General features: G+C 37.8%; 2 protein-coding genes across 3 annotated transcripts; one reads left to right on the forward strand and one right to left on the reverse strand.

Annotated features, from left to right (window-relative positions):
- Nucleotides 1-540: 540 nt before the first annotated feature.
- LOC100887936 (calpain-7) lies at nt 541-20,489 on the reverse strand. The gene is made up of 20 exons (XM_030990844.1): nt 20,095-20,489; nt 17,955-18,060; nt 16,555-16,739; nt 15,007-15,071; nt 14,457-14,804; nt 13,267-13,356; nt 12,336-12,462; nt 11,452-11,537; nt 10,577-10,670; nt 9,505-9,651; nt 8,814-9,041; nt 7,952-8,096; nt 6,733-6,832; nt 5,666-5,792; nt 5,043-5,115; nt 4,008-4,153; nt 2,778-2,840; nt 1,999-2,138; nt 1,272-1,361; nt 541-820 (listed from the first exon to the last, which is right to left on the reverse strand). The coding sequence occupies exons 1-20, from the start codon at nt 20,338-20,340 to the stop codon at nt 676-678; spliced, it is 2,751 nt and encodes a 916-aa protein (XP_030846704.1). The 5' UTR covers nt 20,341-20,489; the 3' UTR covers nt 541-675.
- Nucleotides 20,490-22,975: 2,486 nt separating this feature from the next.
- Nucleotides 22,976-51,834, forward strand: LOC588241 (retinol dehydrogenase 7). Of its 2 annotated transcripts, none has more exons than XM_030990846.1 (7): nt 22,976-23,100; nt 39,446-39,711; nt 40,247-40,419; nt 45,428-45,654; nt 46,874-47,132; nt 48,826-48,995; nt 49,977-51,834. In XM_030990846.1, exons 3-7 carry the CDS (start codon nt 40,313-40,315, stop codon nt 50,198-50,200), a joined length of 987 nt encoding a protein of 328 aa, XP_030846706.1. In that variant the 5' UTR covers nt 22,976-23,100; nt 39,446-39,711; nt 40,247-40,312; the 3' UTR covers nt 50,201-51,834. The 2 variants fall into 2 exon arrangements, with proteins under 2 accessions (XP_030846706.1, XP_030846705.1); XM_030990845.1 differs by having other exon boundaries at nt 39,446-39,687.
- The last annotated feature ends 20,255 nt before the right edge of the window (nt 51,835-72,089 follow it).

Consider the following 72,089-nt stretch of genomic DNA (forward strand, 5'->3'; position numbering starts at 1 on the left):
TTCAGTATTCAGAGGGTTAATTGAAGATGTGAGAAACTTTCATGGGGCACGTCCACAAAAAGGTGAGGTTCTCGGGTAACCCGTCATAATTTGATGAATACTATCAACCACCATCATCACAATTAAATCACAGAATTACTACCTTAATCAAGGCATTTCTTCTACTCTCGTTTGAGATGAACGACTATAACCGTCATTTTCACCATCATGGCATCTGTTGTCTAGATCTTTCTTATTGATGTGAACAACTTTCATGAGGCATGTCAACAAAAAGGTAAAGTTCGAAGTGAAGCCCTCATGATTTGATGAAAACTATCAACCACCACCATCATCACCAAGGCTAGAAGTGTCGTGGTCGAGTGGATATGTCACCGGACTGTCGATCACAAGGTCCGCGGTCCAAGTCCCGCCGTGGCACTAATGTCCTTTGGCAAGACATTGATCTACATTTGCCCCATTCAACCCAGGTGATGTAAATGGCTGCGTGGCAGGAATTAATTCCCTGAAATGATAGAGTGCCGTAATGGCAGCCGTGCTAAAGCCAGAGTAATAATCGGGAGCGCCAGGAGTGTCAAGTCTGACAAAAATGAGTGCTATACAAGAACCCACCATTATTATTATTATCACATTTCAATCACAGATTTACTTCCATCATCAAGGCATTTCTTTTGCGTCTCATTGGAGATGAACGACCTTCATGGCGCATGACGATGAGATGGTGAGGAAGAATGGCGACTCCTGACCCTGGCTAAAGGTCGTAGGTCGGATGTTGTAGACCCCACCGGGAACGTCTTCCAGCTCCAGTATCGTGAATCCATGCCTGAATAATGAAAGGTGCACAAGAGAAATAAAACCGTACAATTTCATGACCGTATTCTGGGAGACACGCCCACACCAGGAAGAGTGCTCAAGCATGGTCGTGTTCGGGAAAGGAGGACCGAGGCATATTTTGCCTTGGCCCTAACAACAACAGTGTACCATTGTTTAATTTAGCTCAGTTTGTCTATTACATAACATACAGCAAAAGTACATAGTGCATCAAGCAACGAATGCCTTAAATAAACAAACAATCCACGCAGCTGCTAAGAACAATCAAAAATCAATTATTGTGAATAAAAAGTGAATCAGAATTCATTTGAATTTAATAAAAACAGGAATGTAATGATTGATAGTCTTATCAAAGAAGAAGCCAACGAAGACAGATATAAGACTTATCAAAATCTTTACAAGAGGGAGTATGAAGAAATCATAAAACAAAAGAAGTTCCTTACCGATAGTCTCCACTCATCTTCTTCTCAAATTGTGCACTGCCTTTCCCTTCAGATGAGACACAGATCACCTCGAAGCCCACGTGATAGGTCCTGGGGATCAGAAGAAATATCAAAGGAAACGTGACTTTACTATGCTTAATAACTTTACTGTTGCCATCATCATCATCATCATTATCATCATCATCATCATCATCATCAAAATCCTCCTCATAATCATAATTCCCTCTTTTCCTCCTCTCCCTCCTCCTCATTAGGTCAACATCATATAATTAATTGTTTTTTTCTATCTTACTTCTGTTTCTGAAAAGCTGATTTTATGTGTTCTCTCTTTTTGTTTTTGTTTCACAGGTGCTGCACCTTGAGCATTCAATTTCAAGTGGATCGTCACCTTTAAATACAGATTTCATATATTAATAATAACAATAATACACAACATTTATAAGGCCCTTAATACTGTTGTTTCTAAGCGCCAATTGTCTTTCTACAAATTACCAACCAAAACTTATAATAAACACACATATTATAAATCTGTTCTTTAATCAATAAATCATGCATATCTATAATAATAAACATTAAAATAAAAGTGAGATCAAATAAAGATCAAACATATGATCAAACAAACATAAGATCAAACAAACAAAGAATAAGATGGTGTGCACCTCCTTTACTATCATTATCAACCTTACCGTTAGTACGACCACCCATCCCCACCTCTACTCCTACTTACTTTGGTCCTTTGAGGTCGATAAGTAGGGAGTTTCCCCTGCTGTTGTCTTGAAGACATACTTGGTAGATAGGATTGTTGATGTATGTTTCTCTGTTGTTGGCACAGCCTCCTGCAGTCTTCCCCTTCCACTCACCAGTGAACTGCCATGACAAGAAAGTTTAACAATTAATTGCATGAGAACCTCAATTATTGAAATATAAATGATAAACAAATGTAGAACAGAGAAAGACTGTTAAATTTTTTAAAGGGATAGCTGAGTTTTGTTGCAGAGGGCGCTACACAAAATATTTATTTGGGAGATAATGAAAAAGGTGAGTGTAAAATTTGAAAGAACATACAATTTATATGACTATAGCTTTCTGAGTGAGCTGCTATAGGGATTACTCCATCAAGTAACAAAAATGTACAAATAATATTTTATTCCATTTGTATACGACATACTTTGTAAAACAATATTTATATTATTCATGTGTTTTGTTATCGATCTTGTGTTATATTGTTATATTTTATGTATTCATGCTTGATAGTGATACATTATGTTTTACTTGTTATTATTTTTGTTGTTAATAAACTCAAACTCAAACTCAAAGTATCAAGAATCAAATCATAATAAAGTTGGGGTTGAATTAAATATAAGAACGGATGTGAAGAAATACCAAAATCTATTTTGTTTTTAAAAGGTGGAATAGTAGAATATTTCTTGCTTCATGATAAAACGTTTCATACGATTCCTGTAAAGCAGATTTAAATTTCAACTTAGCAAACCTCTATGAACTTACATTCTTGGTGTGTTTGTAGGGATCCACTATCTTGGAGAGCTTGAATTCACATGTGGAATATGCCTGCAGGATGAAAGAAGAAAAAGGAAAGGGGGAAAATAGAAAGAAATCATAATAAATTCAATTGATATTTTTCATATATTTTGATTGACCTTAACATAAGAATGAATATCCTGAAAAGTATACAAAATATAAGAAAGACTGAACGTGGACAAAAATAGTATTACTAGGCATACTTTGTTTTCTTTGATTTAGCAGTACTTAAACTGATTTCATACAGTGTATTGGATGAACAAGATCCTCATTGTTTTTTCTACAATATTAGAGGTGTATAATAAATAGGTTAGAACAAGGGTACATGACAGAAAGCGATGGGAGATGCATAGCCGCCAACCCCTTCCGAAGGGACGGCACTAGATGATGATGATTAGTACTAAGATTTAATCAAAGCATTGTGAGTTTGACTCCCGGTCTGGTAGTAATGTCTTTTAGCAAGACATTAATCTACGTTTACCACTCTTTATCCAGGTGCACGTACACTGTACATCACACAATATTTTGTTTGTTTGTTTGTTTTACCTGACTGCTAAGAAAGAATGTGTATGCTTGAAATAAGCAACCAGGGGACCGACAGCTTTAGGTCCTCTCCAAGGCACTTGGTAATGAGGATTAAAGCCTTACCAAAGGGCACTAGCGCATCCACTTGATTTCGAACCCGGGACCTCCTGGTTACGAGACCACTTCTATACCACTGAGCCATATTATAGAATAGGACATTCCATGAAGTACAATAAAACCTGTCTATAAAGACCACCCGAGGGAGACAAGAAAGTGGTCTTTATAGGCAGGTGGTCTTTATGTACAGGTTCCTTTAGTACATGCTTCAATGAGAAATCATTTTCAAGGGAAACAAAAAATGTGGTCTTTGAAGACAGGTGGTCTTAATGTACAGGTTCCTTTAGTACATGCTTCATGGAGAAACCATTTTCAAGGGAGCCAAAAATGTGGTCTTTGTAGACAGGTGGTCTTTCTTTTAATACAGGTGCCCTATAAAGCAGGGCTCCATCTCACAAAACTTGTCATCAGTGACAAATGACAGTCTTTGTTACAAGCTACTGAAATCCTTGCTTCTGATTGGTTATCGACAGATTTGTCACTCATTTTTGTCATTTGTCATTGAAAAAAGGTTTTGTGAAACAGGTCCCAGGTTTGACTGTATAATCCTCTTACCCTGAGTGTGTAGTGGATGGAGTTGTTCTTCTCAAACTGTGACACAATGATGGTATAGATGTTAGAGCTCTTATCATTGACTATCATCTTGCACAGGTAGTGAGGGCTGTTGATACGCGTCCCATCCATGAAAGGGCCGGGGTCATCTAGTATAATATGGAGAACAGTTCATATACTTTACTTTCATATTTCAAGGCAATGAGTTGTTAATAGTGCAAAGGCCTGGGGTGTGTTTCACAAAGACTAAGATCAACTTTAAGTTGGACTTAACTATGGCAGGCTGTTCATGCCACTGTTTGCTCCCACCATTTTCTGGCATTGGTCTCTTAAGGGACGTACAAATCATTGTCATACAATTTTACTAATTCATTATGGAAGGAAAAAATATTATCTAAAGATCATAATAGTAAGAGCAGACAGTGGCATGAACGGCTTGCAATAGTTAAGTCCAGCTTAAAGTTGATCTTAGTCTTTGTGAAACACTCCCCTGGGCCCCGTTTTAAAAAGAGTTGGTCTAAATCAATCACAAGTTTTCTTATCAATCGCAAAAACCATTAACGTCTGCACGAGGCAAGTTTTAAAGTTCATCATAGGAATATGAAAGACTTTCATGTTTGGGCACTACTCAAATGGGAAATACCAAAATATTTGTAGAAATTGATATCATCTTTCAAGGCAGACTAGTGGACCCCTATGACAAAAAAACACTTGTGCTGATAAGGCCTAAGGGGTGATAATGAGCAATACAAAATTTTAAAAATAATAAATAAAGCACACCCCCTCTCTTGATTAAAAAAAGGTTCATGGAAAGAAAAAAAGTAACTAACATCATTCCCCCCTTTTGAGTAAGAAAATAGGGGAAAATAGGGGAAAAATCAGGAAGAAAAAAAAATGGGGAAAAAAAATTAGTCTGGGGAAACCGATTTAAATTGGGTAATTATTGGCCATTTCATCCCACGGGTGGTAAATAAATAAATAAATAAGAAGTAAATAAAAGAACAACACCATAAACTATGACTCGATGTACAAACTCACTTGGGTAGTAGACCTTCTTGCCACCCTTGTAGACCAGTAGGGTGATGAACTCTTTGTTATCAGCAAAGTCATCCTAAACAAACAAACAAATATGAAAGTGATAGGTCTCTTTAGATTCAATGACACTGCAGAAAACTTTGAAGAAGGTTTACCTACAGACAGCTACTTCATGAAGGGTAAACATATATTTTGTACAGCAAGAGAGAGAGAGGGAGGGAGAGAGAGAGCGAGAGAGAGCACAAGAGAGAGAGAGAGAGAGAGAGAGAGGGACAGAGAGATACATATTCATGCATCACATTCATGTAAATTACTTTTGAGTTTTAGCAGAGAGGAAACCATGATGCATGCATGGAAAATATTATCTACCTACATGTAACAATGCTCTAGCAGCTTAATTAGAATTATAAATGATAACGACAAATTGTGGAGTACAAACAAAACTCCTTAGAACTTGCAAAATCTCTCAATGCAGCATGTTTGTTGGTCTGATATTTATTTGGAAACGATTTGCTGTAATGAATAAGGGACTGATCATAATTTCTATCAACTCATAAAAAGGTTATAACCTTTTCAATAATTTGCTACAATTTTTGTTTTAAACTGCACTGTTCATAGATGCATACCTTGTCTGTGATGTGCCTTGTGAGAAGAATCCAAACAGCACCAAGTCCTTTGACCTCTAGACGATACTGAGGGTTGTTACCGATGTTGATGTTGTCCTTCTTAGGGCCTTCTGCTGCTGACCACATACTGAAAAGATCAAAAGACACTGTAGCAAACCCGCACACAACCTTATATAAATGGCTTCCTGCCAAGGGTAAAGAAAAAGAAAAGGACACTGAACCATTCCATACAACCTTCTCACTTCCTTATACTATAATATTAACGATAATCTGGATTTATGTAGCGCTTAATACACTATTCTGTCTCTAAGCGCTTTACATATATTGTTACCCCGGTTATAGGATTCATCCATGTACAATGTGCACCATCTTCACTCCCTGGGGAATATTCCTACCAAATGGTCACCATAAGGCAATTACTAACACAAAGTTTTTTGTCGACATAGTACACATACAGCACTGACAAACTATAGAAGCCCACCCGAAAGCAAGAATTTTGATTCTATTTTCAATCATAAATATCTCTCTTTGTCTAAAAAAGTGATACGGTTACAAAATTCTCAGTGCCACTTCATAAGAGTATAACATTTGGAATCGTGAGTAAATCATTCATGAATTGGATAGTACAGTATGAATAAAATTACAAACAAACTGCCTTTAAAGGCATCGTTTAACAATGTTAAAATATAAGATGCACGGCCCTACGCCTAATCAGTGTCTGTGATATGGAGTAATATTGAAGCCCTAAAAAATTGGCGCTTCAAAATGATCAAGAAGTGCCTCAAAAAAGTAAAAATCTTTGGTTTTACCATACTCGTTTTCCCCAATAGACTGTAGTGTTATGAAAACCGTTTGGCAAACGCAAAATTTGGTTTCGATTTCCAATCATAAATATCTTGATAATCAGACAGGCGATCGGCTTCTAAAAGTCATGGGGTTCCTGACTGACCTAAAGGTTTATAATTATCATTGCAGCATGAGCTAAATCCAGGATTTTGTTTCAGAATCCTAGACAAAGTTACCGGATCCCTTTAAAGAAGTACTAATAGATTTCTGAGTTCACTTACCCATGCATGACGTAGGAACGAGGAAAGAGAGATGGATTCCAGTTCATGTAGATCACATCAAAGAAGTTACACAAGGAGGCAAGGTCTATCCAGAATACACCTGCATAAAGAAAGAAATGAATTAAGATAAAATGCAAAAACAAGCACTTATCAACACATTCACCATTTTAGGGAGGGTGTTTCACAAAGATCCTAAGATGAACTTATCTCTTAGTTGGACTTAACAATTATGGAAAGCCCTAGGCATACTTGAAAATATTTTGTAAAATTTATTTTAAAATGCATAAAATGTTGATTCAAATCATTCATATTTTCTTTTATCAAGGAGATTTTATGTTCTTGATGTGGAATTTATAAAAAGTCTAAAAATACTTGAATTTTCGGTTTTTAATATATTTTTTTTAAAGGCAACAAATGGCTCCCCATAATTGTTAAGTCCAACTTAGAGTTACGTTTCGACTTAGGATCTTTGTTAAACACCCCCCTGGTGTGACATCTCATGGATATATTCCCTCCCTGAATAAAGAAATTGTGTATCGTTGCCCAGATAGAGAGACTTTCCTGACTACATAAAGTGCACATGCTGGCAACTGTTACATTGGAAGAGGTGAAGCAAACATGCAAGTTGCAGCAAAAGCACAATAATTTTCAGAGGAAGCATGATATAAATATGTGAGACTTGTGTAGCACTATTTCTTGGCTTATTCAATTAAATTAAACAACATTCATAGCAGGTTTGCCTTATGCAATCCTTCTTGCTTCATCAGACCACTCTGAAATACACAGAACAGTTTCTCAAACACTCAAGCAGAGCATATACATATCAGAGAATCTCTGCAGTGATTAAAAGAAAACAAAAAGGTGAAAAGCCGGTGTTCGAAAACATTAGAGCATGAATATGAATTTAAAAGAATTTTTTTTTATTATCTATGTTAAGTTTGAGGGGTTCTCCATGGAAAGATGATAATGCAGTTGTATTTGTTTTTTAATCACGATGCTCTTCTTCTTCTTTACGTGCCATGTCCTGAGACGTTGGCGACCATGGAATGCCACAACTCTCTGTCCCATATTCTATGAAGTAATTCATTCTCCCCGAGATCAATTCTACTTTCAGAAATCCCACTCCTTAAGCTACTCATCTACAGAATCCTCCTTCTACCCCTACTCCTCCTCCCCTTGATTCTTCCAATCAGTGCAAGATTTACCAAACCATGCTCACCATTGTCAAATTCTTGTGCATTCTTGGGGTCAAAGTTGAGAGCCTTCTGGAGTTCTGGAGTCCAGTTGGTGGTGTCCTCCTCTGAGAATCTTCCTTTCCATCTCAGATGACTCCAAGGGTTCTTCAGCTGGAGTAGCTTCTTACCCTGTAAGGGATACACAGGGATACCAGGGGAGTGTTTCACAAAGACTAAGATCAACTTTAAGGTATAGACCAGTTCTGGTCCTGCGAATGCATTGTGAAAGATTTAGAAACGTTGTGGAATCAATAAGAAAAGGTTGATCATCTAGCATATAAGTATTGGTGTGTACTGCAAGGTTCTGGAATCATCAAAATGATAAGAAATTTGGCCCAGTCTTGCAGTCACAAGCACTGTACACAGAAAGATGTATATGAGACTACACGATATCTATCCGGTCCCGATAGATATAATAATTTACCAAGTATATCAATTAGTAGGCGGTTTCCCGGCAAAAATTGTATCATCATGTATTAGTCAAAATATATTCTTTCACATGATTGGTAATAAGAGCTTCCATTTCATTTTTTGAGAGGGGGGTGTTTCCAAAACTGGTCTATACCTTTAAGTTGGACTTAACTATTGCAGGCCATTCATGCCACTGATCGCTCTCACCATCGGTCTCTCAATTATGACCTTTACATAATAGTTGTTCCTTCCAATGATGAATTATCAAAAATGTAAATTCTGTAGATTTGTGACCATGATTTGTAAGGAAGGAGGCAGGCCAGGACGAGAAACACTTCATTTTTACTATTTTGCCTAAGTTGTCCAACTACACATATAAATGTCCACCTTCCATAGAGCTGTCATCTTCTTTAGCAAATATGAAAACCTTCCTACCTGTATCTCTCTGATGTCGAGCATGGCGTACGCATGGGTTGGAACCAGCCCTGCCCTGTCAGCATCAGCCTCAGGTAACATCCCTGTCGCAACGGTAGCAAGAACCTCCCCTCTGTGGAAGCGTTCGTAGAGCTTCTTGAAGACCTTGTCAGCGTCGAAGCCAGGAGTGTTCTGCCTGATGGCTACTCTCTCAGGGATCCAGCCGGTCAGGGCGTGAAGGTCAATGTTCTGAGGGAAAGGTCAAAGAAATACAGATCAAATCGAATTGTAGGTGTGACACGCCTGTGTGCGCCCAAGTGAAAGACTAGTGTAATAAAACATTTGCCTCGTGAATTGTGATCTTTTAGGACTTGATGGGGCGGTACCGTGGTGTACTTTGTTGGTCTTTGGTAGGGAAATAGGGTATAGTATTCAGAGTTAGTTGAAATCAAAATGCTGACACAATAGGATCATCATGTAATTTAACAGGAATGGAGAATACTCTAATAAAAATAAGCTAATTTTAACTACCAGAATGTATCAAACAGGTTCAAGTATGTACCAATAAAAAAAAAAAACACTGGCTAGAATAGACTCAGGTAAAATATTCCCTTCATATTTCCCTAGAGCAGTCTCTACATAAAGGTTTCACTGTACTTTAAAATCTGTTGGTAATCTTATGGTGTATTTTGTTGGTTGACCTAGAACTTACCGAGTTGGATCCAGGGAAATCATAGCCTCCCATGACCTTCATGTAGGCCTTCTCCAGCAAGGACACCCAGAATTCATTGCGGTTGGACGAGAATGAACACAAGAGGTCGCCATGCTTGTCTACAGGGAGGTAGTCATCAAAAATCACCTGAGAAAACAAACAATTTTTTTTTAATAACTATTGGTTTGTACCATTTAATACAAATGCATGTGAACATTATGAGGCAGTAATTCAGTCAATTATGCAAAGGAAAGAATACATAACAGAGTGAATCAATTGTCTACTCAAGGCAAGTGAAAGAGTACTTCAAATCTGGCCAGTGTAACATTGTACCTCCTGCAAGAACTAAGTAATAAAATAGCGCTACTCTGTTGAAAAATCAATTTTGCACAAGTGACCGATCAGCATTTCAGGCAGTAATGTGAAGACAAAAGTAACCAAATTTGCCTTTAAGTCAAGATAACACTTACTGTACTTGTAGAAAATTACCTACTAAAAGAAATCATCTTTTGATTTACAAATGTAGGATGATTTATGTATTCTCTCAAAATATGATCAGAAGAGCCTCTATAACAAATAGTTTATTCTTACTACAGGTCTTTTCAAAACTGTCTTCTTCTTCTCATTATTGAATTCCTCCGCTTAGCGAAGAACTGTGTGTGAGCACAGGTTATCGAGAAACAGTAGCACTGTCAAAGATAGTCTTTATATGAGACACACAGGAAGAATGAAATATGGAAATAAAGTGTAAAGAGATCTTGTGATATAAGATTGGCTCTGCCAAGACCAGAATCAGGGATAACAGTCGTCTTTCCTTATGAAAGATGAAACAGTCGGTAAATGTCTGTGTTTCTGTCTTAAAGGCCGGCTGTACTAGTTCAGCCAGAAGGGATTAGACCAAACAGCGAGGTCACTGTGACTGGTGGCTATCTCATTATCTCAGCTCTCAATTAACATAAAAAAAAGAGGATCATGGGGGACCAACAAGCACTGGTTGGGGAATTTTTCTATAAAGAGGGAGCAAGTAGCTACAAGTAGTACAGTGTGGCTTTATTAATGTGAACGGTGATACCTTTCTCTTGACTCCATTGATCCAGAGGATAGCCATATACTTCCCACAGGGATTGTAGATTGGTTTATGACTCCTATCCTGGGGGTAGATGATGCTGTCAGAGAGAGGAAAGAGAGATAAGGGTGTAAGAAAAAACAAACTCACTCAGCTCATGTGAACATTCACAGCTCATCCTCCTTTCAATATTTTATTCAACATAAAAAAAATACACAAACTTAGTATTGACAGCATGGGAGTTTACTTGTTAAAGCCTATTTGCACTAGTTTGACACGAAGTGATTATACCTCCCTGTATGGTCACTGACAGGTGGTTATCTCATCAAATCAGCCCTTAATTAACATAAGGAAAAGGGGATCAGGGGAGACCAAGGGTCACCGATTAGGCATTGTTTGCTATATAGAGAGAGCAAGTAGCTGTAAGTAGTGCAGTGGGGCTTAAAGGGTACCTATAAGAGAAGCAAATTTTTCTTTTGATATAATGGGTTTCCATGTTCGCTGAACTGTATCAAAATATGAGCTTCACATATGACTTCTATAAAGAGATAATGCAGTTTAAATCTACTCTCAGTAAACACAAATACAACTTGTCGACTAAGATGTACATGTCTGCATAGAACAGGGCTGGCACAGAACCCAAGTCAAACAAGGATTCCTGGGCTATGGTTCTATCTATCCTGTATTTTATTCATACTCTTAAACAATTACCCAATAGGAAAAAAATTGAGGGTAATTTTACATATTCTAGCTAAAGACTAAACATTCTTTATTAGGTGACTGGTACACTTCAAACATATATGGAAAAAGAATTGGGCTGACAAGAAAAAATGTTGAATGGCAACATACATAATTGGATAGAGCATTAGAGAAAAACTTACTTTGTGAGTAGATGTTTCTTGAACCTTCTTTCATAATTGGCTGATATTGCTAGTGATGCAAGGAAGGAACAGTCCTGCACAATGGTCTGGAAGTCAAAAGTGATACAAGAGTTGAAACCAACATCCAAGAAACACATTCAGCGCATAGAAGATCGGGGCCTTGTCTTATAAAGCGTTGCGATAATCACATTTTATTTACGATTGATATCAATCGCAACTAAGACATACAGAGATACAGAGATGTACATAATATAAGAGATAGGAGACTACAAACTTACGATTGATTGGAGGACTTGCGATTGATTCTAAGCAATCGCAACTCTTTATGAGACGGGGCCCTGGCATTATACAATAATACCTTGATGAATTCCAGAAGGAAATCAGGTCGATTGTTCTATGAGTATTAGCTCTTAACAATTTTATTCAAAAAAATGTTGCAATTGTTCACTATATGCTCTAACCTGACCCCAAAGGTTTCATTCAACAAATTCAGGAACGTATTGAAAATGGAGGCATGGGCACATCGGGGTAGAGAAGTGGTCCTGTGACCAGGGGGTGTATCACAAAGATTCTAAGTCGAACTTAACTCTAAGTTGGACTTAAAAATTAGGGAAAGCCATTAGCATATTTGAAATATATTTTGTAAAAGTTATTTTAAAAGGCATAAAATGTTGATTAAAATCATTCATATTTTCTATTATCAAGGAGATTTCATGAAAAGTCTTGAATACTTGAATTTTTGCTTTTGAATATGTTTTGTTTTAAGGCTACAAATGGCTCTCCATAATTTTTAAGTCCAGCTTAAAGATAATTTCAACTTAGGATCTTTGTGAAACACCCCCCCCCCCCCTCCCCCCCGGCCTGACTGCATGAGACTCTCTTACCTGTTTAACACTGAAGCTTGATACAGCGTAGATGATTTTAGGATCACTGCAGATATCAGAAGGCCGCACCCATTTATTCAACCTCTCCTTCTGCTTGGTGCACAGAACAAGCTTGCCATCCTTATCCCTGGAACAAAACAAACAGTGGGAAAGGTAAAATCAAACAAATACACAAACAAACATACACCCAAATAATCTAAATATCAGGGTCCTCTACCTGTCTTCTATAGAGAAAGAGAAGAGACTAGCCTTACTAACTTAAACCCATACTCCTTCTGTTTGGAGCACAGAACAAGCTTGCCATCCTTATCCCTTGGACAAAAAAAAAAGTGGGAGTGGTATAAAAAGAGAAAAACAAACAAACAATCTAAATATCATGATCCTCTCCTTACCGGTACTCAGTTAAAAATACTTTCCTTTTGCAAAGCTATCTTCTATCGATAAGAGACTAGCCTTTCACCAGATCACTTATACTCATACTTGGCCTCTGACAGGGCCCCATTTCACAAAACTTGTCTTTAGAGACCAATGACAGTTTTTGTTATAAGCTAGTGAAATCCTTGCTTCTGATTAGTCATTAGCAGATTTGTCACTGTTTTTTGTAATTTGTCATTGAAAAAAGGCTTTGTGAAACAGGTCCCAGATTTATGTCAGCAAGTTTAAATCACAAGATTTTGTAAGACAAGTTTTCATCACAGGGCATCTTGACACAATCAGTTGTTCGTGCTATCTTATGTCACTATACATAGATGTGTTTGATTTCAAGCAGATATAATTTCTTTTGAGTCAAAATATAATTATTTGCTACATAATCCCTACAGTAGGAAAGGCAGAAGTAAAATGATTCATGATCAATTGCATTATCTGAAGATCTTATTATATCTAACAGTGAGGGAAGGGGAGAAGGAGATAGAAATGGAAAAAGACTTACGTGAAAGGCACAGGATATGCAAATCTTTCTTTAAGGTCTGCCTGGGACATAAATGGAAGATACGCTCGACCATTGATGTCCGATGTTTTTCTGTAAACAGAAAAAAAGTTATAGATAGACTTGATACATCAATATACTAACCAAGGTGCATACAAGACACTTACATATATGAACACATCAACATCTGCGTTAAATTAGAATAAGTTTAAATCAGTTACTACATAAGTATGGAACATAAGTATGTATTTACAATATATATAACTGAATTTGTTTCTCGTACGAGCAACAATAAATGGCAGTTTAAAGATAAACTCCAGTACTGGTAAAAAAAAAAAATTAATTCTCACAGAATCAAACGAAACTTACACTGAATGTTCAAGATTACAAATAAATGACATGTGCCAAACAATTTTGGAAGAAAAAGTATACTGGCTGAGTAATGAGCATAGAAAGACAAGGAAACCAAGGTAGTACCATCCCCGACACCATGTGTGTTGTCCCATATATAGCTTTCTATGTGAGTGTTTGTTACTTTACCAAGACTCGGTCAAATTTATTATGATTTTGATGACTCCAGAACCTTGCAGTGCACACCAATACTTACATGCTACATGATCAACTGTTTCTGATCCTTTCACACCTTTTCTTTCACAATGCAATCGCATTACCAGTACTAAAGTTTAGCTTTAAAGGGTAGTTTTAAAGAGAAGGTCGAGTTCTGGGAAGAGGTGAAAAATAATTTGTGAGCATTACTCATTCTTATTATGCAAGTGTGGAAGAAAATCAGTTAAGACATGTTACCTGAAAAGCATGGCTCTTCAAATGTCTTCATATTCTAAATATGCATGTAACATCGTAAAAATCGGGGGGGGGGGGGGGGGGCCAGCTTTTTACGCCACGTGTTCGTGTAGTCCCATATACATCTTTCTGCGCAAGTGTTTGTAACTTTACCAAGACTTGGCCACATTTCTTATCATTTTGATAATTCCAGAACCTTGCAATACACACAAATTCTTATATGCTAGATGATCAACCTTTTCTGGTCGGTTTCACACCGTTTCTTTCACAATGCAATCGCATGACCAGAACTCAACTTCATCTTTAAGGTTTTTTTTTTTTATATTTCAAGGCTAATTATAACCTTACAATTATTTGGAATGTACTAAAAGTCAAATGATTTCTGTCCCTACCTAAGCACAGCAATCTCCTCTGGAGTGTATTTACCGCCTCCTCCGCTGTTACCTCCACCTCCACCTCCACCTCCACCTCCACCTCCACCACCACCACCACCCCCGCCCGATGCAGTGGAACCGCCTGCAGACCCACTGGTACTCCTGCCTCTTCCATTTTCTTTAGGGGTGTTTTTACCAGTAGCGGGGGAGGGTGGTCCGGTGTCTAGGCTGGGGAGATCGCGGGGAATCTCCGGAAGGTTGAAGATGGGACTGTCATCTGGTAGATTCTGGTTCTTGGAGGGGAGCTGGTTCCGCGGAGGGGATGGAAGACTTTGGGTAATGGACTTCTTCTTCAAAGCCTCTGCCCTAATGAATTGAAAAGAAAGTATGAATTCTTAGTAACAGGCAAGGGCGTTGATTTTAAATTAATTAAACTTTAGGTTTGCAGATGAGGAATAGAAAATGCACTGGACACTAGTATAAACAGACAGAAGAACAAGGTCAAGCCATGAATTAAAATACTATAAACAGATTTAAATACTTGTACCGGTACAGAAATGTATTTTACCTGTCAAGGGCCTGCTTTGCAAGTCGACTCAACTTTGCCTTTTGGTCCGGAGTACTTGTTTTACTCTACAAAAAGAAGAAGAAAAAGAGAGGGGCATAAAGATAAACAATCAAACATCTACATTTACCTTCTCAGTTCCACTTACCTTGGACATTGTGCACTTCATAATGGCTGTCCAGCAAGACCGGTTTGATAGATTTTAAATCAACTAAAATAATTTTTTGCCACACAAAAGTCTGACAATAAGCATTGTTATTTTTGATATGTCATTATCATAACTTTAAGGATCACTTATATTATTTTTATCATCAGTCATCACTTTCATTATTAGCATTACAATCAACATCAGTTCACCCCAACATCATCAACCATGAACATCATGATGATGATCACCATCATCTTTGTCATCATCACCATAATCACATAAACATCATCATCTTTCTTCCCCACATAAAGATAATCATCATCATCATCATCATCATCATCATCATCATCACCATCACCACCACCATCATCATCATCATCATCATCATCATCATCATCATCATCATCATCATCATCATCATCATCATCATCATCATCATCATCATCACCATAATCACTTAAAGGTAAAGACCAGTATTGGAAACGCCCCAATTTCAAAAAATGAAATGGAAGCTCTCATTACCAATCATATGAAAGAATATGTTTTGACCAATACATGATGATAAAAAATTTGCCGGGAAACCGCCTACTAATTCATATATTTGGTAAATTTGTTTCTCTCATGGTCTGTGAGAGATATAGGGTAGTCCCATATTCATCTTTGTGTGTATAGTGCTTGTAACTTTACAAAGAATGGGCCAAATTTCTTATCATTTTGATGATTCCAGAACCTTGCAGATGCTAGATGCTAGATGATCAACCTTTTCTGATCGATTCCACAACGTTTCTTGCACAATGCAATCGCATGACTATAACTGGTCTTTACCTTTAACTATCATCATCATCTTCATCATCCCCACCATCATCATCATAATCATCATCATCATCATCACCACCATCATCATCATTACAGTTGTAGCATCTAGGCTAGTGGTATCTACTATCTTTATGTACAAAATTTGACATTTGTTTATATCCACACTCTCATTCTGAGAATTTGTTTCTACTCCTTAGAAGGACAGATAAAGTTGAGTTCTGGTCATGTGGTTGCAGTGTGAAAGAAACTGTGTGGAATCCATTAGAAATAGTTGATCATGTAGCATATAAGTATTAGTGTGTACTGCAAGGTTCTGGAGTCATCAAAAGGATAAGAAATTTGGCCCAGTCTTGGTAAAGTTACAAGCACTGTATAAACAGAAAGATGGAACTACACAATGCCATAAAAATCAGACCTCATTTTTATGATGTTACTTGTCATATCTAGAATATGAAGGCATTTGAAGAGCCATGCTTTTCAGGGAACATTTTTTATCTAATGTTCTTCAACACTTGCAGAATAATAATGATAATGCTCACAAATTAATTTTCACCTCTCCCCATTACTCAACCTTCTCTTTTACTCACGGCTTTAATGCAGAGCTCAGCTGCATTGAGGTAGAGTCCTGCTGCCTCGTCATCTCCCTCCTTTCCTCCTTCCTCCTCCAGTTCAAACGCCTGACGGATCAGAAAGTTTGCTCTCTCAGCCTCCGCGCTCACTCCGGGTTGAACGCTCGCTGCACCAACATGACTGCTTCCTGCTGTGTTATTGACTGAACAAGGCGGACAATTCATCATTTTTAATTTATATCTTAATCAAACTACGTATATAAATAAAACACTTCACTAAAATAAACGGATTAAGCAAAACCTAAAACTGTAACAGGCTTGTATTGTTATACTCTGTGTTAAAGTATGGGAGTTAAAGCCATTCTGGTTCCAAACAGAAGATCTTATAACCCACTTCAAGTAAGCATGCATTTAGTGTATTCAACAGTTATAACTATTTATGACCAATGGGCTTTATGTTATGCTGTACCTTTTCCACTCATTCCCCTATATGTTAAAGGTAATACAAAGTTTTGGTATGGGGTCATGAATTTGGTTCAAATGAACATATTGGAAGCATGTGCGATCCTACAATATTCAGTGATTGTTGTCGCGGTTGAAATTGAGTGTAAACTTATGAAATTGTAAATAATAAACTCTTTATGTTGTATAGCTCCCTCTCAAGGTCAAGATATAAATCAAAGTATAAAAGAATATTCTTGACTAAAATTTACCGATTAGTTGTTCCTGTTCGGAAATTATATATCACAACTACATATTCTGACATTTTCATGGTCGCAGCTACCATTGTACGGCCGTAGGCGCTATTTGAAATTTATCAAAATTTACCGGGAGCACCGGTAAATTTTTATATTCCATTTTTCTCGAAAGCAGAAGTGTTTTAGGGGCTAAATTTTCTAGTGTTTATAATACATCCACAGGGGCATCCAAACATATCAAAATTGTAAAGAATCACTCTCCACCCAATTTTCAAAACTTCCCAAAACTTTGTAATAACTTTAAAACTGTGGGTGATGGAAACGTACAAAAATGACTCATTTTTGTACGTTTCCATCACCCACAGACTCTCCAAGACACTACAGGGTATTTCTGCATTGGACTATGGCTTTGCTGTGTGCAGACTTAAATATACCCATGAATGGTATTTCCACCAAGTCTGGTGTCAGCGTATCTTGACCTTCTGCACATGGAAACTGACGACCCTTTCCCTTTAAAGCCCCACTGCACTACTTATAGCTACTTACGCCCTCTATATAGCAAACAATACCTAATCGGTGACCATTGGTCCCCCATGGTCCCTCTTTCTTATGTTTATTGAGAGCTGGTTTGATCAGATAACCACCTGTCAGTGACAATGCAGGGAGGTCTGATCCCTCCTGGCCAAACTAGTGCAGAAAGGCTTTAAACTTGTGTCTTACCCATGTTTTTCAGTGCCTTCACTCTTGTGACATACTCTGCATATTTTCCTGATAGACCCTTGGTTGGGTTTGCAAGGTGAGCATTGTACATAGCTTGGATAGCCTCCTGTGCAACAGAAGAAAAAAAAATACAAAATATATTCAACAAATAAATAAAAAGTTCATGTAAATCGATTGATATCATGCACAAAACATGTTGCAGCATCAGTGTAGCACCATGGCCATGCATGGACATCTCATTGAAGTTCTAACTTAAAGGGCCCATGACATCGAAATACAAGTGTATTCCTGTTGGTGTGCAGTCCTGCATACATCTCATATTTTGATATGTAAACTTCTGAATTTGTTTCATAGATTTTTTAATATTTTTTGAAATATTTGTTTTTCAAAGATGCTAAGCTCCACCCCAAAAACCTCCATATCTCATCCCCCTTGTGACATCATGATCTGTCAGTCATCAATGAGTTATAGTTCCTAGCGGACCTTTCGGAAGAGACGAACACAAGGTACAAGGTACAAATGGTCACTCTAGGCTTGTGCTCTTTGAAATTGATGCAATGTTTTTGTTATATCCAAAGGCAAATGCGACAGCTGTATTTTAGTTAAGTATCAGCACACAAAACCCTTGGGCCTCCCCTTATTAATACAGCTTTGTGTTTCTTAAGAGTTAGGCACATTCATGGGGCACTAGAGGGCGCTTCGCGAGCGTACGAAAATCTGAATGGCCTTGCTGCGGTGGGTCGGCAATAATCAGCCCAAAACTTGGATATGGGAGGGTGGAAGGATATATCTTTTTTATAATGTTATCCAGTCTTACCCCTAACCATCCTATGTTTAATCTATGTAGAAATAACATGCGAGTACGATAAGAGAAACATCGGGCCCATTACTGATGCAACTTTTTAAATATTAGCCTAGAAATGACCACCAAACGGAAAAAATGACATTTTTTTCCGACAAATCTTCATAAAATCTGAGTTATAAACAACTCACAACTAGGCTCGGTAATGCAAATACGATTTTCTGAAAATTCAGGTGTGATTTTTTAAGTTTCTTTCAAGTATATTTCTGCGCATCGCAGCGCAAATTTTCTTCACTGCTTCAAAATCACCCTTGAAAATTTTTTTTGCAACGAATTTGATATGGGGTCCGCGAGTGTTCCCCGTTCCTTGCGTGTTGAAAGTTTGGTAATACAAAGTTTGCATTGACTCGCGCACGAAAAAATGGCTCGAAAACAAATGTCAAAACGAGAAATAAACAAGCTTTTGTATAGTTATAAGAGATCTACCAAGGTTTCTTTGTCGATATAATTTATTATATAGTCTCAATTAGAATTCAGAAATATCTCACTGAAACCGACGATGTTCTCGATCGTAGTTATTTTCACTTGCCAGCAGACGTTCTAGCGTGGTTTTGGCAAAAATCTAGCCCGCCACCTTCCCACCTCGAACCTTTCGAGTTCTGCTAAAATTGTGCGCTGCGGAGCTCCGAGGGTGCGTTGGTATCGCTGGCAAACTCTTGGGCGGCTAGCTCCCCACGACGGACCATTCGCGGTATGGCGATAGTGTGTGTGTGAGATACGATTTTGGATTCGAGAACGCACGTACCACAACCGTGCGCGTCATTTTCAGCTGTCGAATGTCTACGACCAATTTTACATGTACGATTTTTAGTACAGATACTTGGTCAGTTTTCTTCTTATATCTTTGGTTTTACAACATTTAAAAATATAATTTCTTCAAATTTGCTCCTGACTCGGTTCAGACTAGACCTAATTGTCTGATGTGTTTTCAAGTCAATTTCTTGAATATATTTTTTTGCATGAATTTGCCTATAAGAGTGAAGTTTAAATTTTTGTTTTAATAACAAAAATTGGGGAGGGCTATTAAGTTGACTTAATAACAATAATTGATAACATTTGTATCATGTGAATTATTGTTTGAATTAGACTTTAAACTCAATCTTTAAGTTTACTGTTTAGTTTAGACTTGTCTTCACTTCACACTTCTGTCACTTGTCTTCACTTCAGTTCACAACCACTTGGCACTTTTGAACAAGACAAATTTCTTGTTAATTCAGAACACATTATTTTAATAACTATGATTACATTTACATGAGTAATCATGATAGCTCTACACACCACGTAATAGAACATAGCAGTTCTGTATTGGCCCAAGCTGTCCTGTTCTGTTGCTTTCAACGCAAAATCGTATGCATCTCGTAGAAGCTCTTCATCCCTTCCTCTGCCGCCGCCACTACCGCCGGGGTAACCCTGGCCGCCGCTGGCGCTGGAGGCCGAGTCAACGTATACGAAGTCATCATCCATTTGGCTGCCGCTAGCTCCAGAATCACCAGGATACAGACGATTATAATCAGACCAAAACATTGAAGAGTGTTAAACAGCACTCAAAATCCCTTAAAACGCAGACGTCTGTCAAAATGAAGTGTTCGATAGCGAATGTTTGTGTACGGAAGTGATCTTCAAATCACTTCGTGGGAGTCGCCATTTTTTAAAATAGAAATTGCTCTCAACAACAGATGGCGGTTGACGGGAATTTCCCCATTGTGACATCATCGTAAACTTAACCGATCTAAAGTTGTTCTAAATCAAGCAGAATCAAGTATTGAAGTAAGAAAAACACATTGTGATTATTTGAGCATACCCCCCAAAAAGGTAAGGAGAGAGAAATAAAAAAAAATAACCAAGAAAAATAAATAAATATTTGTTACATCGTTAGAGTTGAGAAAGCGGACCAAAGTGAGGGACTGTCATTATCTAAACTCTCCGAATTCTGTCGGACTAGCATTTGCCCGAATTCTCTGAAACTCTCTTTACTTATCTTTTCTATGATCGTTTCTACATCCCTTCAAGCTTATTTAAAGGGTAAATTCGAGGGGGAGTTTCCCCCATCCCACGCGAAGCGCGGAAGCTTTGACGTTTCATTAGATTATTATAGAGAAAGGCGATGATTCGTACGTACCGTTCTCGGACTCTTAATCCTTGTCTGAATTCAGTTCCGCCCCCCCCCCCCCCGCCCCTCTCACGCTCGGAAGGTTTGACGTTTCATTGAATTACTAGAGAAAGAAGACGATTCGTTGTACCGTTCTCGTCTCGTAATCCTTGTCTGAATTCAGTTTCGCCCCCCGCCCTCTCGCGTGAATCTCGGAAGGTTTGACGTTTCGTTGGATTACTAGAGAAAGAAGAAGATTCGTTGTATATCGTTCTCGACTCTTAATCCTTGTCTGAATTCAGTTTCCCCCTTTCCGCGCGAAGCGCCGAAGGTATGGCTTTTCATTAAATTATTAGAGAAAGAAAACGATTCCTGGTACCGTTCTCGACTCTTAACCCTTGTCTGAATTCAGTTTCGCCCCCCCCCCCTCCTCTCGCGTGAAGCTCGGAAGGTTTCACGTTTCATTAAATTATTAGAGAAAAAAAGACTCGTTGTACCGTTCTCGACTCTTAATCCTTGCCTGAATCCAGTTATCCCCTCCCGCGCGAAGCGCAGAAGGTTTGACGTTTAACGCGCATGCTTTCTCTCTTCCCACTCTCCCTCTCTCCCTCGTCATCCCCTCCTTCTTGATTTCCTCATCCTCTCGCTTTGGTCTTGTTCGCCCATTTTCCTTTACAATAAGCGTCCATTTTCCATTCTCATACGTGCCCTTTTTAATCTCTAGTAAGCAGGCACGTAGTCACGGGGGGGGGGGGGGGGGTTATTCCAAGATCGGTTGAACGAACTTTTTTAGACCACTTTTTTTTTTTACCTCAATCGATTACATGTATGTTCCCCCCCCCCCCCAAAAAAAAAAAAAAAAAAAAATCAAACTCTGGCTACGTGCCTGCTAGTAAGTGTCCCTCTTCAGGTACGAGAAGTTCCTCTTTTCATGTTTGATAAGTGCCCCTTCACCTCTGATAATTGCTCTATTCAAATCTGAGAGGTGCCTCTGTTTACTTTGACAAGTGCCACTTTTCCTTTGTAAGAAGGGCCTCTTCCCCTTTTAATAACTACCCCCATTTTAACTCGGATAAGCGCACCTTATATCTTCACATGTGCTCCTTTTCCTTTCTAATATGTGCCCCTTTTTCTAATGATAAGTGCCCCATTGAAAAAGGGAACTTTCTTGAGAAAAAAGGGCTTGTCAAAAGTAAAAGAGACACGTACCTCTCAGATTTAAATAGGACAATTATCAGAGGTGAAGGGGGCACTTATCAAAAGTGAAAAGAGGCACTTCTCGTACCTAACTAGAGGCACTTACTAGAGATTAAAAAGGGCACTTATGAGAATGGAAAATAAACACTAATTGCGAAGGAAAATGGGAACTTGTCTAAGAAAAAGGGGTAGACTATGTGTCCAAATAAATGTGGCAATTATCAGAGTTGAAAAGGGGAAGGGGCGCTTTTAAAAATTAAAGGGGGCACTTGCCAAAGTAAAAGGGGCACTATCCTATGTAAAAAGGGGCAGTTCTGAAAGTTAAAGGGGCACTTTAAATAGTGGGGGGCACTGTGCCCCCCTTGCCCCCCGGGAGGGCCGCCTCTGTTTTGACCCTCCCCTTTACCTGCGCGCCAGGATTCTGCAACGGTTGTGATGACGCAAGGGCCTCTAATGAATAAAATGCAATGTACGTATCAAATAAAAGTCGTCTCCTATTTGTAACTTTGTTGTATAGGCCGATAACAATAAAAGAGAACAAGATGATGGGTGTCTGATTAGCTTGTATAGGCCTACATAAATAAGCGGGGCGTTTATAGTGCAGGACCCCCCCCCCCCCCCCCCTCCCTCCCCACAATCTCCAGAGCAAGTCATAAAATGTAAATTTGCAAGATAATGAAAGGGGCCGTATGAAAATCGGGTGCTTTTTCACATGCTATGGAAATAGTATCCATGGATGCCCCCTTTCCCTTTCTACCATTTTTTTTGGGGGGGGGGGGTGCTACTGTTCAAGACCTGTGTTCGAGACGGTTGCGCGTGCATGTGCGTCTAGTCTAGTTTGAGAGAGCGCCGTTTTATCAGCACGGTCGGTAATTGGTCAAAGGTCACAGCAGAGGTAGACGACAATTGTCTATTTTGCACTTTTCAGTGGTGATACGTAACCATTTTTAGGTTTTCTTAACGGATTGCAGCCTAGTTTTTCAAGATTTATTCATCAGGTAAGTCTGTGGTGAATGAAGAGCTCGAATGATGTGCATGAAAACTTACGACCAATATTTTATTTGCGATTGCGCTCGCTTTGCCTTTGCCGTTGATTTGCGCTCTGTCCTCAGTATTTGACTTTGACAAGGCGCTCTGCAATGCAGGCCCTGTCTGTGACTGTTTTGAGGAGGCGTCTGCCAAACTTGGCACACGGCCGGGCGCGGGCCCGGGCTAATGTAAATTGGCAGCGCTCGGGCGCGGGCTCGCTCGGCGATTAGCATTCAGATGTTCAATGGCCTTAGAAATATACTCTACGCCCTTTTACGGGCTTGCCTTAGCTGCTTAAAATCTAGTGATAGATCTAGACATCTATATAAAATATTAGTTTGATATCACCAAGCCTACCCCGGCCCTGCTCTAGTCTAGCCTAGACTCGTCTCTAGGTCTATTAAGCTCTAGATCTAGCCCTATTTTGCACAATGCGGAGAGCCAAATATAAAAAAATACAAATGTCAAATGTGAAGTGCTTTCGCACCGTCACGGCACTGGTACAGTGGTAGAAGTTTTTAGTAGGGGGCACTGGTCTGAGAATGAGGATCGTCCCCATGCACGAAGATATCCTCATAAACGCAGACACATCGCATCCTAAAAAATAAGTATCGTCCGCATTTTCTCGGACGATCCTTAACTTATATCGATATGCGCATTGGCAGTGCGCAAAATGGATTTTGCGATGATGCTTCACACATAGAACTGAACTTTCCGCATTTTTCAAGGGTTGATTTCAATCAATCTTTTGAGATAATTTTTATTTTTGGAATTTGATGTAATTTTGTCAATATTTTGGCTTTGAAATAAGGATTTTCTACTAGTGAATGCTTGTTGACTTGTTTATGTTTGTTGACTTGTTTTTAAAGGGATCGTTTAACAATGTTAAATCTGAGATGCATGGCCCTTACGTGTTATCAGTGTCTGTGATATGGTGTTATATTGAAGCCCTAAAAAAACTGCGCATCAAAATGATCAAGAAGTGCCACAAAAAGTAAAAACCTTTGAAAGACCGGTTTTACCAAAGAGATACCAGCTATGGAGAACTAGCGAGAGCCGCCTGATCGAGCTTCAAAGCCGCCTCGTAAACTCAGCGGGTGTTCGCGACATGATTTACGATGGCTGTTTTGGGTTCGCTCTAGATATCGGGCAGTGTGAGTATGCGCAGTTGCTATTTTCGTATTTGGCTTTCTTGGATTAACTACATGTATTTTGACAATGGCAAACAATGACTGAAGGTACCGCTTCCGAGTACGACTTCGATTTAAATGACGAGTAATCTTTGTTATCTGAAATCAATGAATTGAAACCTGTTCCTGATGATTCGAAAATCGGAATTCATAATGAGTTTGTTGAAGTATTACGATTAAGACTAGATCTTTATAATAGGAAGCACAAACGTTTGAGTTATGACTTTGTCTTCAGTCCCGTACATTGCATTCCGTGTCGGTTTTGCAATGTTTTGAGGAAATAGCCTTGCACGATTATGACAGGCTTTTCACATTTCTTTTCAATGGTTATCATATCATTAAGTAACATAGATAGATCTATATACATTGCCTGATTAAACAGATTGAAATGGTTAACAAAAATACAGCCATTATTATTTCCTGAACACTACCCCCCGCCAGTCCTGAAAACAACAAAGTAAAAAAACTTATGATGGCTGAAAATGAAGTTTGAACCATCATGAATACAATATCCATCAAAATAAACTATACGTTCGCTGTAACGTTTAACGCAGTAAACGCAGGTGCGCGTTAAAAGGCCCATTATCGCACTTATCGCACAGGTGCGATAGCTGCGCCTGGGTCCGATAGGGCTAATATTGCACTTATTGCACTTATCGCACCTGCGCCTGGGTCCGATAGGGCTTATTGCCGGCCCTCTTGTTGCACCTCTGCGCTAGCTTCGATAGGGTCTACTAACCTACTAGCGCACCTGCCTTGCCCCTCGAACTGCACTGTTGTATAGAAAGAACGAAGGGAAAACGAAATGGCAGAATTTATGGTACGGCATTAATAAAAGGAAGAAATATCAAATGAAATCGTGAACGGAATGATGATTTTGAATTTCATTCCCCCGTTGAAGTACCGTCTTCTTGTCCTTGAGTACTAATATTAATTCACCAGGACCGATTTAGATTTGAAGCGAACGTAATTTTAGGTGAATGTGGGAGAGGACTATTTATACGTCTCATTATTCTGAATGGAATTATCAAACTACAACTACAGTAATTTGTTTTCCCAGGTCCACGAACGAGAGTCCCAGATCCCAGTACAGTGTGCACTCATTTGCATACAGCCAATCAGAACAATGCGCTGTCTGTGTGTAGAGCTTTGCACCGTTTCGCATGGTAACCGTTTCGCATCACGAACAATTGTTTATAGAAAAATCAGTTCTCAACAGTTCTCAACCTTTACAAATACAGTGCGTTCGAGAAAAAACGAAACTCTGAATTGTCGATGTTTTATCATATCTTAATCTCAATTATAATTAATAAATGACACATATTTGTAAAGCTGAGATCCCCTTCTTTCATTTGATTGACATGTTGCAAATTTAACACACGAGCGCTTTGAAACAATTCGAAGAAAGGTTACCAAAAAAAAATCATTTGGCGAACTGTATCTGAATTTCAAAGAGAAAATCACATTTCTAGAAATGTCATTTTCTGCCTCTTTATATGAAACCTTAATCAGGAAAAATGAGCCAGGAATAAAAAAAAGTTATGTTTGTTTAATTAAATGCTTGCATTTCCATAATGTTATTAAACGAAATCGTTTTCACTTGCTGCCCAGCGTAGCAACAAACAGAATTGACGAAAGAGTTAACTCCGTTTCGTTGACAATCAGCCATGCATGAACGCTTTCGTCTTCTGCATGTATGTGTTGTTACTTCGCTGTTACTGGGACGCACTGTACATAGGGACTCAATTCTAAAGATTTTACGGTCGAGAAATTTTCTAAAGAAACCTATTGTTCTTGATGCGAACGGCATGCGAAGCTCTTCACACACAGACAGCGCATTGCTCTGATTGGCTGTATGCAAATGAGTTCATTCTGTACTGGGGTCTGGAACTCTCAATACTCCGATTGTGGGCGGTCCGATGACGTCTTTCGCATCGTTCTGCGTCACATTACGAGGGTCCGGGCTCGACTTCGCTACAGCTATCTCCTCACGGACGACGGGTCAGGGGTTAATTGGACTAATACGATATTTTTCAATTCATTCTTATTTTATCATGTGGTTAGCAATACTGTGAAAATCTATTATAATACATATCAACTCCGTATCACTGAGTTGCATACACATACCCATTCCCGTAGTCCATTGAACAAGTCAACTCCATTTGTGTGCGATCGGGGGGGGGGGGGGGGGGGGAATGACCTAGTTCTTTAACAATTTGACAAGCAAAGAATAATAAATAACGTTGATGATGATAGTATTATGTGAACTCTAGGAATGTACATATGTGTTTAATGTTGATTTACTAGGATTTAAGCCGGGTGATGGACGAAACAATCGGGATGGATCAAAACAAGCGTGTGATAATGAATATTTTATTTCTGTTGCGTAACACCTAAACCAGTTGCCTTTTACAAATTACTTGAAAATGAGATCGAAAAAGGGAAAAGAAGTAGAAGGAGAGATGAAGAAGCAGAGGGGGAGAAGGGAAGGAAGGGGGAGATGAAAAAGCAGAGGTGGGGGGGGGGGGGGAAGAAAAAGAACAAAAAGAAGAGAGTGAGATGAAGAGGCAGACGGGGAAAGGGAGAAGAACAAGAAGGAGAAGAAAAAGCAGCGGAAGATGTAGAAGCAGAGGGGGGGGGGGGGGGGGGGGGAGAGAAGAAAAGGAAGGAGAAGAAAAAGAAGGAGAGGGAGATGAAGAGGCAGGGGGTGAGAAGAAATGTAAGAACAAGGCAAAGAAGGAAAAGATGAAGAAGCAGAGGGGGGGGGGGGGGAGAGAGAAAAGGAAGGAGAAGAAAAGAAGAAGGAATCTAAAAAATAAAATAACATAAGACATACGAAACAAGCAGAAAACTTAATCAATTTGGCTTTTCGCCGATGAATTGAATGTTTCATTTGACAAGAGAGCGGGCATATAATAGTACAATTACTTGAAAAACACGTGCCTCTTTACCCCCTTAAAAAAAAAAAAGATGAGGAATGAGATGGAAAAAAGAGAAAGAAGAAGGAGAGATGTAGAAGCAGGGGGGGGGGGGGGGGGTGCAGAAGAAAAGGAAAGAGAAAAGAAAGAAGAAGGGGGTGAAGAAGCAGGGGGGAGAAGAGAGTGAGATGAAGAGGCAGACGGGGGAGGTGAGAAGAACAGTACGGAGAAGAAAAAGCAGCGGAAGATGTAGAAGCAGAGGGGGGGGGGGGGGGAGAGAAGAAAAGGAAAGAGAGGGAGATGAAGAGGCAGGGGGTGAGAAGAAATGTATGAACAAGGTAAAGAAGGGGAAGATGAGGAAGCAAGGGGGGGGGGGGGAGAAAAGGAAGGAGAAGAAAAGAAGAAGGAATCAGAGAACGGGCATATGATAGTAAGGTTACTTGAAAAACGCGTGCCTCTTTCTTTATCCCCTTTAAAAAAAGGATGTCATCTTTTTTTTTTTGAGGAATGAGATGGAAAAAAGAGAAAGAAGGAGAGATGAAGAAGCAGGGGGGGGTGGTGGAAAAGAAAAGGAGGGAGGAGATGAAGAAGCTGGGGGGAGCAAAAGGAAGGAGAAGAAAAGGGAAAAGAAAATCTAAAATGATAATGGAGTATACCAGCAGGAACTTCATCTAATGGAAATTCCTTTTTTTCTTTTCGCCAATGAATTGATGTTTAAATGACAAGAGTTGGCGTACATTTCATATTTTGTTTCAAGTGTTTCGAAACAAAGGGCTTGGATGGAGTCAGGGTGTCTGGCAACAATGTGGTTATCTTCGAAGTTATTTATAAACAGATTATGTTTGCGCAGTACGATCACGTGATCTTAGTAGTGATGATTGAACCTTCGAGAAAGAGAGAGAGAGAGCGAGAGAGAGAGAGAAAACTAAGCGCGTGCATTTACATGTACAAGGAAAAATACATAATAATATTTTATTGTTGAAATACAGCATAATACATGTAAACACTAATGTAAATTACATAAAAAAGGATAAATATACTAGATACATGCAAACATTCATAAGGCAGCATCATTGAACATCATTAAAAAACATACAACATTCATGAAAGACTGAAAGTTACTTTTATGAATAATAATCATTAAAGATGCAAACAAAATATTCCTGTTGTACCAGGAAATGATAATCACAAGGATATCGAAAATATTACAAAGATAGAGAGAGAGAGAGAGAGGGGGGGGGGGGGGGTAGGTAATCTGATTCCCAGCCTATTAAATGCGGGGTTCCACAAGGGAGCATTTTAGGCCCCATTCTCTTTATGTGTTATATTAATGATATGTGTACTTGTGTTAATGATTCTAAATTACTTTTATATGCTGACGATAGTGTGTTACTATATTCAGATACAAATCCTAAGTCAATTGAAGAAAAACTAAGTGCAGAATTGGCAAAATGCATCGAATGGATGACAGACAACAAGCTTAGTTTACATGTTGGAAAAACAGAAAGTATTTTATTTTGTTCGAAGGGAAAGTTTAAATATACACGTGACTTCAAGGTTACCTATAATCAAGTGATTGAGAGTAAAGATTCAGTAAAATATTTAGGAATAAATTTAACTAGTGATCTGTCATGGACAGGTTTGGTAGATTCAATTGCCAAAAAGGCTAATTCTCGCTTAAATTTTTTGTATAGATACCAAACTTGTATGAACATGAAGTCGAGACGTATTTTGTGTTTTGCTTTGATACAATGTTTATTTGATTATGCTAATGCTGCTTGGTACAGTAGTCTGGGCAAGATGGATAAGAAAAAGTTAAGAATAATTCAGAATAAGATGGTAAGATTTATTAATTGCTTAGGCCCAAGAACACACGTCGGGAAAAATGAACTTGAAGAAGCAGGTATACTCTATGTAGGTCAAAGGTCTAAACAACTCGTGTTACACCATGTCCATAAAATATACTACTCAGATGTAGATCATTATATTACTAATAATTTTACTCGTGTCTCAAATATCCATGGATACGATACAAGAAATAGTCATTTTAATTTTGTTTTACCCAAGCGAAAAGGAGAAATTGGAAACTCTTTTTATTTTAATGGTATCCAATTTTGGAATTCTCTCCCAAAACATGTCAAAATAGTTAAGAATTTTTCACACTTTAAAAGTGTATTAAAACAATACCTAAAGCATGAATCCCTTCAAGAACAGTAATATCAGTTATCTTAAATCACAGTTCATTATGTGTAGCGCATGTTTTTAAGTTTAATCTTGCATAATATACCGTAGATCATTGTTTGCTATAAGTTCTAGAAATTGTTGTTGTTGTTTATGTTATATTATTTATTCGTAATATTCGTAGTAGTTATTAGTTGTGATATTTTATTCTCATGCCGTACTGTACACGTACTCTATAGGACCCCGTTGGAAATAAGCCTTTTCCGGCTTTCATGGGTTATCCTGTCAATGTATCTTCTCATTTCATTTTGCTCTATGTAAGCATTCAATGTTCTATACTTGACGAATAAAATCAATCAATCAATCAATCAGGCAGGAAGAATGATTTAAAGTGAGACAAGGGGGTGGCGGAACAGAGATAGAAAATAAGAGAAGGAGAGATGGAAAAGAAGAGAGAGAGAGAGAGACTGGGAGATCGAGACGTAAATGATAAGGGAAATACACAAAGAGCTAGAGACGATTGGATGGACAAGATGCAGGAAAAATGTCAAAGAGCAAAACATGGAGGGAGTTAGTGGGAGAGTAGAAAAGTTGGGGGTAGGCCTATTATTGTGATTCATTGAAATATGTATCTGTAAAAGTGGCTTGAATCTGTTACCAATTTACACTAGGCTCAAGTTTCTCTTCTAGCAATACCTTCTCTCTCGTGGCGTATTTATATATTTCTTTGGACTTGTCTGTGATATCAAGTTTTGTTTAAAGAAATAAAAATGAACGAGCACGAATAATAACATACAGCGGGCTGCCCACTCACCAGGCCTCTCGCAGACCGGACTGTATGAGCATGGACTTACTACAAAGTAGGTCCATGGTATGAGGCATCGATCGCAAAATTCATGACAATGACTCTGTATTGTTATGTTTTCAATAGGCTCAGCCCATAATGAAACGTACAAGAAACCATATCCTGTCGGTAATTAAATGTTTTAATTGAAGTTTTACTAATGCTTGGGGTTGGTTGAATAGATTTGTTTTGGTGTAAATGACCGTGAGATATAGCTCTCTAGGCTGCCTCTGTCCGAAGCTTCTTTTGTCAGAGGTGGTGTTGACATAATATAATACTGATGATTAAATTGAACTACAATTCATTTTAAAAATGAATTGTACATACTTTGTTCCCCTTAATATCTGCGAACTAGTGTATATGAATAAATGATAAGAATTGGTTAATAAGAACTATCAACAATAACATGTAAAATGTGTGAGAAAACGGAATATGGAATAAAAGGGAGTAGAGTTTGAAATACAGAGTAATACAAGAAGGGATATTATGAAGAGTGAGGAAAAGACTGGGGGAGGAGAGAGTGAACTGAGTGAAAAAGATATGATAAAGTACATGAATGATTAACTCCCGGGTATGCCAACACTTCTTCTAAATCACCGCCCTTTAAGCGTCCCTTTTTCCTTTGCCTTTCAATAGGGATTATAATATACGTATTGCAAAAGTTTAAGGAAATTGAAACCATGGTCTGGAGTGGAGTTGCTTTAGAGCCAGATAAAAGATCGACCAAAAACACAACCCATACGAAATCGAAACAGGGGTGGGGGGGGGGGGGGGGGAGGGTTCAATTACGAAGGTTGACTTCACTTGTAAATTTTAATTATTCGTAATATTGTGCAAAAGTTTTTGTCAAATGAAAGCTGCTTGTAATAATATTTTAAAACTAAAAATGGCTTGTTCGACGGAATGATCAGCTTGTTTGGTATCCAAAAAACAAAATACGATTGGTGAAACGATACAGAAATAAACAGAAAAATAATAGATCGAGGTATTTTTTAATTGCCCTTAAACTGCTACTTTTTTTTTAATACCGGGGACTATGGTGATTTTAGAACGTTTGAAGAAAAAGGGAGGGCTGTTAATCTATAAAAATGATGTGAAAGAGCGTTTTGCGTTGGCAAAAATAAAAGTTTGTCATCAATGAAAATGTAATAAAATAAATATGAATATTCATAGAGCTATTGTTGCCCGCCAATTCTGCCAATGAACTGACCTTGTTTGTCGAGAGAGAGAGAGAGAGAGAGAGGGGGGGGGGGAGGGGGGGGTAGGCTCTGGTAAGCTCCATTTTTCCTTTTGAATATTTCTTACAGGTATAATCGACGATTTATCATTATGTGCAGAGGAAATTCATAAACGGTACATGTAGATATGCTAAGTCTGGACTTAAAAAACAGGAGTGAATATATAAACAAGTATTCTGGAGACATTTTATTCCCTCAGCTGGGTTACTGACCTCTACTCAGCCCGCCTTCCTTCTCCCCCTCTCTCTCTCTCTCTCCCTCCTCCATGTGACTAACATTTCCCAGACATGTTTTGACAGTTCTTATCTAAGTTATATGACACGCCCCAGCCATCTGAAACTGAAAGGGCTTGTATAGTCTGCCAATTCAGACTTTATACCACTTAGAATTAATCAGGAGTGTAATTAATGACAATTGAAAACAAGCAAGTATTTGCTTTCGAAACATAAGGTGGCAACGCATTATTTTGCCAATGAGAAGAGTTAACTTTTCATCTGAAAATCACCATTCAGAGAAAGAACGAGATCGTACGAATCGTTGTTGTAGTGGTTTTAAAATTGGAAGTCTTGTGTCCAAAACTAGACATCTGAAAATCACCATTTAGAGAAAGAACGAGATAGTACGAATCGTTGTTGTAGTAGTTTTAAAATTGGAAGTCTTGTGTCCAAAACTAGACGATCTTTCGGATTTAAACAAGGATATTTTAAAAGTGGGATCACATCATAGAATCTGGTAAGTATGTAATAATTGATCAATATGTAGCTAAAAACGTGCATGCTTCGTGTTCATGCCCAGTAGGGTCGTTTGTATTTTCAAACCAGAATGAGCAAAGCGGAAAGGCAATATTTTATAAACAACTTAGCAAAATTTGTTCTATGTCCACATTGTCCAATGTATTTATCAAACTTGCGGGCTTCGCGTATCGCTGAATGAACATTCATTTGTCTTCGGTTACTAGGCAACATGCTGTGATAGTTTAAGTTTACCAGACCATTATAATGTTCAATGTGTTTGTGGCTGCTTTTACATCTTGATATAAAGGCTCTTCGTGATTCAGATATTCAAAGATTATTTCTGAAATAATGATGGTTTTGTGAAATCCTACCCAAACTTTTTATTTCTCATTATCGTAGAAAATTTTTTTCCAGCTAATTACAAACAATGCCTGGTTGGCAAGCCTAATGCTAGCAATACTCAACGGTTTTTCCCACACTAAGACCAGCAATATCGATAGGATCGTCTCGTGCGTATACATTTCATTTTGAGACAGGCGGATATTTTGAACTCGAAGATAGATAGAAGACTAGCAGAAAATTTGAGTACCGCAATTTTGGTCAAAAAAGCGATGTTATATTATCAATACAAGGAAAAATAATCACATATTTCAATACATGACTTAGCCTAACTCCATCCCTTATTTTTGGGTATATAAACACCCCTTTTGCCTACCGGTAATCGACGAACCTAAAGCCCAATGTCTAGGAGTGTGGCCTAATTATCCACTACCACGAAGGGCATTTCCGTCCCTATACATTCAATGCATGAAAAAGGGATAGTTCTGAATAAATATATGCATTATCACACGTTGAGACAGCCAAAAATCAGTGAAGAATGGTTCATGAATATTTAGATTTCATTTATTTGATGTAAATCACAGACATTTAGCAAAACAATTGTCCCTCATGAAATACATTTCCCCACCAGTGAATGTTGTATTCCTGGCTTTAACAGCTGGATTGCCTCTTCGAAGAGCGTCGTGCGCGGTCATATTTTGAGAACCATCGTTGCGAATGAGTTGATATGCCGAGACAAGTGTAACCAACAGGGCTACGATATAGCTGCGCTCGGTCTTTGATCCAGCTGCGATAGGGCTGAGATAAAGTGAGTGCACCTATACTGCACCTCTACTGCAGTAACTGCAGTAACTGTTTTAGTGCACTCGAGGTGCGATAGCAGCGTGCGTGCGATAGCAATGATTTATTGCGTTACTAACGTATAGTTTATTTTGATGGATATTGTAACTTTTAATCTAGATTTTGAATTAAGACAATGATCAAGGATTATTTTCAAAAACTATTATTATAGTATTATTGTATTAGCAATTTAGCAAAATTAGACTTGATATATCAGTGTGGTCGAAGATCCAAAGTCCAAACACTATAAATATTATGACTAGATCTAGGCTTTAGACCCTACTAAACTAGTAGACTAGACTAACTTTAAATTCAATTGTTCATAAAAAGATTAACTTTTATTTACGTTGACATTAGACCCTGTAAAATTATGGAGATCGAGATCTAGATTGATTTGTTAGATTGCACTCAGAAAAAAATAAACAAGCCGAATAGAAAATCAGAATCACTAGGTGCACAGAACACGAGTTTGAACGCGTAGGGCTGGCATATCTTTCTCAAGCTGACCAAATGCATAGGCATCTTCATGTGCAAATCTAAACGCATGGGCACCCCTGGGCGCTCTTCCGATAGGGTGGGTTTTGAAGATAAAAACATGCTCTTTTGAATGAAATACAATTTGAATTCCGCAAATGATCGGCACATACATGTATTTATAAAGAATTATGAAATTGATACTAGAATTTAATATGAAGTCATAAAAAGTATCATAACTAGCCCTTTTCTGGGTGGATTTTGACGAAAAATACATCGTTGGAATCAGAAAAACGAATAGAATTCAATAACAACAACTGCGCATGCTCACGACTAGTAGGTCGGTACTGCGCACGCCCAGTTGCTTTGTTCGTTTGCGAATGAATCTTTACTCCACTCAATGTGAATGGTTTTGGACGGCGGCTTGGAAGCTTGTACATCAGAGAGTGGCCTTGCTGTCGCCTACGGGCAAATTCCAGTGAGCGGCACTCTGATGTCGGTCGTTATCTCGCCCGTTGCGTAATACTTCTGGTCGTAAAATTGCTGGCTGTAACTCCATTTGTAATATCCTCCTTGGTTTTACCATACTCGTTTTCCCCAATAGACTGTAGTGTTATGAAAACCGTTTGGCAAACCCAAAATTTTATTTCGATTTCAATTGATAATCAGACAGGCGATCGGCTTGTAAAAGTCATGGGGTTTCTGACTGACCTTAAGGTTTATAATTATCATTGCAGCATGAGCTAAATCAAGGATTTTTTTAAAGGATCTTAGACAAAGTTACTGGAACCCTTTAATGATCAGAGCTAGCTACAATATGTTTACTTACAATACATTACTAATATAAGCCCTTTACATGTAGGTGCACTTCATTTTGTTTAGTCTACACTGATCGAGCAATGTAATATGCCGGGGAGATAGTGATCTCATGCTGACTGCGATAACTAGAAGTCTGTTAGAATGATTGTTGATGTCTGGATATCTGGATTCATGCCCAGTTAAATAATCAAATACTTAAACAGTTGTAGGTCATTCAACAGACCTCTAGTGAAAAAGATAGTGTGTTTTGGTGAGCGATGAGCAGAGCTGATTTTGCGTTTTCTTAAAGTTTAAACTGTAATGATATGTGCAGGCCCTTGTATCTTGCTTGTCTATGAACTCCTCTATGAGCTTCTCTATGTTTCATTTACAATTTTACATGTACCTTCCCAATGTAATTTACCTAAATTATAATGGAAAATGGATGAATTAATAAAACCCTTCCCCATATTGACACATACATGTAATAGCTCTTTGCCCCACCACCTATGGGTAATTTGTAGCCCCACTGAATGTGGTGCTATTAAAGTTACTAACCCTTTTCCAGGATCATGTATTTATTTTGATATGATCCTGTATTAGCAGTGGGGCAAGCCAGTTTTGTGAAAGTGAAGTGGGCTAAGGTGGCAGGAGAGACATGGAAGATCTCTGGTGAAAGGTAGTCAAGGGTGGGGGTGTTTCACAAAGACTAAGCTTGACTTTCAGTTGAACTTAACTATGGCAGAACATTCATGCCACTAGTTCCTCTAACCATTCCTGGCATTAGCTTCTTAAGGGACGTACAAATCGTGGTCACAAATCTACAGAATTTAGTAAATTTACCTTTTTTGATAGTTCATTATTGAAGGAAAAAAATTATTTAAAGATCATAATTGAGAGACCAATGGTGAGAGCAACCAGTGGCATGAATGGCCTGCAATAGTTAAGTCCAACTTGAAGTCGATCTTAGTCTATGTGAAACACCCCCCTGTACTATTGCCGGTGCTAAGTCCTCCCTTGATAGCTTAGCCCCACAGATGATGCAGATACTATGGGACTAGGCAAAACTTTGAGAGTGAGACAGAAAAGGGTGTGGATTTTCAGAATGTGAAAAGGTCTTTAGTAAAAATTGAGATTGTTTGTATCTAGTTCATGTACTTTCCTGTCATTATTTTTTTAATGATGATTTTGCATTCTGTTTTGACTTTTCACTTGTAATAGTTGTAACCTGTTTTGGTCCTTCTTTGTAAATAATCCAAACTTGTAGATTTTTTGAACTTCCTTCTTTTGTAGTAATTATTGTTTATTGATGATGAATTGAAATTGTGGAGTTTGATTATGAAAATTAATTTGATTTGAAATTGAAAGTTGAGTTATTTTAGGTCTTGAATTAGGCCTCTTCATGGAGTAAAAAGATGTGTAATTGGACCACCCGCTCCGTTATTCGACCTATGAGAAGAACGCGCACAATGTTACAATGTAGTCTGCAGCGAGTGCAGGCACAGACTCCGTTATTTGACACTTTACGACAATTCATAAAAGCCTTGAGCAGAACCTAGGTCTGTCAGTCTCTGGGGCCGTATCGGGACAATTACTCCATGGAAAATCACCCCCCCCCCAAGAAAATTACCCCCAAGGACAACCACCCCCCCCCCCCCAAGGACAATTATTCCCCCCCCCCCCCAAAAAAAAAAAAAAAAATAATAATAATAAATAAATAAATAAATAAATAAATAAAATAAAATTAAAAAAAATAAATAAATATAAAAAAAAATAATAAAAAAAAATAAATAAAAAAAAAAAAAATAATAAATGAATAAATAAATACCCCCATGGACAATTAGGCTTGTTCCTACATTTACATTTTACAAGTACAAACTACAATAGTAATGTCTTCTTGGTCCCTTTGAATCCCATCCAACACGTACACAATGTATACATGTACATGTAAGGAAGACTTGGGCAATTGTGGCCCCTTTGTCTCTAAAATGATTGCATCACTCAATGATAAATGTGTTTGGCACTCTAGCTGAACTTCTACTCCTATTAAGTAAGAAAAATTAGTCATCTAACTACAGTTTAAACTTAAAGGTAATACAAAGTTTTGGTATGGGGTCATGAATTTGGTTCAAATGAACATATGTTGGAAGCATATGCGATCCTACAATATGCAGTGATCGTTGTCGCGGTTGAAATCGAGTCTACAGTTATGAAATTATAGATAATAAACTCTTTATTTTGTAAAGCGCCCTCTCAAGGTCAAGATATTAATTAAGCTATAAACCAATGTTTCTTGACTAATATCGACCGATTAGCTATTCCCGTTTGGTAGATATCACAACTACATATTCTGAAATTTTCAGGGTCGCAGCTACCATTGTACGGCCGTATGCTCTATTTGAAATTTATCAAAATTTACTGGGAGCCCCTGTAAATTTGTATATTCAATTTTTCTCGAAAACAGAATTGTTTTAGGGGCTAAAGATTTTAGTGCTTATAATACATCCACAGGGGCATCCAAATATATCAAAATTGTAATGAATCACACTATCCACCCAATTTTCAAAATTTCCCAAATCTTTGTATTACCTTTAAAAGCGAATCTGTTATCCACCTTTCATGCCATGGTGGGTGTATGGTGATTCTGGGAAGGCCTAAGTTTATCAATAGATGTGCTTTTTGTAATTGAACAAGTTGGTAGACTTTGTATTTCAATGATTGTTGGTTAGTGTACAGTGTATCTGAAATTAATAAATAGAAATCCTGTAAATAAATCGGCACCAATAGGGGCTATGATTAAATCAACCCATGCCGTTCTGGATGACAATTTGATTAGCAGTTAAATGTAGTTACATTACATGTACAGTTAACAAGAATTGTTCATACCCCCTTGTAAATCTGATGTTTTTTGTGTTTATCGTTACTTAATGAAATGTGGACTAGTTGAATTAGGGCTCCTTGTTGATTATTTTAGATGTATAACTTATACATCTAAAATAATCAACAAAAATTATAAAAGCTTATTAAGCTTTTATAATTTTATTGTCACATTATCAAAAAACATAAATCGAGCCTACTGTAAAAGTAAAAAAAAAATTCATGGTACATTCATTTTTAGTAGATTTCGCTTTCAGATCGGCAAGCACGAATTTTAGAACTTGCAAAAATATAACCATGACTTCTGATGCATGTTTTGAACGGGCTGAATTGCATGCAACCCGAATTTAAGAACTACCAGTAGCAAATAAGTTTTTGGGTTCGCTCACTGCGAAAATATAACAGCGTTTACAGTAATAAATTTTTCACATACTTAAGAAAATTACAAAATCTAGTAAATGTTTATTGAATCATACAAATTTATTCAGGCCAATAGGAGACTTTAAAGGGAAAGTCCACCCCCAAATTAAGTTTGTTTCGATAGAGGCAGAATAATAAGAAAATCAGGTGAGTGAAAGTTTGAGCAAATTCTGAATGAAAATAAGAAAGTTATGAATTATTGAAGTTGTGATCAATCAAATACAAATTGGCAACTCTGTGACTTATTATACGAGCTCTCCTTTATTTGCTTTATGCATAATATTCCATAAAATCATGTTTTCTTCGTTATTGATGACGGAATATATATTTGTTCCTTGCAGGGGGAGTATAGAAACATATTTGCAATTATTATATTTAGGGTGCATGTATGGTTAAAATTTTTCTTGAGGGAAAATGAAAATTTTAGATTTTTTTAGTACTGAGCAAATGGAAGTTGAGCTCGCATGATACGTCATAGAGTTGCCAATTTGTGTTTGATTGATCACAACTTCAAAAATCCTAACTTCCTTATTTTTAATCGGAATTTGCTCAAACTTTCACTGACTTGTTTCTCTCATTTTTCTACTCCTATTAAAACTAACTTAATTTCAGGGTGGACTTCCCCTTTAAATACTGTCGACAATGTATACATACACATGTAGCTTTTGAACGCAATAAATGAATGCATACACATGAACTGTAACTGAGCATTGCAACATGGTCAGTGTATTTTCAATTTAATTTGGATATGTTTATGTAATGTTGCATTTCTAGAAATGAGAAAAAAAGTTTGGAAGCCTTATTATGAATTTGTTTCAGGTGAACTCTCCATCACCTCAAGCGAATTATGAAATGTTGATGACGGCTTTGTGTGGTCTGATGTGCTTGGGTGGTGTTGGTGTTGGTATTATTGGATATCCAGACCTCTGGATAACCTTTACTTGAGCCCTCCACTTATTGATCATAGCACCATGCTTGTACTTTAACTAAATGCATTCTCGCTCTCTCTCTCTCTCTCTCATCCTCTTTTTCTCTTTGTCTCTCCCTTCCTCTCCCCCTCCCCTCCTCTCCTCACCCTCTCCCCTTCTTGTCTCCCCTTCTTTCCCTCTCCCCCTCCCCTTTCTCGCTCCAACCCTGCCCCTCTTTCCTCCTCTCTCCTCCTCTCTCTTTCTACCCTCTCTCACTCTCTTTCCCTGTCTCCTCTCTCTCTCTCTCTCTCCGGTTTTCCCCCTTTTTCCCCCTTTTCCCTCCCCCTTTTCCCTCCCCCTTTTCCCTCCCTCTTTTCTTCCCCTCCCTCACTCTCCACCCCTTATTTCTTTCTTTCCCTTTCCCTCCCCCTCCCTTTTCCTGCCTCTTCCCCACCCCCTCTCCCCTCCCCTCCTGTCTCTATCTCTCACCCTCTATCCCCCTCTCCGTCTCTCTCTCTCTCTCTCTTTCTCTCTCTCTCATTTTCATTTTCAGGATCCTACCCCAAGCCCCTGATGACTTGTGAAAGGTTGCCATGGTCAGTGGCGACCTGATGACTGATTAGACCAGCCAGCCGATGAGTGTGGGTGTGTTGGCTTTGAGTGTAATACCATTTGACCTGAGAGCATTGACCCCGGGGACTCCATCAAAAAGGAAGGAAGGAGCATTTACACCAGATCAACTGTCCATCCGTCTGCATCCAGCCAATGCGAGGTATATCTCCAGTAATTGAGCTGGTGAGTTGAGGGAGGTAATAGCAGGCAAGTCCATCATTTGATATGCAGCCACTTGTAGTAGTAACATCCTGTAAAAGAAGAGCATCTCTCTGTAGAGTTTCATTCAAAGGATTGTTGTTGAATTCTAGTAAGGACTGTGGGAAGACAAAACATTCATTTTGTCAAGGTACTTCAATAATTTGAGCTCCTGTTTGTTCAATGTATGCATCTGAACTATCCAGTACAAGATGGGCATTGTACTTACATGTAGGGTCAGGTCTGCAGAGGGTGTCCACACTGGTTTCTCCAAATGATTCTTGATGCCTGCATGTCTTCTTAACTGCATTTTTCTTGTGTTTGGGGAAATACATGTAGTTTTCTGAACTCTGCAAATCGCAGTGAAACACCCAGATGTTACTTTGAATTCAACTTTGTTTATAATATATCATTGCACAATACATACACTGTATGTTTCTTGCAAATATCCCTCTATGCCTTTTAGCCAATATTACTGTTGTTTTCATTTTTAATTCATCACTTGTACTGAACCTGTTTGATCTTTTACATTTCTTCTCTGAAGCTCTGAAGATCTGAAAGGCTGTATTGGTGCTTCATCCGTTCATCTCTTTGCCAATGTTGATTCGTCATGTGTTGTCTGATCTATTGTGCTGCAGCCATACTTGCCTTTGCCATCATTGCCCGGCTTATCGAGAGGCATCTAAGGAAACCCTACGTTGACAGACTCACAGAAAAGTAAGTGTGTTCTCTACTCATTCTGCAATGAATGTGCTTTTCCTGCAAGTTAAAAAAGACTATATTTCTTGAGTGACTATGAGTATGAGGATGTATCAGCAGCGTTAATTTTTTTAATACAATTGTGATGCTGTATTAAAGTGAAATGTGCTTCAAATTTCTGTATCTTATTCTTAATACACAAACCTCTGTAAATACGCATAGGATCTACACGCAGTGACCATTCACGCGTTTTAAACAAATGTGGCTTCTTTTATTTTATACGGTGGTTTACCGCATTACATCTGTAGAAACAAAAATTGAGATTGAGATGGACAGAGATAGGGGTTGAAAATTGGGGAAAATCTGATGTAGTATAGCCCTGCTGTATATGTACAGCTGCCAGATGGTTATTCTATCAGGGGCATGTTCATACAGTGAGGCTACCATGTTCACACTTGCTAGACATTACCTTTAATGTACATGCACAGGAATACACCTGTTAATGTACACTATTATCCCTCAAAGCAGGGCCCACACTAACAGCTATTCTTATTAGGGTTCAGATTGACCTATCTTTGTTTTTGAGTATGCTATACCCCCAGTGTATAGTTTAAAATTTGATTTTGTAGAGGGAAATTTGTAGGATTTGTAATTTGTACCAGGTTGGCAATTGATTGCTAATATTTTCAATTGACCATGATGTATTTTCAGTTGAATTGAATTGAATTTATTGAATTGAATTTATTTACCACTTTCATAAAAACATACAAAGGCAAAGAATACAATACTTTTTTGCAAACATAGAAAAACCACTAAAATGGAAAATACACTAAAGGAAATTACGAAGTGGTTGGATCATCAAAAAAGTTACAAAAACTTATAAGTAGATGATCCTAAAAATGTACACAAAAAAAAAACTAAACAAAAGGGGACAAAGAAAATACAATACTACAATGGTAATTACACACATAAAAATTGCGTTTGTCAAATTCAAATTTGCTGTATCAGGTGAAGTTTTAAATGATGCTTAAAACTGTTTAAAGATGCACACTGTTTAAGTTTAGGGGGTAGTTTGTTCCAAATAGTGGGTCCTTGGCATAAAAAGATACTATTTGAAAATGAAGAATGACCATATATTACACGAGTGTCTGCTGAAGTCCTGGTATTATATCTATGAATATCGTTATTGCTCTGAAATATATTACAAAAGATTTCTGGTAATAGGTTATGATAATATGAATACATAAAAACACAGAGTTGAAAATCATGTAATAATGATGATTTGATTGTATGATCGATCACTCAATCGTACAATTGATTGCTAAGCTTTGTGTTTAATACAGGACCCTGTTCCAGAGCTCTACTGAAATCTCACCAAGATTGCTTGGGTTTTTCTTGATGTTTCATTGTTTGTTTGTTTTGTTGTTATTAGTGTTTTTCTTTTCTTCAACATTAGTTGTCCCCCCCCCCCTCCCCTCCCTGCCTGTGTTTCATTGTACATGCAGGGCCCCATCGCAAGTTTGCAGTCTCCTATCGTACATAGTTGTGATTGATATCAATCGCAACTTATATCAACTCTTTGTAAGACGGGGGCCTGGTCTTCATTGTACAGTGTACAAATACACATTGAATTGAATGACCTGGGATATTCACAGACAGACATACATACACATGTACATCTATGGCTTCTATTTGGAGCAACTCTGCCATTGTATCCTTTGAGGTTGGGCTTGCTTGGTTATTGAATAACTTCTTGACGTCCATAAAGAACAAGGGTACTGAGTTATTGAGAGAACACAATTGAATTATTGATATGGTTCGCTGAGTAGTAACCAACATGTGGAAAGTTCAATAGTTCAAAAGCACTTCTTACACTGTACATTGTATGTGTGTTTACTGTTTGCACGTTACATAGTCGTACACCTGTATGCCCTACAGTATGTGCGGTATAGTGTCAAATCTCCACACACACGACACACAAGATACATCACTTGATCATTATTTTTTAATATATAAGAAATGTTTTGTTACTTCTTTTTTTTAAATGATGAAACATACATTGTAATAATATGGTTTTTGTAAGGTTGGTCACTTTGCATTGACGGTTCTTCTTAATTTTATTTGTTAAGTGTCCAATGCTATTGATTCCGATCAATATATGATTGAATTATTTCTTGATTTAAGCAAGGAAAATGATACTTTCGATCATGTTACATGTACATGTATATCAATCAAAAAAAAAATTGACTTTTTTTATTTTAAGCTTATCAGGGAATGGTAGCATCATCTGAGCTATAGTGAACCAATTTGATTGGCCTATTGCGAACTCTCCCTACAGCACAGGGACTGCTGGTGTGACCAGCTGTTAAGCCTATTGAGGCCTGGGGGGGGGGGGGGAGGATTTTGCCCCCCCCCCCCCTCCGCTAAAGATCTCAAATACCCCGGCCTCATTAGGGTTAAGTTACCAACAATAATCTGTTGATACCTGAAGTGGCTATTGTTAACAATTGCAAAATGAATACCAACAATTATTATACAGTAAATGAGTATACTGTATACATGCTAAAATGGTTTACCACTGAACAAGAGTCAGAAAGTGAATGACCTTTCAAAAACCATATATTTTTAGAATTGTTCCATGAAGAATGGAGGGGTCTCAGTGTAGCAAGGGGAACACGGGTTATAGAGACATTTACTGCCACAATTCTTTAAGCCACATGAGCCAAATATTGTCAATTGATCAGTGTACAATACTCTTAAATTGCTCTTTTTTAGTAAACTTGCAAAACAAGTTCTGAGATCACTTTTGAAAAGAATTGTAGCTTTTTAAACGATAAAAAGGAAAATACTCCAAATATATTCCAACGGTAGGTACTTAAATTTTGAGGTGAATAAAGACGGTTAAAAGTCTTTGCATTCATGGTCATAGTACATTTTGTTGCATTGTGCTACATTTTTTAAATTTGATTTCATTGATGTTTATGAGCTCGATCACAATTTATTTGGCCTCAGGGAATTTTGTCAGAGCACATGAGTTAATCTCTAGCTTTGTAATTCAAGAAATTAAAAAGGAAATATGAGCTTTTTGATACCCCAGAGAATTAACTATTTTAAAGTCTGATCCATTTCAGATGCTGCATGAGAGCAGAGCTCTCTTTTGATGCCTTTGACTTACTATCTGGTGTTTTTTTTTTTTTTTTTTTTTTTTTTTTTGGGGGGGGGGGGGGGTGGGGGAGGAGGCTTGGATTAACTGAAAGTAGTTCAGTTATTTGAACTTCATAAACATCACTACCTACACGTACGTCACATACAAGCATTGTACATTGTTGAATAGTCTTATGATCTGTCATACGTACATGTATATTTATTTTCAAATTCTCGTTTAGTAGTTTGTTCCAAACAGAGTTTAAATTACAGTCTAGGCTGAAAACCCCTTTGGTGTACTGCTGCAGAAACACATTCACAATGCAGTAGCTCAACATTACATATTAACAAACATGTACTTCTATAGCCAATTGGCCATTGTGCACAATTTCCAAACTGGTAATTTATATTTATTTAGTACACACACTCCTACTTGTACTTCAACCTTTGCATGTTAAATCAAGTGAAATTTATGAAAGTCTTATCTGCATTGTTTCAAAACACAGTCATACATATCAGTGATTATCACTGTTTATAGACTTACAGTAGATATATACATTGTACATCAAAATGCATTTTAAATGTAATGCATCTGTTTCATTAGGATGTCAATGAACTTCTGATGTTTTTGTGAAACGCTACCCTGGATCTCAAGTACCGTACTTCTCTTTTGTCCCATCTAAGGGAAAGAGCTTCTGAACTTTAACCTGCTTGAATGAGGCAAATATATTCTATGATATGGTTCATAACCTCTGGAACGGTTCAACGCACTTTCATGTTTTATGAACGGTGTACAATGTGTACAATGCCAGCCAACGTTTGTACATGTAAGCATGAATCTATTGAAGTCATATCTGTACTTTTACCAGCAATTTGCTGTTTTTGTGTATCATGCTAATTGCTTTCTCTGCTTTCGTTATTATTGATATTACTTTGTTACCTTGATTACTGTAATGGACTATTAATCAATCTTCCTAGCTCTCATTTAGCCCCTCTTCAACATATTCAGAACACAGCAGCACGCCTCATCACACGTACAAGAAAACATGAACACATCACACCGATCATTAGTTCTCTCCACTACCCCCACCAACAACGTATCAAATTCAAGATTCTTATGCTGACATACAAGGCCTTTCACAAACTTGCTCCCTCATATCTCTCGGCACTCGTCACTCCTAAAACCCGCACTTCATCTATGCGTCTCCGATCATCATCCACAGCACATCTTCATCTGGCCCCAGGCCCTTGCACCCACACCCGCTATGGAAATCGTGCCTTTTCTGTCTGTGCCCCCCAACTTTGGAACAATCTTCCCCATGAAATACGCAAGTCCCCAACGTTAGAAACATTCAAGAGTAAACTTAAGACTTATCTGTTCAATATGTAATGTAATGTAATCATATTTTGTTTGTTAAACTATAAAGCGTTATGTAAATATTAACTATTATTATTGTATGATTGTTATTAGGAATTTGTTATTATAATTATGCATCATGTATTATATTGTTGTATAATTTGTAGGTTAACATTATTTTAATTTTATTTTTGTTAAGCACTTAGAAACTTTGTATTAAGCGCTATATAAATGTAATATATTATTGTATTATTATTATTGTCTCTTACTAGCGCTTACTAGTTCTTACTAGTGCACAAATTTCTCACAGCTCCCATAAGGGGGGGGGGGGGGAGGGGGGTGTTTATGTTACATATATCTTTCATGTTAACTCTATTCTTTCAGCAGGAAAAAATGTATCAAATATTAATTAGCCAACAGTTACGTACATGTAAGCCGGATTTGCCAACATACAGTAGATTCAAAGGTTCTGCAAACCAGATGACTGATATTGATTAATCTTTATCTTTGAATTTTGTCTTTCAGATACGTTCTTATAACAGGATGTGATAGTGGTTTTGGTAAGCTCCTTGTTAAACAGCTGGACTGTAAGGGTGTCCACGTCTTCGCCGGATGCCTGACTCCTAAAGGAGCGGAAGAAATCGACCAAGAAACCTCAGAACGCGTCAAGACCCTGGTTCTAGATGTGACAAAACATGAACATATAGAAGCTGCTTTAGAAGAAGTCGAAAGAACATTACCCAGCAATACAGGTATGGGACTGAGATGAAGATTTTATGCTTTCTGATTACAGGTACAGCTCCTGATCTCTCTCTCTCTCTCTCTCTCTTTCTCTCTCTCTATTTGAAATCATGTTCTCCTTATTCTTCCTCTTTTGAGAGCTATCGCGTTTCATTTAAATCAACAACTTTTACGCCCAGGCCATCTTATGATGTTGCTGAAAGCCTAAAAATGGTTGTGTTTCAAGATATTGTTTTTCTGTGTTTTATTAGGCTAGTACATGTACGTGTACCTTTTGGTCTGTATGTTTTCTCATTGAAACATGCACTGAAGGAACCTGTACATAAAGACCACCTGCCTATGAAGAATACTTTTCTTGACTCCCTTGGGTGGTCTTTATAGACAGGTTTCACTGTAAAATAAAAAATATCATACAGGAAACACTGTATGGAATCACCCAAGAGTTTACAGCACAGTGCACTCTTAATGGCCTGTATCACAGATAACTGGCAGACTTCCAAGAGGCACTTATTAAACCTGCTAAATTGACCGATTTGAATGTCAAATTATAGACCTTGATATTCTAATTAAATTGTGGGGTTTTGGCTTAGGGTCTAAAGGGATGGCATCCTTCCAAATTTCCCGATAGATGAGTTGGAACTAGCAATATACAGGACCTTGTGGTATGGGGCACACTAAATATGATAATGATTAATGACTTTGTTTCCCTATCAAAAAGATTTACAGTAAAGTGCAGGACCCAACTAATAGTCAGTAGTATGGCAAAACCCTCCCACTCGATTTTCCTTATAAATAAAAAGTCTGGGTGTTCAAAAACAATGTCAGGAACTTTGTGGTTTGCTGATAGGCGCCATGTTCATGTACTTTGACTTTTGTAATTGTTTTTATATTAGTCATATATTAAAGTTGACCTTAATGACAGTCAAACCTGTCTTATCCGCCACCTGTCTGTAGTGGTCATCTATAATGTTCCCCTCTAAGAAGAAATGTGTTGTAGAGCCTGTCTAGAATATTATTACGAGGAAGTGTCTTAGAATGCAAACAAGCTTTCTAAACATCGAAGGATAAGGTTACGATAATAGTTGATTGAAAATTAATTCAATTGCAGTAAAATGGCTTCATTGCAGAATTTTGTCCAGCATACAGTGTATGAAAAAAACATCATGATCAATAATTGTTACAGGACCAAGTATGACCATTAAAAATCCTCTCGCCTCATAATTCCAACAGGTCTGTGGGGGTTAGTGAACAATGCCGGGATATCGGTAGCATGTGGTCTCCAGGAGTGGCATACGAGAGAGGACTACAAGAGAGTTCTTGATGTGAACATCCTTGGTCTGATGGACATGTGCGTCACGTTCCTACCGCTTGTCAGGAAAGCCAAGGGAAGGATAGTCAACGTGGCCAGCATGGAGGGCAGGTTTGCCCTGCCGAGTGGTGCTTATGCGGTCTCGAAGTTTGGCGTGGAGGCCTTTTCAGATTCAGTGAGGTATGTATATTCTTTAGATCAAGGGTTCATATCCTTTTTGGGTGCATGTCTATACTGACATATTCTTTATTATGAGTCCCCCATAAAATGCAATTCTTTTGAATGATATGAGTGACCCATCTCCTAACCCCTTTAAAATGCAAAAAATACTGCGGGGGGGGGGGGGGGGGGTATTTGGAATTACTGTTTCTCTTGGTCAACATGTTACTTACTGCCTTGCTTGTTTCTGCTAGTGTATTAGGCTTAATATCACAGTGATAATGCCTCAATATTATCCTGGGTTTATAACCAGGTGCAGAATTTCATACATGTATTTGTTATCATGTAGAGGTGTTGTGGCGTAGTGGATAAGTCGTCGGACTGTGAATCACAGGGTCCGTGGTTCGAGTCCCGCCGCGGCACTAATGTCCTTTGGCAAGACATTAATCTACACTTGCCACTCTCCACCCAGGTGTTAAATGGGACCGGTAGGAAGGAATTCCTTCACTGCTGTGAGCGCTGAAATCGGCAGCCTAGCATAGCCGGGTAATGTTGGAGCGCCTTGAGGACCTTGCAAGGTCGATACATGCGCTATATAAGAATCCAATATTATTATTATTATTATTATCAACAAATTACATGAAGTGTTACAAGCTACTGAAATTGTTGCATTTCATGTGCTAGAATCAATTCGTTATTGTGCATGTTATTTGTAAGATATGTTCTCCCATTATGGCTTTAAAAGCATAAAAGGAATTTCTCCTCCATGCATGAATCCCAGCTTTAAGTACAATAAAATTACTTTTCTGGGAAGCCAGGCAAGGTTTCAGATTGTTTACTTATTGATTGAGTTCACCACTTAACCACAATGCTCCATCAACCATCATTGAGGATGTGTGTGGTATCCCTTGGTGACCTTCTATGGTCAATGATATTAAAGTATTACTGAAATATCCTTGGTATTTATTATATAGGAAAAACAAACCTTGAGGGGTTAGGGAACTGAACTATTCATTTAACCATTTTTCAAAAATTTGTTTGTTCATTCTGACATTTATTTGGGCTAGTTTTATACTTTATTATATGATTAATTTTTAGACAATAGACGTTTAGCTCCTTAATATACTTTCAAAAGGCAGATTATGAAACTATGAAATTATTTGTTTTTAAGATATACATTAGCTTCAATATCACCAACATGGAACTTACATCTAGCTTTTACTTAAGGCCCTCTGCACTAGTTTGGCATGGAGGGATTAGACCTCCCTGCAAGGTCACTGGCAGGTGGTTATCTCATCAAATCAGCTCTCAATTAACATAAGAAAAAGTGGACCATGGGGGATCAACAGGTACCGCTTAGGCATTGTTGGTTGTATAGAGGGCGCAATTAGCTATAAGTAGTGCAGTGGGGCTTTAATACTAACCCATACAATTTACTTTGTTTCTTTCCTTTCTTTGATTTGATGCAGGAGAGGAGCCCAAATTAGCTATCATAGATGAACCATCACATATTCATATCATATTATTTGCCTAAATCAATAGAAATACCTTACATATCATTTTGTTTATAATTTCTGTGCAGGAGATAAGAAACTATGGCATCAACATAGCGATTATAGAACAGCTTAGCCATTATTACATCATATTATTTGCCTAGATCAAAACAAAACTCTTACCTTCCTTTCTTTCTTTCATTTTTCTGTGTCCTATGCAGGAGAGAAGCTAAAATGTTTCACTACGGCATCAACGTAGCCATTATAGAACCAGGATTCTTCAGGACATTGATATCCAGTAAAAACAACTTCACAAATAATCTAGACAAGGCCTGGGATAGACTCACACCCGAGAGAAAATCAGAATTCATAGAAGAGGGCTTCCAAAAATGTAAGTACCTACCTGAGGAGAGGTGTTCATAATATAATAATAATAATATGTCTTGTTTACCCTGGGTAGCCTCATCAGTATCCATACTGTTCCCCCCGAGGGCCATGCAATCATATTTTTACCCGGCTTTAACCGAGCTACCATTAAGAGGTGCTCAAGCATTCAACAAATTTCTTCCTACCAGGTACCCATTTACCTCACCTGGGTAGAGTGTGGCAAATGAAGATTAATGCCTTGCCAAAGGACATTAGTTCCTTGTCAGGGATCGAACCACGACCTTTGAATTCCAAGTCAAGTGCTTAAACCACTCGACTACGACACTTCTACTTCTATTGCCATTTGGTCCACAACCTGGTTGTCTACTACCAAAGTGGTCTATCCCTTATAGTCTACACCCAGCCCATCTACGTTCCACATGGTCTAATAATCATTCCATTTACATATCATTCCATCTACGACTATTTAGACTAATAGTCATTTGGTCTTATCTCCAATAAGTCTACCACCCATTTGGTCTATTGCTCATTTGGTCTAATTTCAAGCTGGTCTAATTCCCAGTTTGTCTAACACCATTTTGTTTACAATCCATGTGGTCGATTAGTCATTTAATCATGAATAATAATCATCATAATTATTAAAAATATGTGTAGTAGACTTATTGATTGGAGATTAAACCAAATGGAAAATAGACCAAATAGCTATTAGCCTAAATGTTCGTCAGACCAAATGGTTGTTAGCCTAAAATGTTCGTCAGACCAAATGGATATTTGCCTAAAATGGTCATTAGCCTAATGGTTGTTAGACCAAATGATTAATGGACCAAATATCAATAACGTTGTTTTGAATGCTTTAATCTTTAAATCTGCACGCCTGATTGGATGAACACTGCATTTCAATGAGCATTTCTTAATAATTTATTCAAAATCTGGTGTCATTTTCTAGCATTGTAAAGCTCTTCCCTATTTTCCAATACCTCTCCAGTGCGGCAAAACGTCTGCAACATGCTTGACAACCGGACATCGACGAAGCTCCACCTGGTGAGCGACGCCATGGAACACGCCCTCTTCAGTCGGTGGCCGAAGACGAGATACGGAGTGGGCTGGGACGCCAAGTACATCTGGATTCCGCTGTCTTACATACCTAACATCATCAGTGATCACCTGATCAGTATGGGTGGATTCCCCATTATTAAGAACAACCGATGAAAGGATGAACAGGAGGGTGTTTCACAAAACTTGTCATCAGTGACAAATGACAGTTTTTGTTATAAGCTACTGAAATCCTTGCTTCGGAATGGTCATCAGCAGATTTGTCACTGACTTTTGTCATTTGTCATTTGTCATTGAAAAAAGGCTTTGTGAAATGCCCCCCAGATGTTCTATCTATCCAAGGTGCTGTGAATCAATGTACGGTTCTCTTCTGAAGACATTTTCAAAATATTTCACAAGCAGGATTTATATAATTGTGCTCCTACCAATATGTGCTTGTGTGTGTTCTACACTCTGTCTCCTAAACAACAGTAACTTGAGAGAGTTATTCCCATTCACTGGCTCTTTTGAGCTGTACTGTAAAATCAAGAAGGTTTTGCGTCTGTGACACTTTCGTAAATGCTGCGAAGGTCCAGATCCGTGAAAGTTTCTTTCCGTGGTAACCAGCTGCGGTGAACAATTCATGAAAGTCATATTTTACATAGGTTTCTGATTTTACAGTATTTCAGTTTCCAAATATTATGAAATTGTGTTTAAAATGATTATTTAGGATGATTCTGTAGATTTGTGGCCACGATTTATACGTCCCTTCAGAGACCAATGCCAGTTAATGGTAAAATCAAACAGTGGCGTGAACGGCCTGCCATAGTTAAAGTCACATAGAAGTCAGCTCTCATGGGGAATTTGACACCGTTCAGGTGTTTACCCCAAAACAGGTGTTGTCAATCACCAGGGTTAGCCTCGAGTTTTATGACCATTAGACCTTATGTAATGCTTTGCTTTTCCTTCGGCCGAAGAATCTCCGAGCATGCTCCGAGAGACCAGGGGGTAATTCTTGACTGGCCAAAGGGTTTGCTGTGTGCAGATTTGTACTCCCATTAATGGTATTTCCACCAAGTCTGGTGTCAGCGCATTACGGCCTTCTGCACATGGAAACTGACTACCCACTCCCTTTAAGTCCAACTTAAAGTCTATCTTAGTCTTTGTGAAACACTCCCCAGGTCTATCAGATGTGAGAGGTATTGAATGCTAGACGATAGTGTAAATAATCTTGTCTATTTTGTAAAGTATATTTTGATAACTGCCAAATACTGCCATTCTGATGTTAATTATGTTTATATGTCATATATTTCTATACAGCATAATATGTATTGATCTATTTGAAATGGTGCATGTATTACGATTGTAATGGGTAAAAAAGGTGAATTTCTGACTTCCAATATGTGGGGTATTAAATGTGTATGCACAGAGCCCGTTTACACTGCAGATGCCATTGTGTTGCAGAAAAATGTATTAGTGTACAAAAATAAGTTTATTCTGAGAAACTGCGCGAGCATGTAATAAGAGATAGAAGAGAGAAATATTCTTGTCCTTTTTCAAACCAACTAAATTTTTAAAAAGTCACGTAAATGTGAAGAATGTGAAATACAAGCTAGTTTGTTATTTCAGCAAACTTTGAATAGAGGACTGGCAACCAACAACCCGAATTTTCCAGCCAATTGACACCTTTAAGTTAGATTACAAATGTAGACAGGAGCATAGTACAGGATGATCTCGGTTGAGTGAATTATCCCGTTGTCTTTGCTTCCGTCGTCTTTGCGAAAGCGCTCTAACTATTGTCCCCCCCCCCCCCCAAAAAAAAAAAAAAAAAAAAAGAGGAAAAATTATGGTTTTAACTATTACTGTGGCTGGAAGATGTGGATTTTTAGTCACATATTTTATAAGTAATATAGTATTTCCTAACCATATAAGAAACTAAACTAGCATACTGAAGTGGATATAATCGAGGTTTAGTTTTTAGTTTGGTCAATTCCTTTGAATCACTGCCTTAATCTACATTTGCCACACTCCACCCAGGTGAGGTAAGTGGGCACCTTGTAGGATTATTCCTTGAAATACACTGTCTGTGTGCTGAAAACGGCTGCCGGAGCTAAAGCTAGGGTAATAATTTCCAAAGCTCTAAATGGAAGCGCATAGGGACGTTTAATCATAATGTGTAATGCCCTGTACAAGAACAGATTATTCTTATACTTCTTGGGAAGATTCCAGATTATTGGGTGATTTACTCTATGCCTATGAACATCTAGGGCAAGCTTCAGGGAGTACTTTCTCAAAAACTTTGGATTTCAAAAGTTCGAAAATGATTCTCATTCATTATTCGAAATTTTAAAAGGCAAGATGCAAACAAAAAGCTTCAGGAGAATCTTACATACCTCTTTTAAAAGCACCGTATGTATTCAGAGTGAGAAACCCAGATGCTTAATGGGCATGGCATTAAGCATTTTGTATTCTTGAGAATAATATGATAGACATTCAAGAAATGAAAATAGGCCTGTTTTCATCAGCTCGAGATTGCCAAATATCCCGCTATTTGAACTATCCCGATCGCAAATTATCCAGTTAATTTGCGTCTTCATCAGCCCGAAGTTGCAATTAGCAGTATTTTTGGTTGAGATACTCATCCCAAAGTATCTTGGGCTAGTTTGCAAAATATCCCGCTATTTGTCTGGTGCGACTTCACCAGCTCGAAGACTCGCACTATGGGCGAAAGCTGGGCAAAATATCTTGAGCTAATTTCTCGAGCTTGAGTTTCAAGTTTCGAGGTCAAGTCTCGAGCTGATGAAGATGCAATTTGTAACTTCGGTATTATTTCCCAAATCAGAAATAGCAGGCTATCTGGCAATCTCGAGCTGATGAGGACAGGCCTTATGGCATATTACTTAATCCAAACATGATTTATGGGGCGAATACTTGACCGATTTTGAAATTGACTTTGCCTTGATGCAAAGGGAAGTCTTTCTACTTGTGTTTAATAACATTTGAGATTGTTGAGCTTGGTTCTTCCATTGTAGTGAAGTGAAGGAGTGGTATGTATTATCGTGTGGGTTGTAGTGGAGGGAGGGAAATAACCTAATCTGAAACAATGCGAGCAAATAATACAAGGACATTTGTTTTATGAAGTTTTTCTTTACAAATGGGAGAAGGGACTGAAATCTTTATAGAAGTATATGAAGGAATGCTTATTAGCTGACAATTTGATCATTTCATGTTGTGTTTGATTTGGTTTTACACTCATTTCATTTCATAAACCCTTAGAATACTGCCATAACATGTTATGCAACAAATAGCTGTAGGGATGTGTGTTGTAAGAAGAACGTATTGAAGAGACTCATCATGCACTAAACATATAAGAACATAAGTCAAATTTTTGTGTCTTTTTTCTACAGAATCATGATGTGTTAAACATTTTGAGACATGCATTCTAATGCTGTTTAGAGCCAGATTGTGTTTTCACCTGTATCAGATTAAAGTCTTATTGGTTCTTAGCAAACAGCATGTTATTCAAATAAATAAATGCTAAATTTAAATTGCTCAGTATTCAATATCCCAGCCATGCTATTTTGTATCATGAGGTCACATTTGAGCACGTTGGTCACACATTTGATGAAATAAATGGATCATTTAAAGCCTGTCTGCACTAGTTTGGCCAGGGGGATTAGACCTTCCTGCAAGGTCACTGACAGATGGCTATCTCATCAAATCAGCTCTCAATAGACCAGTTCATGGTTAGCACATTACTGCAATGACCCAGAATATCCACAGATCTTAAAAACATGAAGAGTTCCCACTTTTGAAATAATCACTCCTACAGCAATGGAGGTGCTATAAATAGCCTTTGTTTCCCCTTTTCAAAGAATACTTCCATCTGTGTATCATGGAGTGCACTGAATGTGTATGAATGAATAGTGTTACATAACTTTCATGAGCACGTATCCAGTATTTCGTCTCCGTGTATTTCAAAATTTGTTCTGCAATGACCTTTATCTGCTCATGCTCAGACTGCAACCGTGAACTGGCTTATTAACATTAGAAAAAGAGGATTATGGGGGACCAACATGCACCGATTAGGCATTGTTTGCTATATAGAGGGCGCAAATAGCTATAAGCAGTGCAGTGGGGCTTTTAGAGATAATGAATTGCCTTTCGTGAAATCGATGCACCACAATGTCAGATTGAAAAACCTGTCCTGGTATTCCCTTTTCATGTTGATAAACAGTGGCATATTTGATATTTTACATGTACATATACATGCATTCATTGTTAACTTGTGAATATTGACAGTATATTTGAAGATGTACCTGGAGTAGCCATTAACAATTACAGCAATATCCACGTTTCACAGCAGTGCTAAATATTCATCATTCAAATTCATTACTAGAAGCAAGAAATTTATTCCTAGTCGAGCTAGAAACTGCTTGATCAACGAACCGCGATTGTGTAGCCTTGTATAGTCTAAATCACAGTCTTTCTTTCAAACTAGCTGTGAACTACAATATGACAGTACTATGCAATGATTGCATTGGTGTGAATAAGACTAGATATTGAATGCAACCTTAGGTATGTAAGAAAACAATCATTGTAAGAATACGATCATTGCAAGAATACAATCATTGCAAGAATACGATCATTGCAAGAATACAATCATTGCAAAAATACGATCATTGTAAGAATATAATCATTCCAGACTTACTGTTTTTGCTCGATGGGATTACAAATGATCCATCAAACTTATTTTCACCCTTTCCTGGACTTTCCAAGCCAGTTTGTTTCTAAGGATCCCCCACATAGTAAGCCCTCTTACTTTGCTGTTTTTTGTAAGCTGTGTAAACATGGCTGCATCTATTTTTGTTTAAAGAAATCAAAAATCAACTAGAGCACAAATTCACTACCTTATAGTACGTCCCATAGAAATTATGCTTGATAATGTGATATGTCATTGTCATGTTTGCACAATTCAATAGTTAATTGTTAATTATGATGTTTTTTCTGCCCTGGATGGATTATGTAAGATGGGAGTTTGAGGAATTTAATATTCCGTTTTGGTGCTAGAATAAACCAATGATAGCATCAGAAAGAAAAATATGTATTTAGAAGTCGACAAACTTCTGTTGGATTCTGTGAACATTTATTTTCTATCATTACCAGAACTCGAGCTTGGGGCAAAGTAAATGTGCATGCATGAATATTTCATGCAAATGATGATATTTATTGTGAGTGCAAACTGTATCCCACCGACTAGGAATTCCCACCAATTATAGGAAAATATTTATTTCAGAATGAAGTTCAAAATGATAACTTCATTCAATTTTATTTTGTGAAATGGTAATTGTGTACTCCTTTCTCTCTCTCTCTCTCTCTCTCTCTCTCTCTGTCTCTCTGTCTCTCTCTGTGTGTGTGTGTGTCTCTCTCTCTCTCTCTCTCTCTCTCCCTTCAACATCTACGTCTATTTCCGCTCCTCCCCTTTATCACCTCTCAGCATTCGAATGTTCAAATGCAAAACGCAAAGAAAGCATCAATCTGTTCCACATAATTCTATTCTGATTATCATGAATGTTCACGGATGTGAGTTGCAGGCTTTTTCATGCTCCAAATTGTAAAGAATGTTTGTGCTCCAACATACTTGGGTCTTTGTATAGCCTATTTGGTAATACTAATAATAATAAGATACAAATAGCTTAGTATCAGCAATCATCTTCAATTTTTTTTGTTTGAAGTTTTCTTTTGGCTGTAAACATTTCACTTATAGGTTCACTCTTCTTCCTTCTTGTTCCACAAAATTTCAATTACTGTCAATAAAATATTCAAATTTGTATGAGAAAGCTGGTAATATCTGAGGTATTATGATGAGTTGAATATAAGTTTACAAAGACGTACCATCTTCTATGTGTTTGTGTGGAGAAAAACGAAATGATCTGTTGTCAAAATATCCCCAGTTAAGAGGGATTTGAAGGTATTAATCACACATTTTTTGACAGTTTTCAAATGTTACTCACGCATTTTATCTATTCAAAGATTTGGAAACTTTGGAGCAAGGTCATTGAAGAATGAATCCTGTATTTCTATATCCTCATTGGCAAACGCATGCATGTAGTATATGCAGTGCGAGACTTGCATTAATATCTGAGTTGAGATGTTTTTAAAGACAACTGCCACCTAACTTTAGGCTGTATTACCTTCTGCAATAACAATTTGCGATTCACTTGATTTTTATTTTGCTACCCAAATACTTTGGACTGATTTTGAATCATTTTTGTATGAAGCAGTACCTGCGAAGCTGGATTTTACCTTTGAACAAATAAAACAGATAAAATTTCAGAGATACGAAGGAAACAAAAAATCAATAAAATTGTAAATATTTTGCATGATGGTAGATCTCAGGTGTATTCAAAATGTCAATTTATACTGATATATTTGTACATGTATGTAAAAATAAAATCTATGAAAATTGAACTTGTGGTGAAATGTATCACAGCATTGTCACATGGCACTCAGGTATTAATTCAAATTTACAAAATGTGGTTTGAATGACAAAATTACGATTCCGTAAAATGTTTGAAAAGTTAGTTTTGGGTAAATAAAATTGAATCATATGAAATAAACTCATTGTCTTGTTTCATATTTAATCTGTTTTGTTTTGTTCTGATTGTATTTGAGTGAATTTTATATGAGAGGCAAAAAAAGGAGATCTGTATTAATCAATTTTCCTCTTCCTTTTCCACTTCAAAATCACATGATATGGTCCCTTTGGTATATATTAAGAGAATAGCATGTATTTGGTGGAGATAGTGACTCCATCCTGGTATTAATTGGGTTTGAATAGATACAGAAAGGAATGAGAGAAACAGGTCAGTGAAAGTTTGAGCAAATTCAGATTGGAAATAAGAAAGTTAGGAATTTTGAAGTTGCGATCAATCAAACACAAATTGGCAACTCTGACGTATGTTGCGAGGTCCCCTCCAATTTGCTATGTATATAAAAAAAAGATCAGATTTTTTTATTTTCCCTAAATAAAACTTTGAATCATAAATGTACACTAAATATAATTATGGCAAAAATGTTTTTTTACAACCCGGGTCCCCTGTATGAAACAAATCATTTCCGTCATCAATAAATATGAAAATGAGAATTCATGACATTTTCTGTACATGGTACATGTTTTTTTTTCTACTCATGGTAATACCAGAAATTTTTTATCAGCGTGCACTTTAATTAATCATTGATTATAAAAACATGTGACTTCTATATGTAATATGTATACTATATTTAACCTGAACATGCTTCTGATACTCTTTAGTTCTGGTTGTGAATTGCCAAGGAATATAAAGAAATTTACATCGAAAGTAAAGCCTTCGATATAATGATAATAATATTTGATCAATGAGAGGTCTTTTTGTTTCTGCTTGTTTGAAGTAGTCAACTAATTTGTTGGCAGATTTGTTCAACAACCCCCCTCCCCCCTCAATCAAAATGTTTTTGTCGACGCACCCCCGCCCTTCTCTCTCCCCACTCCTTTCTCTGCGTCAGTTTATTAATAGATGGACAGATTAAGGTAGGGTTGTTATTATTTTTTGACGGTCTAATCTGTTTGTAGAGATGAATAATGATATGATTTAAAGAGGCTTCATGTATGCCTCGACCTAAGTAAAGACACACATTACTGTTACATCCAATTCCATTGCTTACTGGAAAATTGAAAACGGCTTTTAGGCAAATATTTTAGCAATGACCCTTTACGTGTTTCAGTTTATTACTCATAAATGAGCGCGACTTAGATAGAAAGGACAAAACTGGTAGGTATTGTGCAAATACCAAGCGCCGTAAAAGACTGTACCTGCATGCTTAGTGGGTTGGAATACGTGTTTAAGCGCGTTGTGGATAGAGAGTGGCGCATCGTTGGATTTTGCAGCCATCAATCGGAATATAACAATGAGATTAGATTCAAAAGGGATATAATTTGATCCCATTTTGCTCATGATCGCAACAGCGTATCCATGTTGATAGCGACGCTTTTACTCGCCCGCTTGTGGATGTATACAAATCCACCTTTATTTAACATGACAGCAGCCATATGCCAAACTATGAGGCTTATATAGGCCTATAGTCTCCAGCACTTTCAGCTAGGAACGTCATTGAAAAAATGAACTGTCATTAAAATAATTATTAGCTGATTTGGGTAGCTGAAATTTCTCTCAGCCGCTTTGCCTTTTCGCCTGTCTGTGATAGCTTGTGCTTGCGACATGGATGGAAATATGGAGGGAAAACGATCTATTGTTGGAATCGTCATTCAGGTATAGGCGTGAGTGCTCGGTGTGCATATTATGTACGATAATTATGTATTTTCATCGTAAGTCTATCAATGGTCTGAATGATTGCAGGCATATTTACAGGACGACCTGAGGTAATGTTTCTCTCAAATCATCGACCTAAGTGTATTAAATGGTTACCATGGTTACCAGGCAATGCATTGCTAGGAATGATTGCAGGGCATGCATGAAGATAATATACTTAATTAACTACACCAGAGTATTATTATTAATAGTAGTAGTAGTAGTAGTAATGGTGGTGGTATAGTAGTAGTAGTTGTAGTAGTAGCAGTAGTGGTGGTGATGGTGGTATAGTAGTAGTGGTAGTAGTAGTAGTAGTAGTAGAAGTAGTATTAGTAGTAGTAGTATTAGTAGTAGGCCTAGTAGTAGCAGTAGTGGTGGTGGTGGTGGTATAGTAGTAGTAGTAGTAGTAATGGTGGTGGTATAGTAGTAGTAGCAGTAGTGGTGGTGGTGGTATAGTAGTAGTAGTAGTACTACTACTACTACTAGTGGTGGTAGTGTAGTAGTAGTAGTAGTAGTAGTAGTAGTGGTGGTGGTGGTATAGTAGTAGTAGTAGTGGTGGTAGTAGTAGTAGTAGTAGTAGTAGTAGTAGTAGTAGTAGAAGTATATAGTAGTAGTAGTAGACTAGTAGTAGTAGTAGTAGTAGTGGAAGTAGTAGTAGTAGCATAGTAGTAGTATACATCACCATCATCATCATCGTCATCATTACCATCATCCTCATCATTTTATCACCATTCATATCATTATTATCACTATGGAGATCGAGGGGCATGTAAAATTCTAAACAACTGAATGTGAAACATTTACGAGATGTCTAGCAACAACCCCAGGGCAAGAACAAACTGTACACAGTAACGCAATCACAATAGGCTTGCGTGACGCTAATGCTTTACGACAATAATATTTAGACCTGTCAAAAATCTAATGAAGAATAGAGTTGTACAGTGAAACATGTCTATAAAGACCACCCAAGGTAGACAAGACAAATAGTCTTTATAGTCAGGTGGTCTTTGTACAGGTTCCCAGTACATGATTTAATGAGAAACCATTTTCAAGCTAGGGAAACAAAGAATGTGGTCTTTGTAGACAGTTGGTCAAAAAAGCAGGTTTGAATGTATATAATTACATGGACTCACATTTTTGTTGTTGACTGTCTGATAACGGAATATTACATTTTCAATTATACTTCATATCATGCATTATATTCCACATACTAAGAATCTTGCTCTACGATTGGTCAAAAGTAAATCACGTGATGAAAGATAGATCGCCCATTATTGATGGGAAAAGCAAAAAGTTCGTTACACTGTGTAGATAGTACTACTATCTACACAGTGCAACGCACTTTCACTGAAGATAGAGGTACTATCTACAAAGCACAACGCACTTTCACTGAAGATTATCCAAAAGCGCACTAAAACAGGCGTAATTAAGCGCGCATTATATTACCAATGAGCGCAATTAAAACAAACACATGCGCGCACCGTACCCTCAAGGGGTTGGGTTAAACTAACCTTTTTGGTGTGAATTTGGGCATCGTGTATTTTATGTAGATGCATACACGTCCTTTTCTTTTTGTAGTTAAATTGTTTTAGATGTGGAATATTAAAGCAAATAATCACCTTTTGATTTTAGGCGATGGCAAACTATCACTTCCTCGTCGATCATGATGTATACGCTATCTTTGTTACCTTTATTTATAATGTTTAGGTTCCTTGGACACCCTTCCTCCTTGCATGCATTATAATAACACTAGCTCCGGCCTTTCATTGTCAAGGTATGTAAATCCCGATCGCACTGACTACGATCTGACTACGATCCGACTACGATCTAATTTTGGCAGAATTAGTAATAGCATTTGATACGAATATTCGCTCATGTAAATTCTTAATGATCAAGGATCTGAATGAATAATCATTATGATCTTCAAGCAAATATAAATTCCAAGGGACTTCAAGCTTCCTTGGAGGAGAAATAGCTAAATCGGCGGAGAATCGTAGTGACATCAGACCAATAGTGCGGTTGTCTACGATTGAAAGGCGATACGGCTTTCATTCTGACTGGAATGCTTAAATGAAGTACAATTCCGGTCGTTAGTATTCTTATCATTATTTAGAACCTAAAGAAAAGATGGTGATGTTGATTTAGATTTCGAGATCTATAATAATTGGCATTCATGTAAAGTCGGATCGCAGTTGGATCGCAGGAGGATTGTATCATGGGGTAATTGGGTGGTCTTTATAGACATGTTTTAATGTACAACTTTATTTCTTCATTAGATTTTTGACAGGCAGGCGTAACCATAGTAACCATAGTACAGACACCTCAAAATTCAATATTCTAATATTAGCCTTACAATATTACTGCTTGATTAAAATTAAAAATAATAAATTGCCCAGATGCTGTTTGGTAATGGCTTATCAATGTCGTGAATTTATATAGTTTTATTCCAATTTTTTTCTTCAAGTTTAGAATGTCGCAAAGATTAGTAATTTTAGGGAATCCGATAATTATATGGTATGAATTCATTCAGCTTCATTAATTCCTCAATTATGACTGTTTAATCTCTTACTATACCACAGAAGATCAGTGAGTTTCTACAATCAGATTTTTATTTTGCCCTCCTTCTTTCATCCTTTCTACTTTATTTCAAAGCGTCCTGCCCTAGTGGTTCGATTGGCCGACTGGAATACTGCTACACACTCCACAATGAGCCGTTGTCATGGCGACTCGCAGGGTCGCAATGTGGCTTCGATGGCGGTTTCTTGACCTCCATAGTGAACAGACAGGAGAATGACTTTCTTGTAGGTAAGGTGATGTTCAACTTTTGTTGTTGTTCTGCTGCTGGGAGCTTCGACAAGTAACATTAGTAGGCGTAAGACGGGAAATGTATGTTATATTAAAAGGACAAGGAGGAGAAGAGGGCAGGATGCGGAGAAGTGTGAGGAGGAGGAGAAGCGGAGGAGGAAGAAGAGTAGGAGTAGGGGGAGGAGGATGAGCAGTAGTAGTAGTAATACTAGTGGTTGTAGTATTAGTGGTAGTATAGACTATAACAGCTGCAGGAGCCCGCAGCAAAACTAGTAACAGTAATATGAATAATCTTTTAAATTATTTTACACTTTGATTCCTCTTAAAGACTACGGATTATCAAGACGGATAAGTTATTCTTAATAATTTTAAGCTTAACTTATTAAACACCAACAATGATGTATACGCATCACGAAAACGAACGAATAAAGATAAAATAAATCAATACATTGTATTTGTCAAATATATATTTGAAGAGCTTAATTCCAAAAGGAGCTAAATCCATTTTTGATGAAAATTGAGTTAACATTGTTCACTTAAGTACGTGTCTTTTAACAAAATGATTTACCTACATTTTGGGAGCAATTATGAAAAAATGAACCTTCTAATATCACTTTTACCTCATTGACTGTACACAATCTAGTAAATATTTCCTTTTTTCTCTAAAGTTACAAAAATAGATTTAGCTCCTTTTGGAATTAAACTCTTCATTTGTTGGGATCTTCCTAATTAGAATCCTTTGGAAACCTGACATCTTTAGCATGGATAGGAATGGATTCGAGAGGGCGCTGGTTAGATGGGTCAAGTTCTCAGCTTTTTTACAATAAGTAAGTCGATGCATGTAGTTACTAGGCTAGTAACTCCATGGTCGATGTGTGTAATTTAGTGTATACTTCTCATGTATTACTATATTAAAGCTAATCTTGAGTTCTGGTATTGGAAACGTATTTTGAGAGAAATTTGCTACGATTTATTCTGGATTGTTTATCCTGCAGTAGATTGATTTTTTGAACCAGTGAAATAAAAACAAACGCACAAAAGCTTACTGAGCACCATCTTCCGGATAACACCCCATTTTCCATTATAGTGACATGTGTTAAGTAGATGGTGTCGGGCCTACTTACCCGTATTTTCTTATATCTTTCTTTGCTCACGATCATATTCAATTGCTTAGTTTGGATATAGAATCACATGTCTCTCTCATTATTAAGCCACTATACATTTCCTTACAAAATAGTTTGGCACATGTCATTTGTAATCTTGAACATTCAGTGGAAGTTTCGTTGGATTCCGTGAAAATTCATTTACTATATTTACCAGGAGTCAAGTTTATCTTTGGATGCAGAGGAATGGAAATCACTCTTGTAGGAGGCGTAGCAGGGACCACATTCTTTGGAGTTAAATCCACTCCACATTATAGTGGAGTCCACTCTAAAGAAGTGATTGAATCATGGATTTAAATATTTCTTGCCTGGATTCCACTCCAAACAAAGTGATTCCTATTCCACTCCAAAAAGTGGACTTCCACTCCAGTACATTCAGACTTCGGAGAGTATTTTTCAAGTGAAATTTCAAGTGAAATCACTGAAATGATATTTACCTCTTACGGTCACATTCCATTGCTTAATTCGGATTCATTTCGATAAAATTACAGGTCTCTCCATTAGAAAAATATGTATTACACTATTTAGCTAACTATGTCATATACATTGCAGGTGAAATTGTCTGTTTATGGAATACTAATTTTACCTATCTTTTGGTTTATATATCTAGTCTATATAGTAGATAGAATTGGTTTATATCTCTTATTCTCTATTTTCTGGGACTCTGATCATGTTTTACATATTCTAAGGGCGCATATACACTGTTAACGACAGTGAAGAATGACGAATGGTATTTATTTTCTTTATTATGTATTTGTACAGCTTTAGATATGAGACATTGAGCACACTGAGTTGTCCAGTGATTGACCTGGACAGAAACGGAAGATGGAACGTCTCAAGCTGTCTAGATTCTAGACTCGACTTTATCTGCAAGAAGAATAAAGGTTTGTTCTGAATATCTGAAGATCTCCTCACTATAAAGCAATCCCATTACTCACTCCGTTCTTCTGCCTCTACCATCCTAGAAGTCCCCAGAACCCGAACCACCCATTAACGGGACCATGCATTATTTTGTGCATGTTTCACCAGTCCTCTGGAACAAGCTGCCAAGTGCCATTCGAAACATTCAATGCCTATAGAAACCTTTCAGAAACATGTTAAAACGGTTTTATTTACTCAGAGTTAAAAATGATATAATGGTGCTTGTAAGTGTCGGCTTGCCTGGTGATGTAAATATACAGTAGGCTTGCAGGTGCACCATGTGAGAGAGACTCCTCAATCCTCCCTCTCTCTCACATGGTGAACCCGCAAGCCTACTCTATAAATGATATAATGTTAACATTCTGGAGAGAGATTTGTATATTGTGTAGTTTGTTTTGTATAGCGCCTTGAGTAAGTTATTAGATAATTGCGCTTCATGAATATTTATCATTATTATTATTATTATTAATATCTTGGAATGTCCTCATTCCGATCGGACAGATTACCAATTACCTATAGGGCTTGCCTACTATCCATTGTAGTGTGTTATAAATTAAACTCTTCATTCGTTCATTCATTACCATTTTCAAAAAGATCATAACACAAACATATTTAGCTATATACAATTATTAACCGTATCAGACATCTGAGCAGGGTAATCGCGTCGTCCGTAGTCGTATACCTGAGTAGCCTCGAGTCAGGCCTTGGGAAAAACACGTAGTCTCGTCATGCTACACCCCCTATAAACCCTTCATTCGTTCATTCATTACCATTTTCAAAACGATCATAATACAAACATATTTAGCTATATACAAATATAGTTCTGCTTCAAATATATTGTCATGTATTTAAGTTGTGGGGTAGTAAATAAAACGTCTTGAATTTTACAAAACGATATGGAAAAGTTATGACCTTTAGGAAAATCGTTTTCGATAACGTAGAAAACATGCTACAAACACACCAATGTTTGGTAACTATTCCAAAATAACATTGGTAGAAAGGACACATGCATTTTCCTTTTCTACCCAATGTTGGTTTGAACTACTCCATTTTCTCTAGCTATATAGTGGGAATACGTTTCTACCCAATTTTAGTGAATTGTACCCCCAACTTCCAATTGATTAGGTTGTGTTTGGTAATATGATTACTCTTCCATTGTATCTGCATTAGCATCTTATACAGTTCTAGACATGTTAACTGTTTTGTCTGGTTCTAAGACACCTATACCCCTGGACATCAACCCCGGATAACCACCCCCTAGGACGACTACCCCCGGGACTATACCCCCTAGGACAGCTACCCCGGGACAACTAACCCCTAGGGCGACCACCCTCTAGGACAACTACCCCCGGACAACTATCCTAGGGGGTATTTGTCTGGGGGTAGTTGTCCAGGGGTAGTTGTCCGGGGGAAGTTGTCCTAGGGGTAGTTGTCCGGGGGTTAGTTGACCGGGGTAGTTGACTGGGGGTGGTTATCCGGGTGTGGATGTCCAGGGGGTAGTTGTCTGGATACGGTTTTGTCTATTTAATCTAATTTATTGACATGCCCTGCCTGATTTTTCCTAACATTACAGATGTTTCGGGTGGGAGAGACTCTCCTGCGCCTACAAACGGTGACGATGGAGAAGAAGTGGAGGGATCATCAGGAAATTCTAATACCACACTCACATCTGTGCTCTCGGTGCTTTTTTTCTTCGTACTCACCGTTGGCTGCTCGGTAGGAAAATGCGCGGTGGGAAAGTGTTTGTGTAAACGCACAATCGATATGCTGGATCGATTGTGTAGCTGCATAATCGACATTCCGACTCGTTTGTGCGGGTGGCTATACGAATGGTTATGCGTTATAGGACTTGCAATCCAGGTATGCTTTTATCGATGCTTTAGGTGTGGAGGCCTGTGCAAAATACGAGAGGAAGGAACGGAAAGGGCGGAAAGTATATCATCCTATGAGTATGATCCTGAACCTCGAGGAGCGTTAAATTGCTTTCGATGTCTAAGGTGTGCAGGGCTGTGCAAAAGGCGACAGGAAGGAACGGAAGGTGCGTCATCCGACGATCCTGAAATTCGAGAAGCGTTAAATTGGCATCCGCTAGCCGAAACGGGACCGGATGATCAATCACGAGCCACGCCATCAGCGCCCGCAGAGCCACACACAGACCCGCCTCCAGCGTATGGGGACGTCACATCTAATCGTCCGCAAAGTACGCCAACAGTCCCACCGCCGTCACCGCCGCGTGACAACAGAACTGCGCCTCCGTCCTACGACGCAGCTTTGAATCCAACTTTTGATATTCGACCTTCAAACATTAGAGATGAGACGACAAAACCCCCATCCTACGAGTCAGTAGCTAGATCTTAAAAGCAGTTTATTACAATTTGATAATGTTATAGTTTTTAGGGGACGTCTTATTCTAGAGGTGTATATATAGTTCCTCCAGGAGGAAATTAACTTTTTGGGGAGTCGTACTATTATGGATCACTTCACTGGCGTAGAAAATCACTTTCAAAGATTCAACCAATAGCTGAAATTTGACATTTTGTTCCGTTGGGGGGGGGGGGGGGGGGGGTAAGGTCACCTTTTGTGGTCAGTCATTGCCATAATTTTTTTTTTTTTTTTTTTTTAATTGAAAAAAAAAGTCAAAAAGGGGGGGGGGGGAGGGGAGGTTTCCTAAAAAAAACTTACACAAAATATACATATAAAAAAAACTCAAGGGGGGGGGGGTTAACCTCTCATACCAGAGGTCCTGTGTTTTGACACATAAATTCCTCTCTAGTACCCAGGTGTACCTTAGCCTTTAAACAAGGCCACATGCCTGGTAGACGCCGAGCGACTAAAAAGAGACTAATCGCGAAAACCTGAATGAACGCCAGTGCGAATTGTCCAGACCTGTGTCATTCGGTCGCGCGTTCAATCCGGGTACCTAGACTCATCTCAGCCGCTTAGCCAGAGTCAACGAGGCCTTGTCAAAAGGCTAGGTGTACCTGTGCCCCGTTTCATATAACCTGTTATATACCTCACTTAAGAAATCCAGCCATCTGATTGGTCGAAATTGCAGTCATGGTTTTAGCCATTGCCGTAAATAAACGAAAAATTCCAAACCCATGTAATAGTTCTAGGGTAAAATCCCTGCAAAATTCCAGTTACCGGGAAAGTAGTTCAGTCTTGCTGCAACACCCATTGGTTTGAGCGAGCGCGTATACCATACATTGTGTGTGTGCGAATTGGTCGCTAGACAGCAAGAACACCAAAAGGTACGTAAATTAGTATATCTAGATATAGATTGTGATTTTATTGGTTGCGATAACGGTGAAAGAGGTATTGAAAATTGTATAATGCAAGTGTTTGAATTCATTAATTTGGTGGATGAAAAGTTGAATTCTACGCCGTTTTGTGTGCGTCATTGCAGCGCTGAATTTGGTGTGTTTGTCGCTAATTTCTGACAAATTTAGATAGCTTTCCTGATGGTGTTTCATGCAAAATTTCTGTTATACTTATAAACACTGATTCTTGTCCTTACCTTTGACTTGTTATAGTAATTTAATAGATGAATTACTTGAATTCTGAGCACATTTCAGTAACACAAAAAAATCCAGCCCGTTTATAGTCCCACACACGTATTTGCATGTATACCTTGTGCCCTTACACTGCACAGTCTGCTGTCAAAGACCCTATTATATATTTTATTCAACAAACTAGAGAAACGTCAAGGTGGTTTCATCAGTTGACTCTTTTTTCAGTATATAAAAGTAACAATGACGGCTTTGATTTTCGAGAAATAGTTGTTTTTATACGCTCTCGGGGAGGTTACAATCGAGCTATTGCCGTCGGGAAGCCCCGGGCATTAGCTCGATTGTAACCTCCCCTTGAGCTAGTAAAAACAACTTTGTCTCTCAAAGCAGTAAATATTACTATATTATCAATACCACAAGTGCTAAATTTCTATGACCAATATTCTCTTAGCCAATTAAATGTATCGATTTCAGTAGCTTATAAAAGCTATTGTTACTTGTTATTGATAACAAGTTTGATGAAACAGGGCCCTGGGAATTGCTATAAAGTATAAAGAAATAACACTGCAGAATTGATATCATATTTCATGTTATAACTGCTCGGTTTAATTGGGCATCTTGCTGTCGTTGTCTCATATAGGCCATATACCAAACGTAATATTCGTAATGAAATGTCTGATTTAAAACCATGTCTGTGAGAATGAAATAAATTTCTCATACTTGTCATACCTTACTATACGAAAAATGCTATTCAATTACTTTATATTCTTAGTAGAAGACGTGAACATACCCCCACCGTCCCCTTTCTGTTACTAGTGTTAAGAAGAGGAAACATTCTAAAATGTAATGAGCAGTTTAATATAAAGTACTATGGCAATTCTAATTATAAAAAAATAAACACCACCATTGCAATTATTCATGATCAAGTTAATTTTACGTTCTTAAATGGACGAATAGTTTCTATCACAAAACGTGCAAAGATTCGGCTTGCTTGTAACCGTTCAGGGCTTTCAGATTTTGCCTTCTCCTTATTGAAGTGTTTCTTGTGCTTAACGATTATGTTCCATGTAATTTATATCTTGTATTTGTTATGTGCATCCTGCCAATTGCACACTTGTATTCTCGTATCCGGACACCCGCCCCTGGACATCCCCCACCCCCCGGATGCATTTTTTCCTAACCTAGCCATCCTACCGCTGCATTCGATTGGCTCAATAGGAATCTATACGTCATGCGCTAATCATAAATATTCATGATACGCTCTCACACAGAAGCTGATGCGATAATTTATAAAATAATGAAATTTCATACCAAAATTACAAATGTAACAGCTATGTTTTTAAATAAATGACATTCCGAGAAAATCTGGAGGCTTGTACCGTAAACAAAAGACTACACAGGTCGTAACTTGTCCATAATCATTGCAACATACTAGTTAGTCAGAAATCTGGCCAACGCAAATCTTCCTATATTCTAATATTAATATGGAGCGCTAGGATGGCTAGGTTAGGAAAAAAGACGCCCCCGGATAGCCACCCCAAGTCAATTACCTCCTAGGACAACTACCCCTAGGACAACTCCCCCCGGGCCACTATCCTAAGGGGTAATCCACCTGGGGTAGTTGTGCGGGGGAGACTTGTCCTAGAGGGTAGTTGTCTGGGGGGGGGGGGGGAGTTGTTGACTGGGGGTGGATGTCCAGGGGGTAGGTGTCCTAGAACCTGAATTCTACATGGCACTGTGTCATGGACCTCGGTTTCGAATGTTTAATTATTTTTTGTACTGCTGTTACGACTAATATTTCTAATAAAGGTAAGACAGCTTCGATCTCATTCATCTTCCTAAATTGTCTATACCATAGTCATGATCATGATGATAGTCATTTTATACACGTACACAAATGATTTGAACCTGATAATTTCTATTTCTTTACTTTGTTTTGTTTCGTTTTTTTTTATACCGCTTTGATGTTTTGATGTAAACATTTTTTCATTGATATATATATATATATATATATATATATATATATATTTTCTTTCCCATTTGCTATGTTTTCTTTATATATATATAAATATATATTTTTGAATGCTTTTTTTTATATGATTGTATGGTTGATGTAAACATGCATTTTTAGTCTCTGGACTTTTTGACAAGTCGTGAATAAAACCTTATTTGAATCTTCAATCTTGAATCCTGGTGTTGATTACTTTGATTTCATTTTATTTCTGCATTTTTTTAACAAATATAATAACTTAATATCAAAGAACATGTAAACGTAAGGTATAATACAAAATATAAAAACTATAATAACTTTTGTCTTTTTTTTTCATTTTTTACATATGTACAAATAATAACGAGGCTTAATATTTCTAAAACATATTATTATAAATTTAAAGTATTATCCAAGCTATCTGTTGAAAAGGTGAAGGAGACCGCAATCATAAGCGATGCTTGACTAGGATGGCGGCCTCAAAAAAATAATCTTAAGGTAAAACTTAAAATGAAATAGTGTTCAAACGATCTTTGTGATCTTTGTGTAAGAGGCGATCTTAAAGGGCAAGTCCACTCCAAAAATAACTTACTCACAATAGAAGCAGAAAATGAAGACAAACCAATGAAAAAAGGTTTCTATTGAAAGTAAGTTATTTTTGGAGCGGACTTGCCCTTTGAGAGTAAGAGGTTTTTATAATCATAGTATACATTCTTATTAGAAATTTTTGAGGAGTGAAAATTGGTTTCAAAATATGCGTTCGATTCCAGTTTTGTCACGTTGGCAATGTGTTATGCATTCTTCAAAATCAGACAGACCTATTACAATAAATCTCCATTTTCTCTAAGAAAAGATTAATGCTAACGCTAATTTTTGTTGGTATTTCTTAGAAAAACTGATTCATAAGTGGTATTTGTGTGTGTATATTTGCGTGTGAACTTATTTTTTTTAAACAGACGTTTATCAATCAAATCTGCTTATAAATTTATTTACTCCTGGGCCCTGTATTACAAAGAGTTGATATCAATCGCTAGGCGCTTACGCAGCGGGGTGTTTTGGGGGTTGAACCCCCGCGCTCATTTTTGTTTATGTGTGTGATTTTTGATGAACCCCCCCCCCCCCCCCAATTTTCTTTTTTTTTAATAATTTTTTTTTTAAATAACTAAATATCGGTCGGCCAAATTTTGACATTTCAAGGCCCCCCCCCCCCCCCCCGCTTATTCAGCGCATTCAGCTGGATTCGGCTGGCTGAGTCGTTGCGTTCTTGCCACTCATGCTCTCACTATTGGTCTCTCAATTACGATCTTTAGATAATATTTTTTCCTTTAGTAATGAACTATCCAACAAGGTAAATTCTGTAGATTTGTGACCACGATTTGCACGTCCCGTGAGAAACCAATGCCAGGAATGGTTAAATGAACTCGTGGCATGAACAACCGCTTGTAAGTTATAGACACCACAGATATAGTCTTGGAAAATAAATGGTAGGCCAATGCATTCATGCATGCAACTAAATCACAGTGCGATATGCTACATGTAATTACATGTATTAAATTGAGAGGGGAAAAATGCTCGATTTTTATAAACTCTTTCAAGGTACTGCGTGGTTATGACGTGTTGCCAAAAATAGGACTTTGTAAATATTAATACAGGGCAAATATGCAAGTACAGGGATTTTTTTTCCCCTATGATATATATATATGAGTATGACTCAAGAGCGACTTAAATAGGAAGCACAAAACTGGTAGGTATTGTGCAAATACCAAGCGCTGAAAAAGACTGTACATGCTTATTGTGTTAGAATACGTGTTAAGCGCGTTGCGGATAAAGAGTGGTGCATCGTTGGATTTTGCAGCCATTAATCGGAATAAAACAATGAGATTAGATTCAAAAGGGATATAATTTGATCCCGTTTTGCTCATGATCGCAACAGCGTATCCATGTTGATAGCGACGCTTTTACTCGTCCGTGCAATATTGGTTCTCCGCGTGTGGATGTATACAAATCCACCTTTATTTAACATGACAGCAGCCATATGCCAAACTATGAGGCTTCTATAGGCCTATAGTCTCCAGCACTTTCAGCTAGGAACGTCATTGAAAAAATGGACTGTCATTAAAATAATTATTAGCTGATTTGGGTAGCTGAAATTTCTCTCAGCCGCTTTGCCTTTTCGCCTGTCTGTGATAGCTTGTGCTTGCGACATAGATGGAAATATGGAGAGAAAACGATCTATTGTTGGAATCGTCATTCAGGTATAGGCGTGAGTGCTCGGTGTGAATATTATGTACGATAATTATGTATTTTTATTGTAAGTCTATCAATGGTCTGAATGATTGCAGGCATATTTATAGGACGACCTGAGGTAATGTTTCTCTCAAATCATCGACCTAAGTGTATTAAATGGTTACCATGGTTACCAGGCAATGCATTGCTAGGAATGATTGCAGGGCATGCATGAAGATAATATACTTAATTAACTACACCATAGTATTATTATTAATAGTAGTAGTAGTAGTAGTAGTAGTAGTGGTAGTAGTAGTAGTAATGGTGGTGGTATAGTAGTAGTAGTTGTAGTAGAAGTAATGGTGGTGGTATAGTAGTAGGAGCAGTAGTAGTAGCAGTAGTGGTGGTGGTGGTAAAGTAGTAGTAGTAGTAGTAGTAGTAGAAGTAGTGGTAGTATTAGTAGTAGTAGTAGTAGTAGTAGCAGTAGTGGTAATGGTCGTATAGTAGTAGTAGTACTACTACTACTACTACTACTACTACTAGTGGTGGTAGTATAGTAGTAGTAGTAGTAGTAGTAGTAGTAGTAGTGGTGGTGGTGATGGTGGTGGTGGTGGTGGTATAGTAGTAGTAGTACTACTACTAGTGGTGGTAGTATAGTAGTAGTAGTAGTAGTAGTAGTAGTGGTGGTGGTATAGTAGTAGTAGTAGTGGTGGTAGTAGTAGTAGTAGTAGTAGTAGTAGTAGTAGTAGAAGTATATAGTAGTAGTAGTAGTAGTAGTAGTAGTAGAAGTAGTAGTAGTAGTAGTAGTAGTAGTAGTAGCATAGTAGTAGTATACATCACCATCATCATCATCGTCATCATTACCATCATCATCATCATTTTATCATCATTCATATCATTATTATCACTATGGAGATCGAGGGGCATGTAAAATTGAACGTGAAACAATTGAATGTGAAACATTAACGAGATGTCTAGCAACAACCCCAGGGCAAGAACTAACTGTACACAGTAACGCAATCACAATAGGCTTGCGTGACGCTAATGCTTTACGACAATAATATTTAGACCTGTCAAAAATCTAATGAAGAATAAAGTTGTACAGTG

This window comes from Strongylocentrotus purpuratus, unplaced genomic scaffold (genome assembly GCF_000002235.5).
Source record: "Strongylocentrotus purpuratus isolate Spur 01 unplaced genomic scaffold, Spur_5.0 spur5_scaffold_19, whole genome shotgun sequence".
NCBI lineage: Eukaryota > Metazoa > Echinodermata > Echinoidea > Camarodonta > Strongylocentrotidae > Strongylocentrotus > Strongylocentrotus purpuratus.

What these genes read in the sequence shown, in the direction of transcription:
- LOC100887936 (XM_030990844.1), bottom strand. Translation starts at nt 20,340, where the DNA reads ATGTTTTGGTCTGATTATAATCGTCTGTATCCTGGTGATTCTGGAGCT. An exon ending in CTGCTATGTTCTATTACGTG is followed by an intron (nt 18,061 to 20,094) that starts GTGTGTAGAGCT and finishes TCTGTTGCACAG; the next exon opens with GAGGCTATCCAAGCTATGTA. An exon ending in AAGAAACATCTACTCACAAA is followed by an intron (nt 10,671 to 11,451) that starts GTAAGTTTTTCT and finishes TCTCTCTGACAG; the next exon opens with CATCATCTACCCCCAGGATA.
- LOC588241 (XM_030990846.1), top strand. Translation starts at nt 40,313, where the DNA reads ATGTGTTGTCTGATCTATTGTGCTGCAGCCATACTTGCCTTTGCCATC. An exon ending in GTTGACAGACTCACAGAAAA is followed by an intron (nt 40,420 to 45,427) that starts GTAAGTGTGTTC and finishes TTTGTCTTTCAG; the next exon opens with ATACGTTCTTATAACAGGAT. An exon ending in AACATTACCCAGCAATACAG is followed by an intron (nt 45,655 to 46,873) that starts GTATGGGACTGA and finishes TAATTCCAACAG; the next exon opens with GTCTGTGGGGGTTAGTGAAC.